Source organism: Notolepis coatsorum (genome assembly GCF_963971535.1).
Source record: "Notolepis coatsorum genome assembly, chromosome: 3".
NCBI lineage: Eukaryota > Metazoa > Chordata > Actinopteri > Aulopiformes > Paralepididae > Notolepis > Notolepis coatsorum.
The window spans coordinates 94,940,052-95,012,140 of record NC_140167.1 but is presented as its reverse complement, the minus strand read 5'-3'; positions in this window follow the sequence as shown (position 1 = coordinate 95,012,140).

Here is a 72,089-nt window from a genome sequence, read left to right as displayed (position 1 = left end):
CTGGGCAGATCTTATGTGGAGGGGGAGGCTGTTCCAGAGTCTGGGGGCAGCAGCAGTAAAGGCTCTATCTCCCCTGGTTTTTAGCCTGGTCCTAGGCACCTCCAGCAGCAGCTGGTCAGCAGACCTTAAGGCTCTTAAGGTCTTTAAGGAAGGACCTTAAGGAAGACGGGAGGGAGCTGGATCCGACTGCGCGAAGAGGAGACTTCAGCAACTCAACGTACAGGGTGAGCAGACCGTGGGGTGTACCCACGACTACACAAACGCACAACCCGCATGCCACTAGGGAACGAACGGAAAGGAACAAACCCCTGTTACCACCCCTAATATCACGGGGTCAAGAGCAAAGCCCAACCCCGTGGCAAGGCCGTAGCAGCGGAGCGCGAAGGAGGACCCAGACCCAGAAGGGACTGGATCCCCCCGGAAAAAGGGGGGCCTGGAGAGGCCAGCGACGCCACAGCATCGAGACCTCACCAGGCGGTCACTAGTGACATCGCCCCCCACATCGCCAGCGTATTCGGACAGGGCCCATCCAAGAGCAGGCCCTTCCCCCCCTATAGCACGCCGCCTAGCTCACTGATCCTGGTATACTCAGGCAGTCACCCATCCAAGTACAACCCAGGCCTGAACCTATACCGCTTCTAGGGCTGACCTTCGAATTTTTTTTGGCAATCGAAGCTTCGGGGCCGAGCTTCGATTTTAATTCGAAGCTTCGAATTAAAAATTAATTAATAAAAAAAAAATTATATATTTTTTTTTTTTTTTTTTTATCTTATGTTGTGGGACTTGTACAGCACTTTGGTAAACGTTGTTGTTTTTATATGGGCTCTATAAATAAAGTGGATTGGATTAATGAATTAAGTAGCCCCTTTCGTGACTGTGACGCAGCCAACACGGCTGTGTGATTTAATTCAAGGTGGATCGCTGTTGTCGTTTGAACAACTTCAGATTTCATGGGAACTACCAATCCCCCAAATCAAGAATGTTTAAGATGAATGAAGTAAGATTTTGATTATTTGAAATATGGCCTGTGTAGACTAAACTATGCACAGAATTATGTCAGTCTACAAGGTCCAGCAATGTAGACCTTGTAGACTCCACTACAGACCAATTATCAGTGAATGTTCATGCATTTTTAAGAAGGGCTACTTCCACAAAAAACAAAGAACTCACCAAAACATCTCAGTAGCACCTTATCTAAATGTTCTATTTCATATTTGGAGATTCATATTTATTTATGTATTGCATGCATTTTAACTTCGATTTTTTTTTTAATGTTCGAAGCTTGTTGTGAGGTTTTGTCCGTTGCTCACCTACTCGCTCTGTTCCTTTAAGCCTACTCGCTCTGTTCCTTTAGTTTTCTGTTAATCAATTGCATTCTCCTATTCACACGCTTCTTCCCGTAGACGCCGTTTGATTGGTGCTTCCCCAACCACACGCTTGTCAATCTCATCCCGCAGCTGTCACAGCTTGTCATTAAGCATTCCTCTGATTATATATACCCCGATTCCCCATCATGTGTTGTTGGATCGTTTTGATATATCATCAGCATTCGCCGTTCCTTCCTTGCCTGCTGTTTTCCCCTGTGCTTTTCCTCCCAGGATATTCAAGAAGTATTCCGCTTGGACAACCCGTTCCCCGTGGCGACGCGCTCGCCCTGTTTGATCCTGCTCTCTTTACGCACAGCGCCTGGGTGAGTTTTGCTAGACTGTCTTTGACCTTATTCGTTTTTCGTGTGTGTTAAACACTGAAGAGATCCTGCTTTTTGTCAGACTGTCACTCACCCTGTGCCTGCTTTTTGGATTGTTCATTTGGGATAATATTTGCTTGAACATCGCTCACTGTGTGTATTCACACCGAAGATATTATCACTTGGATTATTATTGGGACTTCGCTCACTGTGTGAATTCACACCGAAGATATTATCACTTGGATTTGTTGGGACTTTACTCACAGTGTGTATTTACACCGAAGATTCAGTCACTTGGATTACTCTGTTTTGGGACAAGTCACTTCTCCTGTCACCTGCTCTGTTCCCAACTGTACTCTGAGCTAACCCGCTCCCTCTCTCCCTCTCGGTCCCGTTACCACCTCGGAGAGCTGCCGAGAGGATTCTGCAGAGCGGCTCTGACGTCACCGTCTGATTCCTCAGACGAACCATCCCGGGAGAAGCTGCAGAGCAGCAACATTCTTCTATGCTTGTATCCCAGTCTCTGTTTGTTCTCAACCAAGTTTGTGCTGCTATTTAGTGAAATAAAACAAGCCCTTGTTTTTGGCAACTCTGAAACAACTCTCTTTGTGTCGTAGCGTTTGGGGTCGGTGTCAAACCATAACATTACGATCCAACCAAAATGACGACCCCAGCCGACACAGAGAGAGTCAGAACAGCACTAGCTAATCAGATCGAGTTGACCAAGGATCACAGTCACCAACTAGAAAGGGCTGCGGCTGCGGTGCATGATCTCAGGGAACAGGTCCAGCCTATTCAAGGGTCCCTGGCCGCTCTGGCAGGACAACAGTCAAGTATACTCGTTCAGCTTCACACGCTGAGCGACACCGTTAACGCTTTAATTGTACCCTCACTTCCTTCAGGAGCATTCCCCGCAGCCCCAGCAGTTCCCACGCTTCCCGATCCCGCACCTCGGGAACCCCGTCTCTCCGTCCCACGGCTGTTCGACGGCAATCCCGAGGAGTGTGCCACATTCATCATGCAATGTGAGTTGGTTTTCCGTCATCAACCCAGTCGATTCACTTCTAGAGGTGCCCAAGTGGCCTATATGACAAACTTGCTCTCAGGCCGGGCTGCCCAGTGGGTCACTTCCTCCTGGGCCATGGATGCAGATTTTTGTTTCTCCTATCCAGACTTCGTGGCTGAGCTCCGCAGGGTGTTCCACCATCCAGCCCGTGGTCTGGACCCTGGAGCCCGGTTGGGTACCTTGCGGCGGGGTAACTGACTACGTCCTGGAGTTTCGTCTGGCGGCGGTGGAGAGTGGATGGAACGACCCAGCACTTCGCCTAACCTTCATGAGGGGGCTCAGTGACGCAGTCAGGGACCAGCTCGCGACCCGGGAGGAGCCTGACTCCCTCGAGGACCTGTTCAGCCTCGCCATCCGCATCGACGGACGCCTCCAGGAGAGAAGGCGTGAGAGGACCCGACTGGTACCTCCTGAGGGACCCCGGACCCCCCGTACTCATGACGTTACTGCTGGTCGCCCTGCCCTCAACACGACTGGTGGTAGCGCACCCTCCCGTTCGGTTCGCGAGGAGGAACCCATGCAGCTGGGACGCTCTCATCTGAGCCAGGCTGAACGTGAGGCGAGGTTCAGGTCCGGTCTCTGCCTCTACTGCGGTCGGGAGGGACATCGAATCGCCAACTGCCCCACCCGGCCAAAAGACCAGGCTCACCGAGACCCCGGGAAATCCTGGTGAGCCGTTTTTCCCATTCCCAGAGCCGCGCACCACCTGGCCATCTGATGAGCGTCACCCTGGCCTGGGCGGACCAACAAGCCATGGTGGAGGCACTCATCGACTCTGGGGCAGACGAGAATTTCCTCGACTTCGAGTTTGCTACCAGGGCCAACATTCCACTTGAGGACCTTGTGAGGCCTTTGGAGATCTTTGCATTGGACCAACACCGCCTGGCCGACATCTCTCAACGCACCTGCCCAGTCGTGCTGACCATCGCTGGGAACCACGTTGAGAGAATCCAGTTCCTTATCACCCGATCCCCCCTTGTCCCGGTGGTCCTGGGTAGGCCCTGGCTCGCGCTTCACGAGCCCCACATCGCCTGGTCCTCCGGTACCATCAAGGGCTGGAGCTCCTCCTGTCACGCCCAGTGTCTACAGGCGGCGTCCTGTCCCCCGCCCCGGAGGCCCGCTGGTGAGTCGCCTCCGGACTCTTCATCCATACCTCCCGAGTACCACGACCTCTTGGAGGTTTTCAGTAAATCCAGGGCTCAGGCCCTTCCACCCCACCGCCCTTACGACTGCGCCATCGACCTCCGCCAAGGGGCTCCCCTTCCCGGCAGCCGCCTCTACAGTCTGACCGTTCCGGAGAAGAAGGCGATGGATCAGTACATCTCTGAGTCCTTGGAAGCAGGACTCATTCGGCCTTCCTCCTCCCCGGTGGCGGCCGGTTTCTTCTTTGTTGGGAAGAAGGACGGGGACCTTCGACCCTGCATCGACTATCGCCAGCTCAACGAGATCACCATCAAGAACAAGTACCCTCTTCCTCTCATGAACTCCACCTTCGAGCCTCTCACCCAGGCTACCGTCTTTACCAAGCTGGACCTCCAGAGTGCCTACCATCTTGTCCGTATCCGTGAGGGCGATGAGTGGAAGACCGCCTTCAAGACCCCCAGGGGCCACTACGAGTAGCTGGTGATGCCGTTCGGCCTCACCAACGCCCCGGCGGTATTCCAGGCACTCATGAATGACGTCCTTCGTGACATGCTGGAGGTGTTTGTGGTGGTGTACCTGGACGACATCCTCATCTTCTCCAGGACCCTCGAGGAGCACATCCAGCATGTCCGCCGTGTGCTGGAGCGCCTCCTCCACAATCGGCTCTTCGTCAAGGCGGAGAAGTGCCGTTTCCACTCCGACTCCGTCGACTACCTGGGCTTCATCGTTGAGAAGGGCTTGACCCGAGCGGATCCTCGCAAGATCCAAGCTGTGGAGGATTGGCCTGAACCCACCACTCGGAAGGAGTTACAGAGTTTCCTCGGGTTCGCCAACTTCTACCGAAGGTTCATCCGGAACTACAGTCAGGTGGCAGAGCCACTTACCAGACTGACCTCTCCCGCTCTGCCGTTCGACTGGTCCCCAGCGGCATGTGCTGCGTTCCGCTCCCTCAAGAAGAGGTTCACTTCCGCCCCTATCTTGCTCCACCCTGACCCCAAGAGACAGTTCATTGTAGAGGTGGACGCCTCGGATACTGGACTGGGGGCTGTCTTATCCCAGCGTTCGGCAACGGACCAGAAGGTACATCCTTGCGCCTTCTACTCGCGTCGGTTCCTCCCTGCCGAGAGGAACTACGACACCGGCAATCGGGAGCTGCTGGCGGTCGTGGCTGCGTTGGAGGAGTGGCGTCATTGGCTTGAGGGGGCCGAGGAGCCATTTACCATCTGGACGGACCACAAGAACCTGACGTTCATCCGCGCTTCCAAGCGCCTCAACGGTCGGCAGGCGAGATGGGCCAGCTTCCTCAGTCGGTTCGACTTCTCGCTGACTTTTTGTCCTGGTTCCCGCAACACGAAGGCCGACTCCCTGTTCCGGTTACACTCCAAGGGGGCTCCACCCTCTGAGGACCCGACTCCCATCCTCCCGGAGGCCAGGGTGGTTGGAGCCATCACCTTGGGCATCGAGGGGGTGGTTAGACGTGCCCTACGCTTCCAGCGTGCTCCAAGCAACGTTCCGATTCATCGTCTCTTCGTCCCCGACTCTGTCCGGTCCCGGGTGCTGCTATGGGGCCATACCAGCCGGTTCGCCTGCCACCCGGGCGTTCATCGCACGTTCTCCTTCCTGGCTCGTCGTTTCTGGTGGCCCACCATGCGGAACGACGTCAAGGAGTTCGTATTGGCCTGCGCGGTCTGTGCCCGCAGCAAGGCCTCGCACCAGGCACCCTCCGGGCTTTTACAGCCACTTCCCGTTCCGAGCCGTCCTTGGTCACATGTGGCGCTAGACTTCGTCACAGGTCTTCCCTCCTCCCAGGGGAACACTTGCCTTCTGACCGTGGTGGATCGATTCAGCAAGGGGGTTCACCTCGTGGCCCTTTCCAAGCTTCCCTCGGCGGCCGAGACGGCGGACCTCCTGACTCACCACGTGTTCCGCCTTCATGGTTTTCCCCAGGACATCGTCTCTGACCGGGGGCCCCAGTTCACCTCCCAGGTATGGCGGGCTTTTTGCAAGGGATTGGGGGCGACGGTCAGTCTTTCCTCTGGTTATCATCCCCAGACTAACGGACAGACGGAGAGGATGAACCAGAGCGTGGAGTCTGCTCTTCGGTGTGTGGCAGCCGAGAGACCAGCTTCCTGGAGCCGTTTCCTTCCCTGGGTCGAGTACTCCATCAATTCCATGGTCAGTTCCGCCACCGGCCTCTCACCATTTGAGGTTTCCCTGGGCTACCAACCGCCTCTTTTCCCCGCACAGGAGACGGAGGTGGCAGTTCCCTCCATGCAGGTCCACCTCGACCGCTGCCGACGGGTCTGGGAGATCACCAGGACCGCGCTGCTCCGGACATCTGAGCGCGCCTGTCGTGGGGCCGACCGGCGCCGGGTTCCTGCGCCGACTTACCACCCTGGGCAGAGGGTGTGGCTTTCCGCGAAGGACCTCCCGCTTCGGTCCTCGGCCAAGAAGCTTAACCCCCGTTTCGTCGGACCTTTCGAGGTTCTGAAGGTACTCAGTCCGGCGGCCCTGCGTCTGAAGCTTCCTGCGTCCATGCACATTCACCCCGTTTTCCATGTCTCCCGGGTTAAGCCTGTCTCCCTCAGTCCCCTGATGCCTCCAGCTCCTGATCCTCCGCCTCCCGAGATGGTGGATGGTCACCCCCAGTGGCAGGTCCGCCGGTTGATGGGCGTTCGACGGCGGGGTCAGGGGTTCCAGTACCTGGTGGACTGGGAGGGTTATGGCCCCGAAGAGCGGAGCTGGGTCTCCCGACAGCTCATCGTGGATCCCGGCTTGATCACTGACTTCCATCGTGCCCATCCTGACGAGCCGGGTCGGCCTGGTCGCCGGGTGGCTCCCGTGGAGGGGGGGGTACTGTGAGGTTTTGTCCGTTGCTCACCTACTCGCTCTGTTCCTTTAAGCCTACTCGCTCTGTTCCTTTAGTTTTCTGTTAATCAATTGCATTCTCCTATTCACACGCTTCTTCCCGTAGACGCCGTTTGATTGGTGCTTCCCCAACCACACGCTTGTCAATCTCATCCCGCAGCTGTCACAGCTTGTCATTAAGCATTCCTCTGATTATATATACCCCGATTCCCCATCATGTGTTGTTGGATCGTTTTGATATATCATCAGCATTCGCCGTTCCTTCCTTGCCTGCTGTTTTCCCCTGTGCTTTTCCTCCCAGGATATTCAAGAAGTATTCCGCTTGGACAACCCGTTCCCCGTGGCGACGCGCTCGCCCTGTTTGATCCTGCTCTCTTTACGCACAGCGCCTGGGTGAGTTTTGCTAGACTGTCTTTGACCTTATTCGTTTTTCGTGTGTGTTAAACACTGAAGAGATCCTGCTTTTTGTCAGACTGTCACTCACCCTGTGCCTGCTTTTTGGATTGTTCATTTGGGATAATATTTGCTTGAACATCGCTCACTGTGTGTATTCACACCGAAGATATTATCACTTGGATTATTATTGGGACTTCGCTCACTGTGTGAATTCACACCGAAGATATTATCACTTGGATTTGTTGGGACTTTACTCACAGTGTGTATTTACACCGAAGATTCAGTCACTTGGATTACTCTGTTTTGGGACAAGTCACTTCTCCTGTCACCTGCTCTGTTCCCAACTGTACTCTGAGCTAACCCGCTCCCTCTCTCCCTCTCGGTCCCGTTACCACCTCGGAGAGCTGCCGAGAGGATTCTGCAGAGCGGCTCTGACGTCACCGTCTGATTCCTCAGACGAACCATCCCGGGAGAAGCTGCAGAGCAGCAACATTCTTCTATGCTTGTATCCCAGTCTCTGTTTGTTCTCAACCAAGTTTGTGCTGCTATTTAGTAAAATAAAACAAGCCCTTGTTTTTGGCAACTCTGAAACAACTCTCTTTGTGTCGTAGCGTTTGGGGTCGGTGTCAAACCATAACACTTGTGCCATCGAACGAAGCTTCGAAGCTTCTAAGTATTTAAGACAGCCCTAACCGCTTCCGAAATCGAACGAGATCGGGCGTGTTCAGGTTGACATGGCTGTAAGCTCGAAGCACTCAAGAGGCTACACCCACAGCGGGAGCAGGCAGCGCACCGGGGAGACGACCCCCAGAAGAGGTCGATCCCTCAATCCAGGCAACAGGCACTTGACCTGAGCCTGGAGCACTGCGGACTAGACAGGCGCCAAAGGGGTCTGCTGAAACAGCACCCCGGCGGAAGGGGCGTATGCTGGCATTGTTGTGCACCATGTCACAGCCTCCAAAAAAAAACCTGACTATCTAGAGGGGTCGAGGCAGAGAAGGCTGACACGATTGGCAGACGTCATGAAACGTGCGGGGGCACACTCAAACGGACTAACCCGAGAGTTGACTCCGCTCCAACACACCAGGGAACCAACCACCCCCTTGGTTCAAACATGAGGTGGCTGTTCCTATAACCCCTCAAGAAAAAACTCAAACACACCTGCGGGTATACACTGGCTATACCGCAGTACAAGTGTTTCAGTTTTCAAAAAGGGGTTATCCCAGGCTTACGGGTCGACGAAAAAATTTCGGACCGGGCCCGGCGGACTGGGACGTACACAGGGATGCCAGAGGAGTTCCATAAGAATCACCTCAACAGCCCCCTCCCAGCCATGCTTAAGCAGGAGAAGAGAGGGGCGAAAAGAATGGAGAAGGACCAGGCCCCCTTAGCACAGCGCAAGGTACAACACAACATGGACCAAGCAACAGTGAGGGGTAATACGTAGTCACACAACCACGAACATCTCCATAACGTCAAACCCTGCAACACCCGGGCCGACCCGGCATTCCCCCCCCCCCGAAAAAAGCACAAGTCCCTCAGGGTACCAGAACAGCAGATCTGTGTCCCCGGCGGACAACGGGTTAACTGACCTGGACCGACGCGACCAGAATCAGTCCCGTGCCCTAATCACGCCGACATCCCCAACACTAGGAGGGGGGTAGGTACGCGTGTCGATCCAAAACATTATAGAGGGCGCCACCCAGACGGTCCCTTTCGTACCGCGCTCGGTGGCCCACCCCAAGGGCGTGAGACCCCTCTACCTATGCTTTGATCTATTCCGTTAACATCCCCCAGATATGAACAAGAATTCGTAGAGACAAACCTAGTAAACTGGCGCTCGGAAGAGACAAACTCCATCCCAGTTGCCCCATAAAAACGCTGTTTCAATGATGAGCAACCAAGGCGCGCAAGCCCATGCGTGATCCCTATCAGAAGCACCCAGGGCCAGCACTATGTACACGTCGAGACCCAAAACACATCAATGGATAGTCTAACAAGACACCAGATACCGTTCCTCCAAGCCGCCTGGGAGAACGACAAGAAGCTGATTTTTTTTTTCATTTTCTACAGAAAAGAAAGAAATACGGACATGGGTCCCATGCGACGCGGCTGAGGGAAAACACCACCCCGTCAACCATACTTCATAAGAGGGGACGGGGAGCGACGCACCCCTATGACAGGGGGAAAACCATGACTCAACAGACCTTTAAGGTGAGGAGTCAGGGAACTCCCTAAACAATACCCCGTCCACCTACTCCAAAAAAGGAGAGGACGGGGAACCCCCAGAGAGACTTCCCACGTGAGCAATAGATTGAAAAGACATATTGCAACATTGAGCTATGTAACAATTGGATTAGGACTCTCCGAGGAGGAGGCTCTGAAACTCTGAGGAGGCTCCCTCACTGAGAGGGAGACTCTAACTCACAGAGGAGGCTCTGAACTCCCAGAGGAGAAGACTCTGAAACACCCTGAGGAGGAGGCTCTGTAATTCCCATAATGTTGCCGTGTTTAACACTTTGAGTGCCACAGACGCTTTATGTCGTTAGTTCATGCCGCCAGTTGAATGCCAGCAACGCTATAGCGTTTGTTTGTCGTTTTTTTATTTTATTAGCCATTTGAATTCATATTTCATCAATCGAGCCTCACGCTAGTGCTCCAAACTCTCTCTGAGCTCCATTGGGAAAATACCGCCCCCTATCGTCTCTCCCTGTGTAACTGCACCCCATTGGTTTAGACTGGTGGGGGGGGGGTCCAGTTTCCTCATTTTACTTTTCCGGCCAAGCCATCTGAAGGATCGACGTGATTGCCGAGCTGGAAAACAACGTGGAATACATATTTACAGTACCCAGCGCTGAATCAATAAACGCAATCAATATTTGGAATGGCGATCAGGATTTGGAATAATCTTTTTGGAGAACATCTGATATGAGGTAAGGAATATTTTACCAGTCTTGGGGTAATCGGATCTGTTTTCACCTATATAGCAGCGTGTGCAGACCAGGCTGCAGAAACAAATGAGTGGGGGGGCATAAAATGTTCTCGGGGGGGCACAATGGTTTTTCAACACAGGTTCCCTTTTATATGTTTCAGCTGGGACAACGGCGCTGTGGCTTGCTTGGCACTGCCCACGATGCTGAACTAAACAAACAGCAGAGAGGCAATTGAAAAATCTAATTTCTCTCTATCTTAAGAACATTCACTTATACAAAAACAGACTGAACGGATATATATAACAGACCTGCTGGGGCAGCGGACTGAGAGCAGGGGACACAAACAGGCTGGATAAGATGGTTAGGAAGGCCAGTAGCGTGGTTGGGGTGGAGCTGGACTCTAGCGAGGGTGGCGGAGAGGAGGAACCTTGCTAAGCTCCAGGCCATCAGGGAAAACCCCTCCCACCCACTATACACAGACTTGGCTGACAGGAGGAGCATGTTATAGGCTCAGACTACCTAAATGCAGCACTGAACGGCACAGGAAGTCCTTCATTCCGACAGCCATCAGACTATACAATGCATCACTGTGCCTCACTGCATCACTGAGCACAGAGTGACAGTTACGATCTTCCTGGACTCTTACTTTTTAAACAGCACTGTGCAATATTACACCTACTGTAGACTTCAGTATATTTTTACTGTATTTATTTACTGTATCTTTTATTCTATTTTTATTCTATTTCATTTTATTCTATTCTTAGGCCATTTGTTTTGTTATTCTTATTCGTGGCTTGTTCTGTCTAAATGTTTAATGTTGAGTGATTTGCAATGTCAAATTTCCCTCAGGATAATACATTTCTATTCTATTCTATATCTTTGAAAAGTCTCCATTTATTCAACACTTCTGAATTCACTGACAAATTGAACTGAACTGACAAAAATAAGGTGCATAAAAAAGCAAACAAAATTCCTCCACAGTCTACTCACCATCATTAGTAGAGCGGCAAGCGGCGTTTGGGGACAGAGTGAAATCTTCTTAAAACACTGCCCCTCCACTCATTCCTGAACTTTTTTGTTAAGTCCTTCTCAAATGCCAACTGAATTAAATTGGCCTTGCGTCGATGAAGCATACTAAGGCGATGTTCTGTAAAGATGTTCTTGAGGGTAGAAAACGAATTCTCACAGAGTGCCGTGCTAGCTTCAGTAGTGTTGTTGTTGACATCAGTGCCCACTAGGGCTGTCCCCGACTAAGGATTTGGATAGTTGACTTTGATTGACAAAAAAAAAACAAAAAAAAAAAAAAAAATTACCAGGGTGGGCACAGCTGACTCAGTGGGCGGGCCCGGCCCCCTAATGCCCGCCCATGGCGCCGGGTCTGAGCGTGTGCCATATGTGTGTGTGTGTGTGTGTGTGTGTGTGTGTGTGTGTGCGCGCTGATCAGGAAATGAGAGAATAGATTTTTCAGATCGCTTCTCTAGCGTGCATAAGTACACATATACTATCGATAATCTAGCGTTTATTTGAAAACTATTCATAAATAGGCCGAAAAATGACAGTTTTTTGTGTATTCCAGAATATTCCAGTAAATGCCGTTTATCACGGAAAAGTTATATTTTCCTGAAACTTTCAAGAAAACGAGGGCTTTTCAAAATGCTATCAAACGGAAATGAACGGATTAAAAAAAAAATCCGTTTCGACAATGTTGACTGCAAACAAGTCATTGATAAGCGACGGGCAGATTAGACACATAGCCATAATTTAAGACATAGATTATGCGTTCACAACGCTATCATTGAAGTGGGTGCTGGCATTCAACCATGTTTTACCATGTTAACCAGTGGCAACCAAAGTGTTAAGGAAGACTGTATGTGCCTGACAATTATAAACTGAAGCAGTTTATTTTGTTTTAATGTGTTTCTTGCACCTTGCTGAGACCTACCTGTGCCGACTATTGCTGTGACACGAGGACCCCAATGGAAATAATTCTCTGACTTTATTGTGTGATAATTCCTCAAACAATGTGATGGTTGTGGCCCAATTGGGTTTTAAATCCTGTGTGTATTTTAACATCCGTCTAAATAAATGCATTCATTCATTCAACTAGGAGGGATATGAGGACTGTGTATGTGTAACTAGGAAGGATATGAAGACTGTATGTGTAAGTAGGAGGGATATGAGGACTGTATGTGTAACTAGGAAGGATATGAGGTCAATGTAGGAGGGAAATGTGAAAAGACAAATGCCAATTGCCTTGTGTACACTGTATTCTTAAACACCTCAAACATGTTAAAATCACCACATTTTACAAACGAAACTATGCTAACATTTGAGGTGTAATTTCCTGCCTGAAAGGTCAGCTTGTATAGACAGGATCTTGACCCCATTGACTTTGCATTGGTTTGTGGCTAACTATCTGGAGCTAGCATGAATCTGAGCAAGGATTGTTTCACTAAATAATAATCCTTGGTAAATACAAAATAGGACTAGGCTTCCAAAAATCACAACTATCCATTTAAGCCTTTCAGATGACATCACTTCCTGGATGAGAGAACACACCTGTAATTAATGACACCCTCCACCAGTTTCCAATTAACCAATTAGACAGAACGGTAATTGGTTTGTCAAACCAGATTGAAAAGGCTGCCAGAAGCTGTCCACCAACAAGCCAGTTTGGTTAGTCTGTTCCAGAGAAAGGAACGTTTCTGACTTGGAAGCTGCTGCGTCTGACAACAGCTATGGCTGAAGCCATGGAATCTGTCCTGAGGTAACTAAATCTAAATACTGATTTTGTGATTTGTTGTCACCACCACTGAGTTTATCTAATCTAAATATGAATGGTTTTGTCTAGGGTGGTGCTGCTGGCTTTGTTAATTACTGGAGGACATCAGGCAAAAGGTTTGTTTACTATATTTTATTGTCTTGTTGAAGTTGCAAGTCTTGAGGTGTACATTTAAAATGGAGGATAGCTAATTCACCATAGAAACCTATACACTTTAATTAGTGTGGGTGACCTGGCGAAGCCAGGTTGCCACCCACACTATACATATCCATACTCTTTTTATTAGTGTGGGTGACCTGGCGAAGCCAGGTTGCCACCCACACTATACATATCCATACTCTTTTTATTATTCTTTATTCCACCGATTTTGCAAACACTTTGCAACACGTAAGCGTTCGCGCCCCATACACGTGAAAGGTATCAAAACGAGCGGCTTGCCTATGGCAACAGCGGTCTCCGAACTCGTAAAGTTTCACCGCACCGTCTGGCTACGAAACGACTTTAAACGGTAAAATTTCAGAAATGCATGCAATTTAGAGTGCGAGATCCACCGATTTTCCAAACAACACTCGTGCCAGAGCGTTCGCGCCCCATACACGTGAAAGGTATCAAAACGACCGGCTTGCTCCAACTCGATGTACTATTCGAACTCGTAAAGTTTCACCGCACCGTCTGGCTACGAATCGACTTTAAACGGTAAAATTTCGGAAATACAGTGCAATTTAGAGTTTCAAACACTTTGCAACACGTAAGCGTTCGCGCACCATACACGTGAAAGGTATCAAAACGAGCGGCTTGCCTATGGCAACTGCGGTCTCGAACCCGTAAAAGTTTCACCGCACCGTCTGGCTACGAATCGACTTTAAACGGTAAAATTTCGGTCCCATTGGGAATGCATTGCATTTTAGAGTGTAGCAGCTGAAATAATCTTTTTCCCCCTACCTTGGGTGAATTGCGAGTGTGATCTCAATTTTGGACGTAGAAATAAAACAAACACATCAAAACGATGACACGGCTGTCATCCCGCTCACAAAAGAAAAATAAATGGAATTGGACATTTCTATCTCAACTGACGACCATTTGTTTGAAGGTTCTCCTCCCCATTGACCGCCATGCAATCGCCCTCTAGAAATCACATTTTTCACACTATTTTTTAGCCTTCTGTTCCGATCGCCGAAGGAGTGCCACAATATCGCACGAATGCCACAATATCGCGCACAACCCTTCGCCTACTCGTTGTAGTGCTCATGTGCGCGTCACAACGCTTCATCTCTTATAGTTTTCTTTTAATCAACGTGACAATGCAGTCATGCATCTGCCTCCATAGAAATGCATTGGATAGAAAATATGCAAGTCATAGTGATTGCTTCACCTGTGTGGCTCATGGCTCACTCATGATTGGTTCAGCTGTGTGGCTCGTGGCTGAGCTGCCAATGACATCATCCACTTAACCCATCATTGGCCATCACTGTGTTGCAGTACTGAATTGCTGACAGCGCCCTCTGTCTTGTGGGTTGTGTCATTGTACTCGGTGTAATAGTGTAATAGTGTGTAATAGTGTAATAGTGTAATAGTGTGTAATAGTGTAATAGTGTAATAGTGTAATAGTGTGTAATAGTGTAATAGTGTAATAGTGTGTAATAGTGTAATAGTGTAATAGTGTAATAGTGTGTAATAGTGTAATAGTGTGTAATAGTGTAATAGTGTGTAATAGTGTAATAGTGTGTAATAGTGTGTAATAGTGTGTAATAGTGTGTAATAGTGTGTAATAGTGTAATAGTGTAATAGTGTGTAATAGTGTAATAGTGTGTAATAGTGTAAAAGTGTAATAGTGTGTAATAGTGTAATAGTGTGTAATAGTGTAATAGTGTGTAATAGTGTAATAGTGTGTAATAGTGTAATAGTGTGTAATAGTGTAATAGTGTAATAGTGTGTAATAGTGTAATAGTGTGTAATAGTGTAAAAGTGTAATAGTGTGTAATAGTGTGTAATAGTGTAATAGTGTGTAATAGTGTAATAGTGTGTAATAGTGTAATAGTGTAATATTGTGTAATAGTGTAATAGTGTGTAATAGTGTAATAGTGTAATAGCGTGTAATAGTGTAATAGTGTAATAGTGTGTAATAGTGTAATAGTGTAATAGTGTAATAGTGTGTAATAGTGTAATAGTGTGTAATAGTGTGTACTAGTGTGTAATAGTGTAATAGTGTAATAGTGTAATAGTGTGTAATAGTGTAATAGTGTAATAGTGTGTAATGTAATAGTGTGTAATAGTGTAATAGTGTAATAGAGTGTAATAGTGTAATAGTGTGTAATAGTGTAATAGTGTAATAGTGTGTAATAGTGTGTAATAGTGTGTAATAGTGTAATAGTGTGTAATAGTGTAATAGTGTGTAATAGTGTGTAATAGTGTAATAGTGTAATAGTGTAATAGTGTGTTATAGTGTAATAGTGTGTAATAGTGTGTAATAGTGTAATAGTGTGTAATAGTGTAATAGTGTAATAGTGTGTAATAGTGTAATAGTGTGTAATAGTGTAATAGTGTGTAATAGTGTAATAGTGTGTAATAGTGTAATAGTGTGTAATCCTCTTTGATTGGTCTATGTTGACCACTCCCCCGATCCTTAAGCCGCGCCCCCTTTTTGTATCCTTTGAACCGTTTGTCATAGAGACTCGCGAGAGACCCTCTCCCCCGTTGGCCGGCGGTGCACAGGCGTCACCCACACTTTCACAATTTCCCCCGCGCGGAATTGTCTAGTTATTCTTTATTCTTTATTCCACCGATTTTGCAAACACTTTGCAACACGTAAGCGTTCGCGCCCCATACACGTGAAAGGTATCAAAACGAGCGGCTTGCCTATGGCAACACCGGTCTCCGAACTCGTAAAGTTTCACCGCACCGTCTGGCTACGAATCGACTTTAAACGGTAAAATTTCAGAAATGCATGCAATTTAGAGTGCGAGATCCACCGATTTTCTAAACAACACTCGTGCCAGAGCGTTCGCGCCCCATACACGTGAAAGGTATCAAAACGACCGGCTTGCTCCAACTCGATGTACTATTCGAACTCGTAAAGTTTCACCGCACCGTCTGGCTACGAATCGACTTTAAACGGTAAAATTTAGGAAATACAGTGCAATTTAGAGTTTCAAACACTTTGCAACACGTAAGCGTTCGCGCACCATACACGTGAAAGGTATCAAAACGAGCGGCTTGCCTATGGCAACTGCGGTCTCGAACCCGTAAAAGTTTCACCGCACCGTCTGGCTACGAATCGACTTTAAACGGTAAAATTTCGGTCCCATTGGGAATGCATTGCATTTTAGAGTGTAGCAGCTGAAATAATCTTTTTCCCCCTACCTTGGGTGAATTGCGAGTGTGATCTCAATTTTGGACGTAGAAATAAAACAAACACATCAAAACGATGACACGGCTGTCATCCCGCTCACAAAAGAAAAATAAATGGAATTGGACATTTCCATCTCAACTGACGACCATTTGTTTGAAGGTTCTCCTCCCCATTGACCGCCATGCAATCGCCCTCTAGAAATCAATTTTTTTTTAGCCTTCTGTTCCGATCGCCGAAGGAGTGCCACAATATCGCACGAATGCCACAATCTCGCGCACAACCCTTCGCCTACTCGTTGTAGTGCTCTTGTGCGAGTCTCAACGCTTCATCTCTTATAGTTTTCTTTTAATCAACGTGACAATGCAGTCATGTAAAGAAATTTCAGAATATGCAAGTCATTGTGCTCATGGCTGATTGGTTCAGGCTTAACAGCTGTGAGGCTCAGGGCTCATGGCTGAGCTGACCTGCCAATGACATCATCCACTTAACCCATCATTGGCCATCACTGTGTTGCACTACTGAATTGATGGACAGCGCCCTCTGTCTTGTGGGTTGTGTCATTGTACTCAGTAGGGATATGCTCTTTCATTTTTCATTGGTCCATGTTGACCACCTTTCATTGGTCGATGTTGACCACTCCCCCGATCCTTAGACCACGCCCCCTTAGGCCACACCCCCTCAGTGTATCTCTTGAACCGTTTGTCGTAGAGACTTGCGGATTGTGCCATTGGTCGATGTTGACCACCTTTCATTGGTCGATGTTGACCACTCCCCCTGTTGACCACCTTTCATTGGTCGATGTTGACCACTCCCCCGATCCTTAGACCACGCCCCCTTAGGCCACACCCCCTCAGTGTAACTCTTGAACCGTTTGTCGTAGAGACTTGGGGATTGTGCCATTGGTCGATGTTGACCACCTTTCATTGGTCGATGTTGACCACTCCCCCGATCCTTAGACCACGCCCCCTTAGGCCACACCCCCTCAGTGTATCTCTTGAACCGTTTGTCGTAGAGACTTGCGGATTGTGCCATTGTACTCATTGTACTATTACACGGTGTAATAGTGTAATAGTGTGTAATAGTGTAATAGTGTGTAATAGTGTGTAATAGTGTAATAGTGTGTAGTAGTGTAATAGTGTGTAATAGTGTAATAGTGTGTAATAGTGTAATAGTGTGTAAGTGTGTAATAGTGTGTAATAGTGTAATATTGTGTAATAGTGTAATAGTGTAATAGTGTTGCGGGTTGTGTCATTGCACTCAGTAGGGATATCCTCTTTGATTGGTCTATGTTGACCACTCCCCCGATCCTTAGGCCGCGCCCCCTTTTTGTATCCTTTGAACCGTTTGTCATAGAGACTCGCGAGAGACCCTCTCCCCCGTTGGCCGGCGGTGCACAGGCGTCACCCACACTTTCACAATTTCCCCCGCGCGGAATTGTCTAGTTGGGTCTTATGGTCTTTGGCTGTATGTGTATTCTTATAGTCATCATGCTATAAGACCTTCAGTGTGGGGGTGGAAAAAATGCAAGTCTAGCTTGATCTGATATTAACCTCGTCTTCAATAGATTACAGATCTCCATCTGAGGCTGAAAATCCTGGAGATGCTAAAGGCCCAGTTTCAAGCTATCGGCCTTACGACCGCAGCTCTAATGTCCGTGATGAATCGACAAGCGCTCTCCAGACACCAGTTAGTAGTAGCTCTGGGCCCGACCCTGTTGGCCAAGCCCAGGCCGACAGCCAAAAGCAGTTGCACATCAACTTTGAGTCTGTAGAGGCCAACCTGGGCAATATCCACAAATCCCTAGATGCCTTCAGCAATGACTTTGTTGCCGGTATCATACAACCACAGCAGCTGTTTGAGCAGTCTAGTAGCTACAGTAAAAACCAGCCTCTGCAGTCTAGCAACAGCAACCAGTTGCAAAGCAGCTTCAAGTCTCTAGACGCCGGCATAAGCAAAATCTACAAGTCCAGAACTGCTCTACGCAATGACCTCTTTGATGGCCTGAAACGACCACAGCAGCTATTGCGGCAGTTTGGCTTACAACAGCAATCTATTTACTGGGACAACCCTGTGGGACAGAAGACGAGGGTGCCACAACGTAGCGACTCTTCGAATGAGCCCAGCACCCAGGCTACCAGCCCAGCCCCCAGGCCAAGCAGCAGCTCCCAGGCCAAGCAGCACCCAGACTACCAGCCTAGCTCCCAAGCCAAGCAGCAGCCCCCAAGCTCCCAGGCCACGCAGCACCCAGACTACCAGCCCGGCTCCCAGGCCAAGCAACACCCAAGCTTCCAATCTGGCTTCCAGGCCAACCAGCAGCCAAGCTACCAGGCCAGCCCCCAGGACAAGAAGCAGCCAGGCTACCAGGCCAAGCAACACCTAACCTACCAGCCCAGCTCCCAGGCCAAGCAGCAGCCAAGCTACCAGCCTGAAACCCAGGCCAAGCGGCACCCAAGCTACCATGGCATGCAGCATCAGGGCTACCAGCCCAGCTCCCAGGCCGAGCAGCAGCCAAGCTACCAGCCTGAAACCCAGGCCAAGCAGCACCCAAGCTACCATGGCAGGCAGCTGGGCTACCAGGGCACGCAGCTGGGCTACCAGCCCAGCTCCCAGGCCGAGCAGCAGCTAAGCTCCCAGACCGAGCAGCACCCAGGCTACCAGCCCAGCTCCCAGGCCGAGCAGCAGCCAAGCTACCAGCCCAGCTCCCAGGCCGAGCAGCAGCCAAGCTACGACCCTAGCTCCCAGGCTAAGCACCACCCTAGCTCCCAGGCCGAGCAGCAGCCCAGCTCCCAGACCAAGCAGCACCCAGGCTACCAGGGCATGCAGCTGGGCTACCAGGGCATGCAGCAACAGGGCTACCAGCCCAGCTCCCAGGCCAACCAGCAGCCAAGCTACCAGCCCAGCTCCCAGACTGAGCAGCAGCTAAGCTACCAGCCCAGCTCCCAGGCCAAGCAACACCCAAGCTACCATCCTAGCTACCAGGCCAAACGGCAGCCAAGCTACTAGGCCAAGCAACACCCAAGCTACCAGCCCAGCTCCCAGGCCGAGCAGCAGCCAAGCTACCAGCCCAGCTCCCAGGCCGAGCAGCAGCCAAGCTACGACCCTAGCTCCCAGGCTAAGCACCACCCTAGCTCCCAGGCCGAGCAGCAGCCCAGCTCCCAGACCAAGCAGCACCCAGGCTACCAGGGCATGCAGCTGGGCTACCAGGGCATGCAGCAACAGGGCTACCAGCCCAGCTCCCAGGCCAACCAGCAGCCAAGCTACCAGCCCAGCTCCCAGACTGAGCAGCAGCTAAGCTACCAGCCCAGCTCCCAGGCCAAGCAACACCCAAGCTACCATCCTAGCTCCCAGGCCAAACGGCAGCCAAGCTACCAGCCCAGCTACCAGGCCAAGCAACACCCAAGCTACCAGGGCACGCAGCAACCGGGCAACCAGCCACACTTCCAATCTGGCCCCCAGGCCAAGCAGCAGCCCAGCTCCCAGACCGAGCAGCAACCAAGCTACCAGCCCAGCTCCCAGGCCAAGCAGCAGCCAAGCTACCAGACTGAGCAGCAACAGGGCAACCAGCCAAGCTTTCAATCTGGCTCCCAGGCCGAGCAGCAGCCAAGCTACCAGCCCAGCTCCCAGGCCCAGCAGCACCCAAGCTACCAGCCCAGCTCCCAGACCCAGCAGCAGCTAAGCTACCAGGCCAAGCAACACCCAAGCTACCAGCCCAGCTCCCAGGCCGAGCAGCAGCCAAGCTACGACCCTAGCTCCCAGGCTAAGCACCACCCTAGCTCCCAGGCCGAGCAGCAGCCAAGCTACCAGCCCAGCTCCCAGACCGAGCAACAGCCAAGCTACCAGCCCAGCTCCCAGGCCGAGCAGCAGCCAAGCTACGACCCTAGCTCCCAGGCTAAGCACCACCCTAGCTTCCAGGCCGAGCAGCAGCCAAGCTACCAGCCCAGCTCCCAGGCCGAGCAGCAGCCAAGCTACCAGCCCAGCTCCCAGGCCGAGCAGCAGCCCAGCTCCCAGACCAAGCAGCACCCAGGCTACCAGGGCATGCAGCTGGGCTACCAGGGCATGCAGCAACAGGGCTACCAGCCCAGCTCCCAGGCCAACCAGCAGCCAAGCTACCAGCCTGAAACCCAGGCCAAGCAGCAACCAAGCTACCAGCCCAGCTCCCAGACCAAGCAGCAACTAAGCTACCAGCCCAGCTCCCAGGCCAAGCAACACCCAAGCTACCATCCCAGCTACCAGGCCAAGCAACACCCAAGCTACCAGGCCGAGCAACACCCAAGCTACCAGCCCGGCTCCCAGGCCAAACGGCAGCCAAGCTACCAGCCCAGCTACCAGGCCAAGCAACACCCAAGCTACCAGGGCACGCAGCAACCGGGCAACCAGCCACACTTCCAATCTGGCCCCCAGGCCAAGCAGCAGCCCAGCTCCCAGACCGAACGGCAACCAAGCTACCAGCCCAGCTCCCAGGCCAAGCAGCAGCCAAGCTACCAGGGCATGCAGCAAAAGGGCAACCAGCCAAGCTTTCAATCTGGCTCCCAGGCCGAGCAGTATCCCAGCTCCCAGACCGAGCAGCAACAGGGCAACCAGCCAAGCTTTCAATCTGGCTCCCAGGCCGAGCAGCAGCCAAGCTACTGTAGGATAATAATAGTATTCAAATAGGAATAGAGTCAAATGACTTGCTCACTCAGAGGGTCCAGATAATAAGGTTTATTAACCAGATCAAATCAAATCAATACAACAATAGAGAGTATGGCTGGAGATCTTACCTAAACAGACCAGCTCCGTCAGTCAGGTAAAAAGATCACGTTCCCCAGTTGGGGGAGCAGTTAAGTAACAGGTGAACAATGGGGGGAGTGGGGGAAGGGGAGGGGAGGAAGGGGGCGTAGTTCATACATATATTCCACAGTTGGGTCCTTTTCTCTTTTATAATGTGGCTGGGACAAGTATTCTCAGATGTATGACTGGAATAGGTAAGGTCAGCATAACATGAGATAATAAATGAGATAAAATAGTAAAATTATAAACTTGTTGTGACCTATTTCGGTCATAGGGTCAATAAATGAAAAGAAATATAAAATAGTAAACACATGAGATACACAATTTAAAGGAATGAATAAATGAGATAATTTGGTGAAATATAAAATAAACAATTAAAGGAATGAAAGTAAATATAAAATGAATTAATAAATGAGATAGAATATGGTGAAATATAAAATAAACAAAGTAAATATAAAATGAATGTAATATAAAATACACAATTAAAGATAAAATGAGTTATTATTTGAATGTCAGTATTTATACAGTGTGGGTTAAGATCTATGTGTATTTTTAGGGTTGTGAATATCGCCCCTTTTACTTTTTACTTGATGGCAACACCTTTTACTTTAGTATATACACTGTCATCTGGCTATGACCATCAGGTCAATGGTAAAATATAAAAGCATTTAAAGGTTGGCAAACAGATATAAACGTGAATGAAAGAAATGAAAAGAAATATAAAATGAATTAAAATAGTAAACAATGAGATAAAATGGTAAAATATACATCATTTAAAGGTTGGATAAAGAAATGAAAAGAAATATAAAATGACTTAGAATAGTAAACAATGAGATAAAACGGTAAAAACATGAATGGAATAGGACTTAATGCAAATATGACCATCAGCTCAGTGAATGACACAATTTACAGGAATGTTAAAGAGAAATATAAAATGAATTAAAATAGTAAACAATGAGATAAAACGGTAAAATATACATCATTTAAAGGTTGGATAAAGAAATGAAAAGAAATATAAAATGAATTAGAATAGTAAACAATGAGATAAAACGGTAAAAACATGAATGGAATAGGACTTAATGCAAATATGACCATCAGCTCAGTGAATGACACAATTTACAGGAATGTTAAAGAGAAATATAAAATGAATTAAAATAGTAAACAATGAGATAAAACGGTAAAATATACATCATTTAAAGGTTGGATAAAGAAATGAAAAGAAATATAAAATGAATTAGAATAGTAAACAATGAGATAAAACGGTAAAAACATGAATGGAATAGGACTTAATGCAAATATGACCATCAGCTCAGTGAATGACACAATTTACAGGAATGTTAAAGAGAAATATAAAATGAATTAAAATAGTAAACATTAGAGGTTCTGCATTGTGGATTCTAGTGCGTATCTGTGGAAGTATGGTGCAAGGGGGTTGGTGGGTTCGTTTTGCGTTTCTTCTCTCATGGTCGTGGCGATCATCATGGTTATCGGGGGGGGTTGGCTTGTGCAGAGTACTTTTGTGATGTATCCAACTCCGAATTTTATAGTATGCACACACACTACTAGGATAACAAATATTATTATTGCATACATAATGTACCGAACTACCACTGCTCCTATTGTACCAAGTTTCTCGGTCATCCAATCGGTCATGGTATACGTTGGCGGGATGTGTGCGGCTCTGGAGATGTTGTGCAGGTGTTCAATGATGCTTGGTATAGTCATGTTGTCGTTTGCAGGTATGTAGACACAGCATTCTTGACCGATTAGTTTACATGTTCCTCCAGTACTAGATAGCAGGAAGTCCAGTGCTGCTCTGTTCTGCAATGTCATCAATCTGATTGATGTCAGTTCGTTGCTGACGAGTGACAGTCCTTCAGCATCTGTGTTGGCTAAGTCTTCTATCAGTGTGGATAGGTCTGCGATTTGATCTAGGGCTGACATCACACCATAGGAGGGGATTAGTGCTCTGAAAAAGTCGCATGTCTTGCAGGCCCAGTCATGTGTGTGGAAGTGATTTGCGTGGCGTGTCTTTCTAGTCAGTGGGTGTTGTGGTAGGGTCGGTGTCACTCTCATGGCTGGCACTAAATATCCTAATGCACATGTGCCTTTCCATCCGGGTGGAAGGGACGGGTAAGCTTGTGCGCCACATATCCAGTAGGTCCCAGGCGGTGCTGGTGTTGTCGTTCGTTGGGTGGTGGGGGTTTCTTTGGTTGTGGGTTTCAGTGGTGTCTTTACAGGGTGGATGTTGTCCCAGGGTGGTGTTAATCTTTGTTGGCGGATGGGGTAGATATTGTCTCTGGTCCGGGGGGATATCGTTCTTCGTTTGCGGGTCGCCTGGGGCACTTCACAATGTTCCAACACCCCGACATTCTTTCCCCAACACTTTTGAGATACACATTCTGTAAACTTCACTGGGGTAATAGAAACTGGTATTCCATTTGTATCATGACTTTGTCGAATCTTCATGTTTGATTTTGTGCAGCTTTCAGCTGTCCCTGTGGACTTGTTTAGAGAGGCTTTGTGGCATTCTGTTAGTGGGAGGCCCATTAACGGAAAACCATCTTCGGTAGAATGGGGTATTAAGCCGCATACATAGCAATTTGATTGGTTAGCAAAATGTGCGACTGCTTGGCTTAGCTTTAAATATAGGTTGTTGCGGTGACTGTTAACATATCTTTTGGTGCGTTCAACTGCTTTCCCCTTACTGCCCTTAAACCCATTGATCCATGATTGAGGTTCGTCCAGTGTCGCCCACACAATGCATCCCGCTATGCCACATGCGATGATTAAGCAGTTCCAGTTGGTGGTCATTTTTCCTATTGTTATTGGTCTCATGGTAGATTTGCCCTTTTGCAGTGGGATGCGTGGATCCAGGATGCTTTTCCGTCGCACTTTACTGCCGTGTCCGTTACTAGCAGCACCTGAAATGGACCAGACCATCTGGGGTTTAGTTTACTTTTTCTTTTGAACACCATTATATATACATAGTCACCTGGGTTCAATCCATGACATGGTGTTGTTGGTGGTTGTGGTTGTGCCTGCCTCACTAAGGGGTGGAGCCTCTTCATCTGGGCACACAAAGCTTTGTAATAGTTAATAGCAATTTCGTCTGCTAGCAATAACTGGACTTGTGATAACGGGGGAAGCATTGTGGTTGGTGTCGACATTGGACGTCCAAATAATATCTCGTGAGGTGACAATCCTGTTCCTCTGTTTGGCATTGATCTCATTTGCATTAATACTAAGGGGAGGGCGTCGGGCCATTTAAGGCCTGTCTCTGTACATGTCTTAGCTAGACGGTTCTTGATGGTTGAGTTTTGTCTTTCTACCGCACCTGCACTTTCAGGGTGGTAGGGTGTGTGCAGGTGTATTTTCATGCCTAATGCGGTAGATAAGTTGTTTATCAGTTGTGCCGTAAAGTGCGTACCTCTGTCTGAATTTATGGAGTGTGGACACCCGAATCTTGGAATTATTTCTCTGACTAATACCTTAGCTACTGCTTGAGCGTCGTTGCGTCTGCATGGGAAGACTTCGACCCATTTAGAGAACATATCTACTAAGACTAGCGCGTACTGGTATCCCATGCTTTTTTCTAATTGGATGAAATCCATTTGGATGTTAACAAATGGTCCCCAAGGTGGTGGGTGGGCGCCACGTCTAGTCTTTATAGCTTTACCTATATTGTGTTGATTGCATACAACACATCTTGAGCAGTATTGGTGAGCTAAACTGGTGATACCTGGCGCGTGCCACTGTGAAGTGATACTGCCCACCATTGCGAATTTTGACACGTGGCTAAGTCCATGTGCTAATCTTACTAACAGGGGGAGGAGTTGTTTTGGAGCTACAACTCTACCGTCAGCATGTTTCCACATGCCGTCTGGCATTTTGGAACAACCTGCTGACGTCCATACTGGCCACTCAGATGTCGCCTCTGCCTGTAATGAAACGACATGATCAAAAGTGGGAGTATTATCATTGGCGATTGTGATAGCCATTTGTTTTACCAACAGGGAGGGGACGGTCGCTGCCCTTTTGGCACAGTGATCCGCTCTGGCGTTTCCCTTTGCAACCAGAGAAGGAGAAGAAGAATGTGCAACACATTTTACAACAGCCAATAGCTTAGGAAGTAAACACGCCTCTAGTAGGTTAGTGACTAATACAGCATGTTTGATGGGAATGCCTGATGTCTTAATGAACCCTCTGTGTTTCCATATTAATCCCACATTGTGCACTACATTGAACGCATAACTTGAGTCGGTGAAAATTGTAGCAGACTTACCCCTGGCCAACACGCACGCTCTCGTCAAAGCGAAGATCTCCGCTGCCTGTGCTGAACAATTATTAGGTAGTTTTGCACTTTCAATCATCACATCATGATGATGACACATCATCAACAACAGCGTATCCAGCATTCAAATCACATCCATTAGTGTGTCTTGACGCGCTACCGTCAACATAATATACTAGATCACTGTTAACTAGTGGTGTTTGTTGTAAGTCGGCTCTGGGTGAGGTGACAGCTGAGATTGTATCAATACAGTTATGTGACATTTCGTTATCCTCATATAGGGGAACAAAATTTGCTGGGTTTATTGGCGGTGCACGTTTTATGGTCAAGTTTGGGTTTGCCAATAGGATCGCTGTGTATGTAGTGTGTCTGGATGCTGATAAGTGTTGTGTAGCTGCGTTTTGTAAAATAATACACACAGAATGTGGGACGTAGACTGTTACTGGATGTTCTAGAGTAATGTTGGCGCTTCTCGATACGCAGAACGCGGCTGCAGCAACTGACCGTAGACACGGAGCATACCCCAAGGCTACACTATCAAGTCTTTGTGAATAGTATGCTATTGGTCTCATCTTGTCGCAATTTCTCTGGGCTAGGATCCCTGTCGCGTAGCCTTCTCTTTCTGCGGCAAAAAGTGAGAATTCCATACTGTAGTCTGTCATGCCAAGGCCGGGCGCTGTGGTTAAAGCTTCTTTCATTGCTTGGAACGCAAGTTGTAGTGTCGGAGTCCATGCGATCTGTTTAGGTTGGTCAGATAACGTTAGTGCACGAAGAGGCTGGTCTAATGCGGCGTAGTTGAACACGTGTTGGCGACAAATTAGCTGCTCCCAAAAATGATAGCATTTCTGTCTTTGATTTTGGATTGGGGCAGTTTTGCAGAGCTTGTACTCGGGTGTGGGATATTACCCGTTTCGAACCGTCGAGTGTGTGTCCCAGGTATTTTACTCTGGTTTTGCAAAACTGTAGTTTTGGCAATGACGCTTTGTGTCCTTTGTTTGCAAGGGCAGTCAATAGTATGACAGAGTCTGTGTGGCATGCTGCTTCACTTGGGGATGACAACAATAGGTCATCTATGAACATTAACAGTGTACTTCCGCCGGGGAACTGTATATCTTTTAGGTCGTGGTGCAAAGCTTGACTATACAATGTTCCTGATTCTGTGTATCCTTGTGGTGCTCTCGTCCACGTCAGTTGTTTACCATTAAATTCGAAAGCGAAAAGATATTGTGAGTCGGCATGGATTGGGAAACTAAAATATGCACTGGATAAATCCACTACTGTGTAATGTGTTGTTGTTGTGGGGATTAATGCCATTACTGTAGATGAATCAGAAACCAATGGGGTGATGGGGATCACGCATTGATTTATGGCTCTCAAGTCTTGTATAAATCGCCAATCACGTTTGTTAGCCTTTATAATGGGACAAATTGGTGTGTTGCAAGGACTTTCGCAGTGTTTTAAAATGCCTTGTGATAGCAGTGATTCTATTACTGGTGTTATTCCATCGATGGCTTCCTGTTTCAGCGGATACTGCTCAAGTTTGGGAGGGGTACAATCTGGTTTCAGTGTGACTCTGTGGGGGACTGCAGATGTCATTAGCCCGACTTCAGTGGAGTGTGATGCCCACAGTTTATGGGGTACCTTAGACAATGAAGTTTCAGGAAGGAAAACAGCGTGTGGGGGCTCTGGTATGCATATCAATGGCCCTTCAATCATGAATGGGGGTGTGGCTATTATGTATCCATCTTTCAATCTAGTTAAATTCCACCCATTTTTCATCTTAACAGTGTGGGAGGTAGCTGTTCTTTTGTCTGTCTGTAGTCTCTTCATCATGGGGGACAAGTCCTGTTCTCCTTCCGCCGTGTCGAATGCGATTGCTATGTGTGGGGTATAATCAGAGTCATGAATTGCCACTCTTTGAACTTCTGATAAGATTACTGTGGCTGCAATGCCCTCATGGGAGATGTATATTTCTGAGAATGCTGGAAACAGTGTGGTCTTACCAATGGATGATTTTACCTTTTCTATATATACTTTTGGTACGTCTGTATCCCATTTGGACGCTGTTACGTGGTGTTCGGCCAGGAACTTCATCTGTAAACACCTCGCGTTCACTCCTGTGTCGGCTTCTGTTATTTCTTTCAATGCTGTGGAAACAAACTCATTGATAGGATCATTATTTAATTTAATTTCCATCTGTATTCTATCACATTTCCCACTCGTTGTGACATCATCTGTTGTATTTCAATTCTTTCTCCCTTCTCTGGTAGCTGTAAAAAGACTCCATCTTGTGAGCAGTAAATGTTAGCGTTCATTTTACAAAGTAAATCTCGTCCACAAAGGTTAACTGCTGCTTTAGATGTTAATAACAAAGAGTGTTCAGTTGAAAAAGAATCGCTAGTTGATTCTATTTTAACTGGTATAGACAAAGGGATTGTCTGTGGGACACCGCTTATCCCGACTGTTAATACAGACTGTCCAGACAAGGGTAATGCCATTGTGCTCTCATCAATTGATGATTGTGTGGCTCCGGTGTCTATCATGAAAGTAACTTCTTTGTTATTTATCATTAAGTTAATTTTGGGTTCCTCTTCGGGATTTGCTGTTAATATTTGCATAACATTCTCCAGACAGATCTTTTTTTCCTGTTGGCACCTCTATGCGACATTCGTCGCCTCGTCTCCTTTGAACGGATCCGCCATAGTGTAATCTGCATATGGTGGGGCGCTAGGATGGGGTTTGTGGGGCCTGCGTGAGTCTCTTTGCATATATTCCCCTTTGTTCCCATTGTTTCTATTCTCCTTTGGACAATAGAACGCCACATGACCCTTTTGTTGGCAAATATGACATGTTACATGGGGACACTCCTGTATTCGGTGTCCTGGTTGATTGCAGTGGTAACATGTTTGTACCCCGTTCCTCTGTGGAGGCCCGTTTCGCGTGTTCCCACCCCCACCCCTTTGGTTGTTTCCCTGGGGGTAATAATTTCTAGCTGGATAGCAGTGTATTGTTTCCTCTTTTACCACCTCTGGTCGAGATACAAAGACTCCGATGTCTTTGATGACACGTTTCTTGTCGTGATGCTGTCGTTCTATATTGATGGCTGCGTTCTTAACGTTTGTAATAGGAGAGCTCTCCCAATCTAACTGGACGGCTTTCAAATGTTTTCCAACGTGTGGTAGGAGGCCGTTAACGAAATAGGATACCTGGATTGCGAGTCCCTCGTCTGCCGTTAATCCGCTGTTCGCGGCCCAAGCCGCTTTGAATTTACTGTAAAACGCATCGACTGTTTCAAACTCGTTTTGAACGCAAGCTGTGATATTTGACATGCATGCATTTCGCCTTGCCAAACCTTGTACCGCGGCTGTTATTGCAGTAATACACTGTTCTCTAGTGTTGTTTTCACTCCAGGCATCACTGCTTGGAATAGCCATTTGCGTTGAGACGCTGTGATATTTATTTCCTAGACATCCCAACATTAGCTGTTTCATGTCCCTAGGGGTCGGGCTATAGCAATGGCATATTAAATCCAATTGTTCGATAAAACCCATTGGGTCTCTGTCGGGTTTGGGAAATTGTTCAACGAGTCCTTTTAATTCTGTCGGTGACCATGGTCGGTAAACTGTAGCGTTTACATTTTCGCCTAGTGGGACAATCCTCATAGGATATGTGCTGGTCGGTTTCTCGGATCTAGTGACCATTTGTGATGGTTCCGGAGGTGTTTTAACCTTTTCTATTTTATCCGCTGGTGGTGACGGTGGTTGCACTGTTGGTGAACTGTCCTGTGTTCTAGCAGGTCTATTGTTCCTTGATGGTCCTGCTTCTACATTTTCTCTTTCGTCTGGGTTCCTATCTAAAACCACATGTGCGTCTCTGTTAAACGTCACTCTTGTGGATATGTCATCGTCTGAATCGTCTTCTACCACGCTTGCGGTCAGGCTTGGATATAGGCCTTTAACATTTTTGATATTGGGCCTTGTGTTACTTTCTCTGTCTTTTCCGTTGTCAAGCGTTTTAGTTTGAGACTGCGTTATAATACTTTTTTCCGCCTCTTCTTTTAAACGTGTCATATTTCTCAAATCAATTTCACATTGCCACAAAACCAATGCATGTTCGATACGACTTTGTTTTCTCACGGTAAACGATCTGGCACGTTCACGGAAACTTTCGTGTACGCCTCTAAGTTTCCCGTTATGAAAACACCCTAGGACTGGCCAGTTGTTTTTTGTCCATTTTGACCACAATCCCAAATATTTTACAGCTATAGGTCCATATTTTGTTAGCATGAAGTCGCACGGAGAGTTGCCGGTAACGTAATTTTTGCTTGGTGAACGCCCCATGATACCAGCTATATGCCCCGCGTTGCCCTCGATGTAACGTCCCTGATATGATCAGACTGGTAAACAGTGAGGAGGAAAGAGAGAGAGAGAAATAGACAGACAGAGATAGACAGACAAAAAAACTAGAACATATGCCCTATTTTTAGTTATAACTAAATACTTGTATATAAGGTGGAGACCAGACACTCAATCTTATATATTTGGTATCTTAATTATAGCTTATTAACTGTAGCAATCTATATTGTTCTAGAGAACCAATTTAGGTATTCATTCAAGTCAAAGTTAATTTTTCAGGTCTGATTCTAAGATATATGTATTTCAGTTGTATACTGCTATACCTAATTTAGATGTTGAATCCTTATACATATTATTCCAATTACTTTATGTATCGTTATCACTATGTAATTTATAGCGCCGTTATCATTACCTATCGTGAAACCGGAAGTGGAACCAAAACTACAATTCCCAACCGGAAATCACTACCGGAAATCACTTTCCTGGCTTCCTTGTATAACGTATAACGTATAACGTTAACTCAATGCTTTGCGATATCAGCCGGTTCGTTCTTAACTCAATAAACACCTCAGCGGGTTATAATACTGTGCACACACAAACAAGACTCAAACAGACAAACAAACGAAAATACATAAAAGTTAACGTGTGTATATACCTGGTCTGTATTGGATCGCTGTTCGTTTAATCGCCCAGCACCCTGCTGCGATAAGGCATTTATACCCTTGATATACACTATACACCGTTATTAAAGCATAACGACCGAATCCTGAACTTCGAAATTTAATAGCGATATATTAGATTATATATACCTTTTAATCATAGTCTCGGTCCCTTCAACCAGCGATTAATGTCCCGTTAAATGTACATTTACGTACTGTCGAGGCACCGCCGGTTTTCCTTCCCGCTCTCTGTATGATTCATTGATTAATTCAATCCAAATATATCGTTTTCAGGAATGGAAGAGGTTGTGAGCTTATTTTAAGGTTGTATCTATGAATATATATCGTTACTCTGTTAAATCTAATTAGATTATAACCGCTTCTCGGTCCTAACGTCCCGCCTCTTTGCCACAAGAATCATAGAATAGTTTCTAAGAGAGTCGCGTTTTCCAATGATATCACTCTAATAAGCTCACGTATCTTCCTTTGTTGACAACCTTACTGTGTGCCTGAGCTTTTGGTCGGCTCCGACTCGACCAGGAATAGCACTTCAACCTATAGCAAATCCTACCAGAACCTCCTGATATAGGACCGGAGTACACGCGTTTCCCCCGTAACGAATCCCAATACAGCCCAGATATTCAACACACTTTATTCTATTGTCCAGCCATAGTCTCGAATATTAAAACACACAGTAAATGCTCACCTTGTGTAGAGAGAAGTGGGGATCACACCAATGTGTTCCAGATACCGGCCGGCCTAAACTAATCCTTTTCTCTCTACACCTGAGAACAGATCAGTCTGCACAAAATTCGAAATTCGCGACGCCAAATTGTAGGATAATAATAGTATTCAAATAGGAATAGAGTCAAATGACTTGCTCACTCAGAGGGTCCAGATAATAAGGTTTATTAACCAGATCAAATCAAATCAATACAACAATAGAGAGTATGGCTGGAGATCTTACCTAAACAGACCAGCTCCGTCAGTCAGGTAAAAAGATCACGTTCCCCAGTTGGGGGAGCAGTTAAGTAACAGGTGAACAATGGGGGGAGTGGGGGAAGGGGAGGGGAGGAAGGGGGCGTAGTTCATACATATATTCCACACTACCAGCCCAGCTCCCAGGCCGAGCAGCAGCCAAGCTACCAGCCCATCTCCCAGGCCAAGCGGCAACGGGGCTCCCACGCCAAGCAACACCCAAGTTGCCAGCCCGGCTCCAAGACGCAGCAGCTAAGCTACCAGGCCAAGCAACACCCAAGCTACCAGGGCACGCAGCAACAGGGCAACCAGCCTGAAATTGAGGCCAAGCAACACCCAAGCTACCAGGGCATGCCGCAACCGGGCAACCAGCCACACTTCCAATCTGGCCCCCATGCCAAGCAGCAGCCAAGCTACCGGGGCACGCAGCAAAAGGGCAACCAGCCAAGCTTTCAATCTGGCTCCCAGGGCGAGCAGCACCCAAGCTACCAGCCCAGCTACCAGGCCGAGCAGCAACAGGGCAACCAGCCAAGCTTTCAATCTGGCCTCCAGGCCAGGAGGCAGCCAAGCTACCAGCCCGGCTCCCAGGCCGAGCAGCAGCCAAGCTACCAGCCCAGCTCCCAGACCGAGCAGCAACCAAGCTACCAGCCCAGCTCCCAGACCGAGCAGCAACCAAGCTACCAGCCCAGCTCCCAGGCCAAGCAGCAGCCAAGCTACCAGGGCACGCAGCAAAAGGGCAACCAGCTAAGCTTTCAATCTGGCTCCCAGGCCGAGCAGCAACAGGGCAACCAGCCAAGCTTTCAATCTGGCTCCCAGGCCCAGCAGCAGCCAAGCTACCAGCCCAGCTCCCAGGCCCAGCAGCAGCCAAGCTACCACCCCATCTCCCACGCCAAGCAACACCCAAGTTACCAGCCCGGCTCCAAGACGCAGCAGCTAAGCTACCAGGCCAAGCAACACCCAAGCTACCAGGGCACGCAGCAACCGGGCAACCAGCCACACTTCCAATCTGGCCCCCAGGCCAAGCAGCAGCCAAGCTACCGGGGCACGCAGCAAAAGGGCAACCAGCCAAGCTTTCAATCTGGCTCCCAGGCCAGGAGGCAGCCAAGCTACCAGCCCGGCTCCCAGGCCAAGAACCACCCAAGCTACCAGGGAATGCAGCAACAGGGGTCCCAGCCCAGCTCCCAGACCAAGAAACACCCAAGCTACCAGCCCAGCTCCCAGGCCAAGCAGCAGCCAAGCTACCAGCCCAGCTACCAGGGCATGCAGCAACAGGGCAACCAGCCAAGCTTTCAATCTGGCTCCCAGGCCGAGCAGCAGCCAAGCTACCAGCCCAGCTCCCAGGCCAAGCAACACCCAAGCTACCATCCCAGCTCCCAAGCCAAGCAACGCCCAAGCTACCAGGGCACGCAGCAACAGGGCAACCAGCCTGAAACCGAGGCCAAGCAGCACCTAAGCTACCAGGGCACACAACATGGCTCCCAGGTCAAGCAGCAGCCAAGCTACCAGCCCAGCTCCCAGGCCGAGCAGCACCCAAGCTACCAGGCCGAGCAGCAACAGGGCAACCAGCCAAGCTTTCAATCTGGCCTCCAGGCCACGCAGCAGCCATGCTACCATCCCAGCTCCCACGCCAAGCAACACCCAAGCTACCAGCCCGGCTCCAAGACGCAGCAGCTAAGCTACCAGGCCAAGCAACACCCAAGCTACCAGGGCACGCAGCAACAGGGCAACCAGCCTGAAACCGAGGCCAAGCAGCAACCCAGCTCCCAGCCCAGCTCCCAGGCCAAGCAGCACCCAAGCTACCAGGGCACACAACATAGCTCCCAGGTCAAGCAGCAGCCAAGCTACCAGCCCAGCTCCCAGGCCAAGCAACACCCAAGCTACCAGCCCATGCAGCAACAGGGCAACCAGCCAAGCTTTCGATCTGGCTCCCAGGGCACACAACATGGCTCCCAAGCCGAGCAGCAGCCAAGCTACCAGGCCCAGGGCATGCAGCAACAGGGCAACCAGCCAAGCTTCCAATCTGGCTCCCAGGCCTAGCAGCAGCCCAGCTCCCAGGCCGAGCAGCAGCCCAGCTCCCAGACCAAGCAACACCCAAGCTACCTGAGCACGCAGCAACAGAGCTTTCAGGCTAAGGAGTCTAGCTACCAGCATCCAGGTTCCTCCAGCTTCTATGGTTCTTATCCCATATCTACCAAGACTGGAGATGCAGCTAGTAACAAGGATGCAGATGGGTGAGTTTATCTTGGCCTTCACTCTGGAATGTCTAGGGTCACTGTTAAGACTAATGGTACAATGACTTAGTTGCTAGAGTTATGTCTCATTCCCTCTTTGATTCCACAGCTATGGAAGGCCTAAAGGAGTTGGCAATGATTCTCACCAGCCAGGGCATGGATATGACTCCACCAGCAGGGACTAAGGGTAGAAGGTGTGTTTTACTCAGAATTGCCACTTGAATAACTGCTTCAAATGTTCTGCATGCAGATTCCTTGAGCTGTTTTGACTGAAACATTGCATTTCTCATTTCAGATGCTAAAACTAGATGATGAGCCTTGGTGAATTTCAATCTTGTGTGGCGTCAATGAAAATAAAATGGAACTTTTACCCAACTTCTTGGTTTTGACTTAATGATTTTACCACAGGTTTTTGTGTAGCCAAATGTCTTGACCAACATTTCAGACTCTTCAACTTGTAGGGGAAATGTACCAATTTCTGTGTACTGCCACCTGGCTCTGATTTTACTGCACAATCACCTTGTCTGAACTAGTTACACTCTTACCATTAGGGGACTAAATGGTCCTCTTAAAAAATGCCATAAAAATAATGTTAATTTCTCAATTTTAAACTTCAACCCGATCATAACTACCACATTCATTTTAGAATTGTAACCCTTTAAATGCCGGTGTTTGTGATGGCATCACAAATTATTATTAAAGAAACAAATGTAAAAATGTTCAATATCAAATGCAAAGTGGATATTTCTAGGGGGGATTATTACAGGCTAGTATAGGTCAATGATTAGCAACACAGATTTAATAACTCTTTGGGTGTTGCTTGGCCTGGGTTTCAGGTTGGTAGCTAGGGTGCTGCTTGTCCTGGGAGTATTTCATTTCATTTGTATTCATCAATCAGTTAAGATCCAGAGGACTACAAGAGTACTCTGAAGATGTACATTACAATGTGCCATGTTTGGCTATTGTGAAACTGGTACCCCTTGCCAGTCAACAAAAAAACTAACATGAGGATAAGCAAGAAATACTATACCAAATGATTAGAGAATAGCAAATGGTATTAAATGAATATGGAATATATTAGAATTAGTTGAACTAGTTACTCTCAATATTTTACTGACTACGATGGGACATTAAATGCGAATGATGCAACTTGTTAAAATAGGGCCAACCATGACAGAGATAATCAATGCTTCACACACAAGATGGCAGGGATGCTGAGGAGAATATTGCAAGAAATCTCAACTCAATTAATCTGAACTAGAAGGGGGGGGGGGGGGGGGAGATGGTTAGCAAGTGTTAATAAAACATTGACAGAATGGAATTGATATGACACTAATCAAGAAAGTAATCTACAGCATTATAAACCCACTAACCTACATAGGTAATATATCCTTCACAACCAGTTCATTTCCAGTTCTCAAATATTGGAAACTATTTCACGTTAGATGACTTCATTAATAAACACAACATTTGAACAGATGGTCAGTACGGTTTCAGAGCTAACAGATAAACAGCAGGGGACCCTGCTGTTTTTATCATAAATCTACCAATACAGACCGTATTAATTAATGTAGCCAAGAGTAAATACCATAATCCTATCAAAACGGCAGTCAAAGTGTATATTTTCAGCACTACATTTGTTTACCAGATGGGTGACCATAAATCATCGCATGCCGATATCACCTGTGGAGTCCCACAGGGGTCAGTGTTAGGACCTTTGTTTATTTTATACATCAAGGACATAATGTATATCCTTTTTTTTTTTTTTTTTTTTTGCAGACTATACCATGTGTTTTGTTCTGGGTTTGATTTAAATAAATTGTCATAACATTTTAGTAAAAACAAACTTGTTATTTGGTAATCGTAAAATACACACGCAAGTACAAATTATTATAGATGATGTTAACATTGAAAGTGTATGACAAATAAATTCTAGGTGTGATACTGAACCACAAAATCTGCTGGAAACATCACACAAACTACATAAAATTGCACTGCAGTACTAGGGAAAACAAAACACATCTTGGATCATAAATCACTGTACATTCTATATTGCTCACAGTCACTACCATATCTGACCTACTTTTGGGGATTTGGGATTTGGGATAACACACAGTATGTGCATTTCAGTTTGTGGAGTGAATCTGTGGAATGGTTTGAGTGTGGAATTAAAACAAAGCACAAATATAAATTACTTTAAAAAAACAAAGGATTATATCTCAGAGGCATATGGATGAGGAGGCATTGTGTTGACCGCTTGAGCCTGTCCAGGGGCTTGTGCTCGGCTTTTCATAATATTTTCTTTTCATAGTGTGGACATTTGGGTTGTATGAAATGAGTTAATATGAGTGTGAAGGGGGTAGGAATACATACATTTACACTTCATCCTACTCCTTTTTGAACATTACTGTTTTGCTTGGTTGTTTGTCTTTTAATCTGTTTATTACTTGTTTTATTTTAAAAAATGTATTTATTTAATTTGTTTTCAATTTATGTTCGAAATAAACTCATTCATTCATTCAAGATCATTTATATTTAAAGGAATGCGGTCAGGTGGCGTAGCGGAGATTGCGCTCGTCACCAATGCAAGAGGCTGCGGTCTCGACTCCCGGAGTCAGCATTGCTTGCGGCTTAGGCTGATCGTCATACTAACTCGTTTGGCTGGGTTAGGGGGAGGGAAGTCGTGGGTGGTAATCTGGCGCTGTGGACAGCGACGCCTACAGGTCAGGTCTGGGCGCCTGCTCAGCGAAAGGCAGGAATTGGTGGGGGCAGCGTGACCTCCCACGCGTTACACTTCACCAATGAGAGTCCTCGCTGCCAGGTGAAAAAAGAGTCACTGGCTGTCGCCGCATGTGTCGGAGGAAGCATGCGGATGACTTCAGGGTTCCCTTGTACCGACCAGTAGGAGGAACATGCGCACAACGACCAGGTAGGGGAGGGGGGGAATTGGCACAACGACTAAATTGGGACGGGGAGAAAAACAGAGAAAAATCTGAGAAAGAGAGGATTAAAAAATATATATATATATATTTAAAGGAGGAATACTAACATTATGTGAAATGTGCTTGGATTTCTCCATTGTCGGACAAGATGAGCGTTCTGTAGAAGCTAGCTTGGCACAAATGAATGGAAACGGATCACTAACAGGACTAGCTGGTCCGTATCAGTTAATTTGTACTAGACTAGCTTGCAGCCAGATGGCTTTCTACTATCTGACTCTGGAGTATTTCCCATAATGTTGGCGTGTTTAACACTTTGAGTGCCACGGGCGCTTTATGTCATTAGTTCATGCCGTCAGTTGAATGCCAGTAACGCTATATAGCGTTTGTTTGTCGTTTTTTATTTTATTAGCGATTTGAATTCATATTTCATCAATCGAGCCTCACGCTAGTGCTCCAAACTCTCTCTGAGCTCCATTGGGAAAATACCGCCCCCTATCGTCTCTCCCTGTGTAACTGCACCCCATTGGATTAGATTTGGGGGGGGGGGGGTCCAGTTTCCTCATTTTACTTTTCCGGCCAAGCCATCTGAAGGATCAAAGTGATTGCAGAGCCGGAAAACAACGTGGAATACATATTTACAGTACCCAGCGCTGAATCAATAAACGCAATCGATATTTGGAATGACGATCAGGATTTGGAATAATCTTTTTGGAGAACATCTGATATGAGGTAAGGAATATTTTACCAGTCTTGGGGTAATCGGATCTGTTTTCACCTATATAGCAGCGTGTGCCATGTGTGTGTGTGTGTGTGTGTGTGTGTGTGTGTGTGTGTGTGTGTGGGCGCTGATCAGGAAATGAGAGAATAGATTTTTCAGATCGCTTCTCTAGCATGCATAAGTACACATATACTATCGATAATCTAGCGTTTATTTGAAAACGATTCATAAATAGGCCGAAAAATTACAGTTTTTTTTGTATTCCAGAATATTCCAGTAAATGCCGTTTATCACGGAAAAGTTATATTTTCCTGAAACTTTCAAGAAAACGAGGGCTTTTCAAAATGCTATCAAACGGAAATGAACCGATTAAAAAAACAATCCGTTTCGTCAATGTTGACTGCAAACAAGTCATTGATAAGCGATGGGCAGATTAGACACATAGCCATAATTTAAGACATAGATTATGCGTTCACAACGCTATCATTGAAGTGGGTGCTGGCATTCAACCATGTTTTACCATGTTAACCAGTGGCAACCAAAGTGTTAAGGAAGACTGTATGCGCCTGACAATTATAAACTGAAGCAGTTTATTTTGTTTTAACCCTTGTGTACCCCTGGTCCCTTTTTCTACTTTTTTGAAATATTTTGAGTGTGTGTGTGAGCACAGCGGTGTCTGTTTATTATTATTTCATGAAATTGGGTAAATATCTTAATTTTACATATATGTTCATTGTGTGAAAAGCTTATAATATGAAACACTCTAAAACAATAGTTATAGTGTTTAGTGCCTTCTTTACCCCTGGTCCCTTTTTCTACTCCCATCCACTTCCATGTTAATAAAACCGCTATAAAACCGCCATAAAACCGCAAGTCTATTTTTTTTTTTTTTTATCTCTAATCTCTAATTTTCACATCATATATCGATAAATAAACAGAATAATTACACCAGGCATTCAAAATACATACAATACATACCTTTTAGTAATAGATTAGTACTAACCGGTGCTTACTAACGCTTACTAACGGCTATTTCTGACCGCTATTTCTGACCGAAATAGTCAACCTTTCTTTTTTATAATGGCAGATTCTTATTCACAGGAATTTTGTCCCGTTTTGATATGCTGTAAAGTAGTGGAAAAAAATAATAGATATATGGTGAATATGGCGGTTTATCAGTTTTTTTTCAATAAAAACTGACGTGGTATCAAACAAACACTAATTTAAGTGGTTAAAATTCGAAAATATGTGTAATTTTTTACAGATATCTTGAGAATAGGCTATGAATGTTAAACATGGGTAAAAAATGTTTTAAAAATAGTAAACAGTTAAAATTATATGGCTTTAAACATGATGTATCATTTCATCTCTTAAGCCCAGTGAGCTCCACCATTGCTAGGCATGCACAAGGGTGTTTCTTGCACCTTGCTGAGACCTACCTGTGCCGACTATTGCTGTGACACGAGGACCCCAATGGAAATAAGTCTCTGACTTTATTGTGTGATAATTCCTCAAACAATGTGATGGTTGTGGCCCAATTGGGTTTTAAATCCTGTGTGTATTTTAACATCCGTCTAAATAAATGCATTCATTCATTCAACTAGGAGGGATATGAGGACTGTGTATGTGTAACTAGGAAGGATATGAAGACTATGTCTAACTAGGAGGGATATGAGGACTGTATGTGTAAAAAAAAAAAATCTAACCCCGACTAACCTTAATGTCATGCACTTGTCCTAATAAACTAACCTACACTGTAACACGCAACACTTTGATGAACATTGTTACTCAGCTGATAGAGTTATACCCTTCTTGCTGTCTTGTCGCACAGAACTTGTAAGTCGCTTTGGATAAAAGCGTCAGCTAAATGACTAAATGTAAAGTAGGAGGGATATGAGGACTGTATGTGTAACTAGGAAGGATATGAGGTCAATGTAGGAGGGAAATGTGAAAAGACAAATGCCAACACCTCAAACATGTTAAAATCACCACATTTTACAAACGAAACTATGCTAACATTTGAGGTGTAATTTCCTGCCTGAAAGGTCAGCTTGTATAGACAGGATCTTGACCCCATTGACTTTGCATTGGTTTGTGGCTAACTATCTGGAGCTAGCATGAATCTGAGCAAGGATTGTTTCACTAAATAATAATCCTTGGTAAATACAAAATAGGACTAGGCTTCCAAAAATCACAACTATCCCTTTAAGCCTTTCAAATGACATCACTTCCTGGATGAGAGAACACACCTGTAATTAATGACACCCTCCACCAGTTTCCAATTAACCAATTAGACAGAACGGTAATTGGTTTGTCAAACCAGATTGAAAAGGCTGCCAGAAGCTGTCCACCAACAAGCCAGTTTGGTTAGTCTGTTCCAGAGGAGGGAACGTTTCTGACTTGGAAGCTGCTGCGTCTGACAACAGCTATGGCTGAAGCCATGGAATCTGTCCTGAGGTAACTAAATCTAAATACTGATTTTGTGATTTGTTGTCACCACCACTGAGTTTATCTAATCTAAATATGAATGGTTTTGTCTAGGGTGGTGCTGCTGGCTTTGTTAATTACTGGAGGACATCAGGCAAAAGGTTTGTTTACTATATTTTATTGTCTTGTTGAAGTTGCAAGTCTTGAGGTGTACATTTAAAATGGAGGAAAGCTAATTCACCATAGATTTGGCTTTATGTGTATTCTTAGTCATCATGCTATAAGACCTTCAGTGTGGGGGTGGAGAAAATACACAACTGGAGATGAGGTTTCTATAAAACGTAAGTCTAGCTTGGTCTGATATTAACCTCGTCTTCAATAGATTACAGATCTCCATCTGAGGCTGAAAATCCTGGAGATGCTAAAGGCCCAGTTTCAAGCTATCAGCCTTACGACAGCAGCTCTAATGTCCGTGATGAATCGGCAAGCGCTCTCCAGACACCAGTTAGTAGTAGCTTTGGGCCCGACCCTGTTGGCCAAGCCCAGGCCGACAGCCAAAAGCAGTTGCACATCAACTTTGAGTCTGTAGAGGCCAACCTGGGCAATATCCACAAATCCCTAGATGCCTTCAGCAATGATTTTGTTGCCGGTATCATACAACCACAGCAGCTGTTTGAGCAGTCTAGTAGCTACAGTAAAAACCAGCCTAGCAACCAGTTGCAAAGCAGCTTCAAGTCTCTAGACGCCGGCATAAGCAAAATCTACAAGTCCAGAACTGCTCTACGCAATGACCTCTTTGATGGCCTGAAACGACCACAGCAGCTATTGCGGCAGTTTGGCTTACAACAGCAATCTATTTACTGGGACAACCCTGTGGGACAGAAGACGAGGGTGCCACAACGTAGCGACTCTTCGAATGAGCCCAGCACCCAGGCTACCAGCCCAGCCCCCAGGCCAAGCAGCAGCTCCCAGGCCAAGCAGCACCCAGGCTACCAGCCTAGCTCCCAAGCCAAGCAGCAGCCCCCAAGCTCCCAGGCCAAGCAGCACCCAGGCTACCAGCCCGGCTCCCAGGCCAAGCAACACCTAACTTACCAGCCCAGCTCCCAGGCCAAGCAGCAGCCAAGCTACCAGCCTGAAACCCAGGCCAAGCAGCACCCAAGCTACCATGGCAGGCAGCTGGGCTACCAGGGCACGCAGCTGGGCTACCAGCCCAGCTCCCAGGCCGAGCAGCAGCTAAGCTACCAGGCCAAGCAACACCCAAGCTACCAGCCTAGCCCCCAGGCCAAGCAAAACACAAGCTACCAGCCCATCTCCCAGGCCAAGCAGCAGCCAAGCTACCAGCCCAGCTCCCAGGCCGAGCAGCAGCCAAGCTACCAGCCCAGCTCCCAGGCCAAGCAGCAGCCAAGCTACGACCCTAGCTCCTAGGCTAAGCACCACCCTAGCTCCCAGGCCAAGCAGCAGCCAAGCTACCAGCCCAGCTCCCAGGCCGAGCAGCAGCCCAGCTCCCAGACCAAGCAGCACCCAGGCTACCAGGGCATGCAGCTGGGCTACCAGGGCATGCAGCAACAGGGCTACCAGCCCAGCTCCCAGGCCAACCAGCAGCCAAGCTACCAGCCTGAAACCCAGGCCAAGCAGCAACCAAGCTACCAGCCCAGCTCCCAGATGCAGCAGCTAAGCTACCAGCCCAGCTCCCAGACCGAGCAGCAGCCCAGCTCCCAGGCCAAGCAACACCCAAGCTACCATCCCAGCTCCCAGGCCAAGCAGCAGTCCAGCTACCAGGCCAAGCAACACCCAAGCTACCAGGCCAAGCAACACTCAAGCTACCAGCCCGGCTCCCAGGCCAAGCAGCAGCCAAGCTACCAGCCCAGCTACCAGGCCAAGCAACACCCAAGCTACCAGGGCACGCAGCAACCGGGCAACCAGCCACACTTCCAATCTGGCCCCCAGGCCAAGCAGCAGCCCAGCTCCCAGACCGAGCAGCAGCCAAGCTACCAGGGCGAGCAGCAACAGGGGAACCAGCCAAGCTTTCAATCTGGCTCCCAGGCCCAGCAGCAGCCAAGCTACCAGCCCAGCTCCCAGGCCGAGCAGCAGCCAAGCTACCAGGCCGAGCAGCAGCCAAACTCCCACACCAAGCAACACCCAAGTTACCAGCCCGGCTCCAAGACGCAGCAGCTAAGCTACCAGGCCAAGCAACACCCAAGCTACCAGGGCACGCAGCAACGGGGCAACCAGCCTGAAATTGAGGCCAAGCAACACCCAAGCTACCAGGGCATGCAGCAACCGGGCAACCAGCCACACTTCCAATCTGGCTCCCATGCCAAGCAGCAGCCCAGCTCCCAGGCCAAGCAGCAACCAAGCTACCAGCCCGGCTCCCAGGCCAAGCAGCAGCCCAGCTACCAGGCCAATCAACACCCAAGCTACCAGGCCGAGCAGCAACAGGGCAACCAGCCAAGCTTTCAATCTGGCCTCCAGGCCAAGCAGCAGCCAAGCTACCAGCCCAGCTCCCAGGCCAAGAACCACCCAAGCTACCAGGGAATGCAGCAACAGGGGTCCCAGCCCAGCTCCCAGACCAAGAAACACCCAAGCTACCAGCCCAGCTCCCAGGCCAAGCAGCAGCCAAGCTACCACGGCACGCAGCAACAGGGCAACCAGCCAAACTTTCAATCTGGCTCCCAGGCCGAGCAGCACCCAAGCTACCAGCCCAGCTACCAGGCTGAGCAGCCAAGCTTTCAATCTGGCCCCCAGGCGAAGCAGCAGCCAAGCTCCCAGACCAAGAACCACCCAAGCTACCAGGGAATGCAGCAACAGGGCTACCATCCCAGCTCCCAGGCCAAGCACCAGCCCAGCTACCAGGCCAAGCAACACCCAAGCTACCAGCCCGGCTCCAAGACGCAGCAGCTAAGCTACAAGGCCAAGCAACACCCAAGCTACCAGGGCACGCAGCAACAGGGCAACCAGCCTGAAACCGAGGCCAAGCAGCACCTAAGCTACCAGGGCACACAACATGGCTCCCAGGTCAAGCAGCACCCAAGCTACCAGGCCGAGCAGCAACAGGGCAACCAGCCAAGCTTTCAATCTGGCCTCCAGGCCGCGCCGCAGCCAAGCTACGAGCCCAGGCCAAGCAACGCCCAAGCTACCATCCCAGCTCCCAAGCCAAGCAACGCCCAAGCTACCAGCCCATCTCACAGGCCAAGCGGCAACAGGGCTCCCACGCCAAGCAACACCCAAGCTACCAGCCCGGCTCCAAGACGCAGCAGCTAAGCTACCAGGCCAAGCAACACCCAAGCTACCAGGGCACGCAGCAACAGGGCAACCAGCCTGAAACCGAGGCCAAGCAGCAACCCAGCTCCCAGGCCAAGCAGCAGGCAAGCTACCAGCCCAGCTCCCAGGCCAAGCAACACCCAAGCTACCAGCCCATGCAGCAACAGGGCAACCAGCCAAGCTTTCGATCTGGCTCCCAGGCTGAGCAGCAGCCCAGCTCCCAGGGCACACAACATGGCTCCCAAGCCGAGCAGCAGCCAAGCTACCAGGGCATGCAGCAACGGGGCAACCAGCCAAGCTTCCAATCTGGCTCCCAGGCCGAGCAGCAGCCCAGCTCCCAGACCAAGCAACACCCAAGCTACCTGGGCACGCAGCAACAGAGCTTTCAGGCTAAGGAGTCTAGCTACCAGCATCCAGGTTCCTCCAGCTTCTATGGTTCTTATCCCATATCTACCAAGACTGGAGATGCAGCTAGTAACAAGGATGCAGATGGGTGAGTTTATCTTGGCCTTCACTCTGGAATGTCTAGGGTCACTGTTAAGACTAATGGTACAATGACTTAGTTGCTAGAGTTATGTCTCATTCCCTCTTTGATTCCACAGCTATGGAAGGCCTAAAGGAGTTGGCAATGATTCTCACCAGCCAGGGCATGGATATGACTCCACCAGCAGGGACTAGAAGGGTAGAAGGTGTGTTTTACTCAGAATTGACACTTGACTAACTGCTTCAAATGTTCTGCATGCAGATTCCATTGAGCTGTTTTGACTGAAACATTGCATTTCTCTTTTCAGATGCTATAACTAGATGATGAGCCTTGGTGAATTTCAATCTTGTGTGGTGTCAACGAAAATAAAATGGAACTTTTACCCAACTTCTTGGTTTTGACTTAATGATTTTACCACAGGTTTTTGTGTAGCCAAATGTCTTGACCAACATTTCAGACTCTTCAACTTGTAGGGGAAATGTACACATTTCTGTGTACTGCCACCTGACATTCATTTTACTGCACAATCACCTTGTCTGAACTAGTTGCACTCTTACCATTAGGGGACTAAATGGTCCTCTTCAAAAATGCCATAAAAATAATGTTAATTTCCCAATTTTAAACTTCAACCCGATCATAACTACCACATTCATTTTAGAATTGTAACCCTTTAAATGCCGGTGTTTGTGATGGCATCACAAATTATTGTTAAAAAAACAAATGTTCAATATCAAATGCAAAGTGGATATTAAGGGATCATTTCTAATTATTACAGGTTATACAACGGCATGCAAATTTCTCGATTCTGATTGGCCATTTACACGTCTTTATTGGCAACAATCCACGGTCCTGGGCTCAGGACCCGCCCACAACCGAATCACATATCACTCCCCGGCTCACTCCGGGAGAAAACAAGATCGCGGACAACAAATGGTTATGTTGAAAGCACCATAACGACTAAATATGAAGCGATTCTGTCAAGGGGAATGTGTTAGTCCTTTAAACAATGTTGGATGATGTAATTGATGGGTCTTGAGTCAATCTAGAACAAAAGAAAAATCGTGGATTGATTGATTGATTAATTGATTGATTTAAATTTCTTCCTTCCTACTTTCTACTGACTGCAGCGTTCTCTCTCACACTGTCCGACGCTGGCGTACCCACACACACACACACATGCACGCACGCACACACACACACACACACATACACACACACACGCACGCACACACACACACACACTGTGACACACACACGCACGCACACACACGCGCACACACACACACACACACTCCTGTCTGCAACAGCGGGGGAGTCAGACTGAGAGAGAAGCAGCGCTGTTTTAAGTGAGCATGGTCTATTGAATTGATTGATTGGTTGATTGCTAATTTTATTACTGTACCCCTGGTTTCCAACTGGTTAAGTTTAGGCTAAAAGAAATAAATAAAAAAATAGGGCGAAGAAAACGTTTTTTTCCTATAGGGCAAAGAAAACGTTTTAATTTGTTTTACCTACTTTATATAGAAGCATCTAAGAATGAAGTTCTATGGAAAGTAGGTCTGCATTCCCTTAACAATTGTGTGTATTGAGCCGTACTGTATTGTACCCATTCTGCATCTGGTAATAAAATGTTCAATCATTCCAATAATACACAGTTGGATGTGTTAGTTGGTTGGATGCACTTCAAGCTGCTTCCACATGAGGCAACTTCTCTCAATCATTCCAATAATACACAGTTGGATGTGTTAGTTTGGTTGGATGCACTTCAAGCTGCTTCCACATGGAGGCAACATGTCTTTTTTGTAGTTGTGGGAACTACTTTTTCTGGCGGATGGTTTTTTCAATAAATCTTCGATTAATGTGTGTTTATTGTATAGAAATAAGGTTGGATGAATCTGGCAGTTGTATAAAAGCTTTACACCACTTGTAGTCGTGATTTGTGACCAATAAACCATGCCTAGGGGGGTCTAACGACCACCCCTAGGCATGGTTTATTGGTCACAAATCACGACTACAAGTGGTGTAAAGCTTAACTAGTATAGGTCAATGATTAGCAACAACACAGTTTTGATTTTATTTTTGTAATGTCAGATTTATTAACTCTTTGCATGTTGCTTGGCCTGGGTTTCAGGTTGGTAGCTAGGGTGCTGCTTGTCCTGGGAGTATTTCATTTCATTTGTATTCATCTATCAGTTAAGATCCAGAGGACTACAAGAGTACTCTGAAGATGTACATTACAATGTGCCATGTTTGGCTATTGTGAAACTGGTTTTAAACATTTTAATCAAACCCCTTGCCAGTCAACAAAAATAAACTAACATGAGGATAAGCAAGAAATACTATACCAAATTATTAGAATAGCAAACGGTATTAAATGAATATGGAATATATTAGAAATAGTTGAACTAGTTACACTATTTTACTTACGATGGGACATTAAATGGGAATGATGCAACTTCTTTGTTAAAATAGGGCCAACCATGGCAGAGAATCAATGTCTCACACACAAGATGGCAGGGATGCTGAGGAGAATATTGCAAGAAATCTCAACTCAATTAATCTGAACTAGAAGGGGGGAGATAGTTAGCAAGTGTTAATAAAACATTGACAGAATGGAATTGATATGACGCTATCAAGAAAGTATCTACAGTATTATAAACCCACTAGAGGCTATAAAGAATAGACTACCACAGAAATAAATGCATTCGAAAAGTTTATTTAGGAAAATAATATTTTAACATTACATTAAAAAAAAATGCGGTTACTGCTGCGGTTTCAATGGCTTCACTAATTTGTGCGTTAAGGAAAAAATCTATACCGCGGCAGCCCTAGACGCAGAAAAAGCATTCGACAGTGTGAGCTGGATATTTTTATATAAAGTATTGGAGAAATTTGGATTAGACAAAAACGCTATGAAAACAATTAGGGCATTATATCAAGAACCGACGGCATTAAGGTAAATGGTAGTCTGACGGACCGGATTAAACTAGAGAGAGCTACCAGACAGGGTTGTTGTCTTTCGCCGACGCTCTTCGATGTATTCATCGAACCACTGGCTCAACTAATTAGACAGACCAAAGACATCAAAGGGGTGGAGATAATTAAGGGGAACGGAACATAAATTGGGACTGTGCGCAGACAACGTGATAGTATATATGAGGCAACCAGACACAAGCTTCCCGATACTGATGGATTTACTGACAGAATATGGATATTACTCAGGGTATAGACTCAACGTGACGAAGACACAGACTTTAGCACTGAACTACACTCCAACGATAGAGATCAAAGAAAAATACAAAATTAAATGGGACATGGACAGGATCAAGTACCTAGGGGTGAACATTACAAGAGGGGTGGAGGGGTTATACAATGCAAACTATACACAGATTAATCAGAAAATCAAGAGACCTAGAAAGATGAACAGTAATGCCCCTAGATTTCAGCTCAAGGATCGAAATCATTAAGATGAACATATTACCAAGGTTATTATACCTATTTCAGTCTTTACCTATATTAATACCACAAAAACAATTCAGGGAATGGGATAGACAGATATCAAGATTAATTTGGGGGGGGGAAGACCAAGGATCATATGTGACTCTACAACTACCAAAGGAGGAATGGCAGTACCCAGTTTAGAAGACTATTACTATGCAGCACAGCTTAGGACAGTAACATGTTGGTGCAATGTGAATTATGAAGCCAAATGGAAAGATATAGAAAACAAAAGAGAGGTATTCAAAGTGCAGGCACTAATAGGAGATAGGGAGCTGTTCAGAAGACAGGAACAACTACTAGACCCAATTACCAAATTCACTATAAACGTATGGAACACAATAGTAAAGAAATACAAGATACTGAGATGGATAACACATGACACAGGGGGGGGGGGGGTAACAGTAATATGTACAATGATAGAAGGAGGGGAGATGCAGACTCTACAAAAATTAAGAACGATTTGGACTAGAGAATAGAGACCACTTTAGATATTTACAGATTAGAGATTACTATAAAAAAGAAATAAAACAAGACAGAGACAAAGAACAGAATGGGATCATTAGGAAGGAAGGGGAGGGTTATATCAGCACTATATCAGGCAATAATGGACAGTAAGGAAATTGTATATAAAAGAAAAGTGGGAGAAAGAATTAGAAATAGAGATAACAGAGGAGGAATGGTATAACACGTGTAAGATACAACAATCAACCACAGAATCAAGGATATGGAGGGAGTTTGGGTGGAAAAACATATATCTTTATAACACCAGAAATACAGGGTAATTACACGCCAACACAAAAGCCATGTTGGAGAAAATGTGGGCAAGAAGTAGCGAACCACACACGCATATTCTGGGAATATCAGAAAATAAAAAACTATTGGGAGGAGATAGGAGGGATACTAAATGAAATAGTAGGATATGAAATACCCCAGACAGGTCAAGTACTATACCTAGGGAACTTGACACAGAAAGAAATTCAGGGAGAAGACAAATATCTGATTAAGATACTATTAGTAGCAGCCAAGAAAGTATTGACTAAACTGTGGTACAGGGTAGAAACACAGACAAAGGAAAAATGGATAGAGATAATAGAGGGGATACAGGAAATGGAGAGAATAACACATATGCTGAGGCTACAAGAGGAAAAATTGGAAGAAAGGAAACGACATCACAGAAGAATGAAAAGGAAGCAAGAAAAGAAATTGAAATGTAAATAAACAATGTAGGGACCGATGAACCCATGTCACTCTTTTTGTATTTATTTTTGTCTCTTTTTTATTTCTTTGTTTTTTGATTTTTTATTTTTTTTTATATACATAATTTTGTCAGTAAATGTATTGTATGTTTAAAAACGGCAAATACAAATTTTAATAATTTTTTTTTAGAATTTAATCAAATATATAATTTATATCTGGGATGGGACAATATATTAAACAAAAATTATATATTGTGATACAGAAATGTGACAATACATATCGTGGGGCAGAAAAACGTATTCAGACACACATTATTCTGCTGTAGTAGCAAATCACAAATCAGATGACTGGCACTTTTTACAAGTTCTCCGTTTGACCAGCAGAGGGCACACTCACCATGTTGTCTCTGGTAAGCTAACTCCTGAAATCGAGCTCCATCTGCATTTTTCTTCAGTTAAAGAGATAGACCCTAACATGACAAATCAATAATAATAACAAATACAATATTGGTATTACTACTATAAATAAAATCTGAAAGCTAAACATTTTATGGTTCCCCAAAGTGAGCCTCTTAGGCAAAAGCAGATGTTTTAACGACATGCCAGATTAGAGTCTTGGGCCTGGCTGTTTGGATTTGAGCTTTGTGAGTCTAACTAACTTGAGTTCACGTTACACATTCACAAATATTGACTGAACTGTTCCAGAGGAATAACATAATGTGAATTTTGCTTTAACTTAGGGTGGGTTTAAACTTTAACTAGGAAATGTAAGCTCCTTTGAGTCAGAGGAGATTGGGAGGCCAAGTGGCGAGACATTTAAAGACTTGAATGGTATGTGTTGATCTGATGAGTGAAGGACTCTTCGTAACAAAAAAAACTATATAAATGGGTCATTCATACTTCTCAAATTACCCAAATTACACGAGTAGAAATATCTTCAGGTCTCAGGGGTGAGACTATTGTGATGTGAATGGGCCGAAGTGATGACGTCACGAGCAGGGACTCAAGTGGCTCATTATTGAACGCAGGTGTTTTTTGATTGTGTGCTGGATGAGACGCTGAGACTGTTTGATAAGCCAGTGGGTCTCAGAGATCGAGGTTGGAGCACGCACGCAGTAACCAGACTCTGTTAGGGCCCGGGGGGTGGGGTCGATCGTGGAGAGTTATCCGCCGGCGATGAAGAGAAGTTAGATAGCCGCCCATAGTTCCCGGTAGCGAGAGGAGGGGAGGCTTACCCTCCTGGAGATAGGTAGGGACGGGACAATAGAGGGTCTGAGTTACATCGCTCCCAAAAGACTTTATACTTGGCTCGTCCTCGCGGACACCGAGTACGTTACCAGGTTACAAATCCAACTGTATCCTGGAGGACCACCGTGTGCCGGAACATTCGTCCGGAGAGTGGACGGGGTCCAAACGCATCGACCCTCGGGGGGGGTCGCGCCGTGCGGCGAGTTAAGTCCACTGTCACCCACATTTGCACTTAGTATAGGATTTTGTATTAGTCTATTTTTATAACTGTGTAGGCCTACTGTATATATATATATTGTATATGGGATATTGTGTAATTGCTAGTTACCTTATCTGTATGATATCGTGCCCTTAATTAACCTGCATATTCGACTAGTCCTTTTATATGCCCTATTTATTATATAGCCCAGGCTGGTATATATTGTATAGATATTGTGTGACCCATTGAAGGGGAACAGGGGAACCAAGAGGGAGGGGTAATTCGGACCTGGGGGAGTCTGCTATAATTAGTGTGTTCAATTGATCCATTATTTACCAGTGCCTATTTGGGAGTGTGATTAGCGGGCCGTGTGTGTGATTAGACATCTCCTTTGTATAACGTGCCGTGCCTCTTAAAGAGGGTGTTTTGACGTGGGTTACTGTAATACGACGTATGCATGTTTATAATTGCGTGCCTCATATAAGAGGGTGACTTGAGTTACGGTTGCAGACGACCTTTTACGGGGTCCGATTAGTCCCCCCAATTAGAGACCCCTAGTACCTGTATGAATTATTTAGGTATTGTAATAAAGTGTCTTATTAGACGTGAGGCCGTACCAAAAGAGAGAGGTGGCAGAGGGTACAGCGAGAGTGTGGGCTGATAGCGGTAGGCGATGCCCTAGATATTTCACATGGACCAGAGCTGGTCTGATAAAGTGTGTGTGTGACTATTGTGGTGCATTGTGTAACTATGTACCGTACCTCGTTCAAACTAAGGGTTGTTGCCCATATATAAAGTATGCTGTGAGATGTGCTCCACCTAGAGGTGAAGGGTTTTCCTATAGATGTGATAGTGCTGTAGTGCTGTAATGTATAGAGGGATTAATTTAGAGGTGATATAAATTTACCTGGGGGACGTCTGTCTATACCTGCTGCATTCTTTGGTTCTGTTAAACCCTGCATGTCACAGAAGGGAAAGGGGTATCGGCTTCATGGCTCATAGGTTTTAATTAATAGCTCAGATCATTGTTTAGCATAGGACTTAAATAAAATAAAGTTGGTATTCCTTGTAAACCCGGTGGTGAAGTTGGTTATTTCCGGCATCTGGATAAATAGCAGTTTCCCTGCTAAATAGCAGTTTCTCCTGCTACTGGTATAACTCACGTATTTATTACATTGGTGACAGCGGTGGGATATAGAAAAAAATATGCCTGGAGATAACCAACCGCCGGCTGAGGCCGGCTCAAGTCGATCAGACGCGTCTCCTTCCCCTAGTAGTAATCTGGCTATGTCCCGACCCATTTTTATGCCTGAGACTTTCACTGGTGCCGGCCGGGAATGGTCTGATTGGGCTGAACAGTTTGAAATGGCCGCGGGGGTTAATAATTGGAGCGAAACATTGAGACTAAAATTTATGAGTCTTCTCTTGTCAGGTCGAGCCCGAGAGGTATATGGTGGGTTATCGGCCGCCGCTAAAGCTAATTATGCCTTACTCAAAGAAGCCATGGGTAGATGCTTAGAACCATGTGATAGTGATGATTGGAGCAGGGCCACCTTCTCTTCTCGTAAAAGGTTACATAAGGAGAATATCCGAGAATTTGGTATTGCGCTTCGGAGGCTGGTTGTTAAAGCGTACCCCTCAGCGGACGCCCACACCCAAGATTTATTGGCTAAGGATCATTTTATTTCTAATGTTGGGAATGGGGAATTGCGAGTTAGCCTTCGCAGTGCCAAACCTACAACCTTAGAGGATGCCATTAATCTTGCTGCAGAATTGGAGCTGATTAGGGAGTTGGAGGGCAGTAAATTGGCCTCTGATGCACAGGTGCGTGGAGTCACTGAGCAATCTGGGCGTGACAAACAAATGGATACGCTGCTGGGGGTCGTAGAGGGCCTACGGCAGGAAGTTAAGTCTCTGAAAACCACTGTACAGACTATAGCCAATTCAAGCCAATCTGTTCCTAAACCTACACCTCCCGTGTCTGCTCCCCTTCCATACTCTGTTAGTGCCCCCACTCCCCAGACTAGATGTGAGGGAGAAAGAGAGAGGGGTTGCTGGGAATGTGGGTGTAATCGTCACTTCAGACGCGACTGTCCTTATTTAAAGGGAAACTAGAGGGGGTGTGCACAGAGGGTCCAATGCCCGCCCCCATTTCTGAGTCTACTGTGGCCCCTGACAGCTTGAAGGGTGGTTCGGGATATCTCCAAGCTAAGATAGGTGGGTTAGACTGTCATGTACTTGTAGATACTGGAGCTTCTAGCTCTGTCATTCCTAAACAACTGTGGCTCTCTGCTACAAAAGGGGGATGTGATCTGTTAGATTATGTTGGCCAGGCTACAGCAGCTAATGGGGGGGGGATGAGCATTCTGGGATGCTGGCAGACGGTATGTCAACTGGAGTCACTCGCGCTGGTAGCAACATTTTTGGTTGCTGATATTCCCTCTGATGAGATTTTGCTTGGATTTGATTTTCTTTCAACATATGGTGCGGTGGTTGATTTGGGAAAGAAACAATGTCAGATAATGGGCAGGAAATTTCCCCTGGTTGACCCTAACCCCTCATTAGAGCCTCAGGCTGTGACAGTGTTGTCTGACACCCTGGTGCCCCCACGCAGTGAAATAATTATTTTGGGTCAAGTCCAGAGCAGATGGGGAGATTATGCAGCAGCAATGCTGGAACCCTCCACTTCCATTTCCAAACAGTGTGATGTTTTGGTAGCTCGGGTGGTATGCAGAGTCCAGCAGGGCACATTACCAGTGAGGGTTATTAATGTCACTAATGAGGAGATTATGCTAAAACGTGGCATGAAAGTAGGCACCCTATTCACTGATATTGAAATAGAGGAAGGGGGGGCGGAGCTGCATGACGAGAGGGAGGGGGAAAAAACCTTGCAGCCTTGGACAGTTGATACACTCATGCGTCAGTTTGGCGTGGAGGAGAGGGGTCTTGCCTCTGACGAGTTAAAGGCAGTCAGGGAGATACTGCACAAGAACCTCACTGTGTTTAGTCAGGGGGAGACTGACTTAGGCAGGACTCCTCTGACCCCGCATGAGATTGATACAGGGGATGCAAAGCCAATAAAAATGCACCCCAGAAGGGTTCCCCTCCATTTACAGCAAGAGGTGACGAGCCACTTGAAGCAAATGCTCGATAGTGGGATAGTTCGGCCATCTTGTAGCCCCTGGGCGTCTCCCATTGTACTGGTAAAAAAGAAAGGGGGTGGGCTCCGGTTCTGTGTTGATTATAGGAAACTCAATGAGGTTACTAGAAAGGACGCATACCCCCTCCCTAGGATTGATGATGCCCTGGACAGCCTTTGTCATGCTTGTTGGTTTTCCACCCTGGATTTAGCGAGCGGCTATTGGCAGGTGGAAGTAGACCCGAAAGACCGCCATAAAACTGCATTCACCACCCGTCAGGGGCTATTTGAGTTCAATGTGATGAGTTTTGGCCTTTGCAATGCACCCAGCACTTTTCAGAGGTTGATGGACCTAATTCTGGCTGATCTGCAGTGGACTACCTGCTTAGTGTATTTGGATGATATAATTGTGTTTGGGCGCACTTTCCATGAACATCTAACACGTCTGAGTGGTGTGCTGGAAAAACTTCAGCAGGCCAACCTTAAGGTTAAACCATCCAAGTGTGACTTGTTTTCAACGAGAGTCCAGTACCTCGGACATGTAATCTCTAGTGAGGGAGTGGAGCCAGATGCTGCTAAAGTGGAGGCAGTCAGAGAGTGGCCTGTTCCTACCAGCCAGACTGAGGTTAAGAGTTTTTTGGGATTAGCCTCCTATTATAGGCGCTTTGTGAAAGGGTTTGCTGACATTGCCCGGCCTCTGCACCAGTTGACAGAAAAGGGGAGGCACTTTCGCTGGAGTGAGGACTGTCAGGGAGCCTTTGAGCAGCTCAAGTGTAGTTTGATTACCACCCCTGTGTTGGCTTATCCCGACCCCAGTAAACCATTTATCCTGGATACGGATGCAAGTGACGTGGGGATTGGGGCAGTATTGTCTCAAGAGGAGGGAGGACTCGAGAGAGTAATAGCATATGCTAGCAGGGCTCTTACAAAACAGGAACGTAAATATGCCACCACTAAGAAAGAACTTCTGAGTATGGTAGCGTTTACCAAATACTTCAAGCACTATTTGTTGGGTAGGGAATTTGTGTTGCGAACTGACCACAATTCTCTCCGTTGGCTTCATAACTTTCAGGACTTGGAGGGGCAGTTGGCTCGTTGGCTTGAACAATTGGCCAATTTCCAGTATAAAATTGTGCATCGTCCAGGCAAGCTACACAGCAATGCTGATGCCCTTTCTAGGCTGCCGGCTTTTTTGGAAAAAGAAAAATCTGACCAGAAGGCCTCTCAGGCAATAACAGACAGGGCTGCTGTAAGGATGTGCGCAGTACAGGAAGCTCTGCCTTCTGTAGTGTCCAGTGGGGAAAAATAGACTGATGAGTTAACCGATGCACAGATGGCCGATAGTGAGTTAAGACAAATAATTCATTTTAAAAATCAGGTTGGTTCTGGTGCAATACCGGTAGACGCTGGCCTGCAGAATTATGCTACTGTGTGGAGTCAGCTCCAGGTGCAGGGGGATAGGCTGGTGCGGATTCCTCCTGCAAATTCCGATGCAGCCTCTCGGGTACAGGTGGTGCTCCCGCAGTCAATGGTGCCTGGGGTTTTAGAGCAGCTGCACAATGTCTCCACCGGGGGGCACTTGGGGGTGCAGAAGCTGCAAGGGAAAGTTAAAGACCGGTTCTATTGGCCAGGCTGGTTTGGCGATGTCAAGAGATGGGTTAGAGAATGTGTCGATTGTGGTTCAAGGAAGAGTCAGGGGAAGCGGCCATGTGCACCCTTACAGACCTCCAGGGTATCTAGGCCTTTTGAACGGGTGGCACTCGACATTCTTGGCCCCCTCCCCGAGACCCCTGGGAAAAATAAGTATATTTTGGTTGTGGGGGACTATTTTTCCAAATGGACAGAGTCTTTTCCATTGCCTAATCAGGAAGCACGGACAATTGCCAAAGTCTTGACCGAGGAGTGGGTGTGTCGTTTTGGGGCGCCAAGGAGTATCCACTCCGACCAAGGTCGTAACTTCGAGTCAAACCTATTCAGGGAGTTATGTAGGCTTCTGCACATGCAGAAAACAAGGACATCCCCCTACCACCCCCAGTCAGATGGCCTGGTGGAGCGCTTTAATCGAACCCTTTTGTCCATGTTGGCTCTCTTTGTGGAGGACAATCAGTTAAACTGGGACACACTGTTGCCGTATGTTATGTTGGCCTATCGTAGTAGTGTGCATGCTAGCACCTCCTTCACCCCATATAAAGTACTGTTTGGACAGGAAATTGTTCTGCCAGTAGATATTATGCTGAAGGTGGGCAATCAGGAGTCCTGTGACTCGGTGGACAATTATGTGTCTAGGTTGCGGGATACATTGTCCACGGTGGTGGAAGCAGTTAAAAGGCACCAGGCCAGGGCCTCGGAACAGCAGAAAAAGTCCTATGACTTTAGGGCCAATTTTCAATATTATTCCGAGGGGGAATTGGTTTGGGTTCAGAATAAGGCCAGGAAGCGTGGGGTGTGTCCCAAGCTCCAGAGGCGGTACAAAGGTCCCTTTAGAGTGGTGGAGAGGGTGACCGATGTGCTTTATAGGCTAGTGCTAGTGGAGGGAGGGCCAGAGAGTGTGGTTCACTTCAACCGACTCAAACCTTTCACCTCTTCTTTGACAGCCCCGTTAAATCCAGTACCAGCATCCAGGAGATCTAATCCGAGGAGTGGGCCAAACCTGGCCAGCCGGCGTCAGTCCTCGGGGTTTCCGGTTGGTGCCAGTTGGGTCGGCCATCGATCGTCCAGCCGGGATGGCTCTGTGGGGGGGAGGCCACCACCGGAGGACCAGACAGGCGTGGATCGGGGGCCGGAGGACGCAGACGGAGCACAGGAGGAGCCAGTGGACCGGATCGGCGGCGAGGGTGGACCGGAGGACGCAGAAGGAGCACAGGAGGCCCCAGGAGACCAGACCGCCAGTGATCGGGGGCCGGAGGAAGCAGAGGGGACACAGGGGGCTCCTGCGGCGACTGAAGCTGCGCCCCAGTCGGAGGTGGTGGTGTCCAGTCCGGGGCTGCAGGAAGGTCGGCCTGCAGGGTCTGTCGAGGAGGGACGTCCAGTACGCCAGCGGAGGGTACCCCGTTGGTCTTTAGACTACGACATGTCGGCATAGGACTCGAGGACGAGTCCTTTCTTTAAGGGGGGGGGAAGTGTGATGTGAATGGGCCGAAGTGATGACGTCACGAGCAGGGACTCAAGTGGCTCATTATTGAACGCAGGTGTTTTTTGATTGTGTGCTGGATGAGACGCTGAGACTGTTTGATAAGCCAGTGGGTCTCAGAGATCGAGGTTGGAGCACGCACGCAGTAACCAGACTCTGTTAGGGCCCGGGGGGTGGGGTCGATCGTGGAGAGTTATCCGCCGGCGATGAAGAGAAGTTAGATAGCCGCCCATAGTTCCCGGTAGCGAGAGGAGGGGAGGCTTACCCTCCTGGAGATAGGTAGGGACGGGACAATAGAGGGTCTGAGTTACATCGCTCCCAAAAGACTTTATACTTGGCTCGTCCTCGCGGACACCGAGTACGTTACCAGGTTACAAATCCAACTGTATCCTGGAGGACCACCGTGTGCCGGAACATTCGTCCGGAGAGTGGACGGGGTCCAAACGCATCGACCCTCGGGGGGGGTCGCGCCGTGCGGCGAGTTAAGTCCACTGTCACCCACATTTGCACTTAGTATAGGATTTTGTATTAGTCTATTTTTATAACTGTGTAGGCCTACTGTATATATATATATTGTATATGGGATATTGTGTAATTGCTAGTTACCTTATCTGTATGATATCGTGCCCTTAATTAACCTGCATATTCGACTAGTCCTTTTATATGCCCTATTTATTATATAGCCCAGGCTGGTATATATTGTATAGATATTGTGTGACCCATTGAAGGGGAACAGGGGAACCAAGAGGGAGGGGTAATTCGGACCTGGGGGAGTCTGCTATAATTAGTGTGTTCAATTGATCCATTATTTACCAGTGCCTATTTGGGAGTGTGATTAGCGGGCCGTGTGTGTGATTAGACATCTCCTTTGTATAACGTGCCGTGCCTCTTAAAGAGGGTGTTTTGACGTGGGTTACTGTAATACGACGTATGCATGTTTATAATTGCGTGCCTCATATAAGAGGGTGACTTGAGTTACGGTTGCAGACGACCTTTTACGGGGTCCGATTAGTCCCCCCAATTAGAGACCCCTAGTACCTGTATGAATTATTTAGGTATTGTAATAAAGTGTCTTATTAGACGTGAGGCCGTACCAAAAGAGAGAGGTGGCGGAGGGTACAGCGAGAGTGTGGGCTGATAGCGGTAGGCGATGCCCTAGATATTTCACATGGACCAGAGCTGGTCTGATAAAGTGTGTGTGTGACTATTGTGGTGCATTGTGTAACTATGTACCGTACCTCGTTCAAACTAAGGGTTGTTGCCCATATATAAAGTATGCTGTGAGATGTGCTCCACCTAGAGGTGAAGGGTTTTCCTATAGATGTGATAGTGCTGTAGTGCTGTAATGTATAGAGGGATTAATTTAGAGGTGATATAAATTTACCTGGGGGACGTCTGTCTATACCTGCTGCATTCTTTGGTTCTGTTAAACCCTGCATGTCACAGAAGGGAAAGGGGTATCGGCTTCATGGCTCATAGGTTTTAATTAATAGCTCAGATCATTGTTTAGCATAGGACTTAAATAAAATAAAGTTGGTATTCCTTGTAAACCCGGTGGTGAAGTTGGTTATTTCCGGCATCTGGATAAATAGCAGTTTCCCTGCTAAATAGCAGTTTCTCCTGCTACTGGTATAACTCACGTATTTATTACACTATTATCTTTTAATTTTGTGTTGAAAAGGTTTGAGAAGTAAGTCTAACACAACATAATGGCCAAAAGGAACAAGGCAATTCATGATGAATTGAAAATGGGGGACCCTGATGTAAACAAGACGAACGTGTTTCTCTGGTCTGCATCCCCTTAACAATTGTGTGTATTGAGCTGTACTGTACTTTACCCATTCTGCAATCTGTTAAATAACGTTTTCATTCATCCATTCATTCAAACCACCCACCTATGGTCTCCTTGGTGCTGCAGGGGCCGGTCTGGCTGCACGGGGCCGGGGGACACAGGAGGCTGGGTGTCCTGGCTGCACGGGGCCGGGGGACACAGGAGGCTGGGTGTCCTGGCTGCACGGGGCCGGGGGACACAGGAGGCTGGGTGTCCTGGCTGCACGGGGCCGGGGGACACAGGAGGCTGGGTGTCCTGGCTGCACGGGGCCGGGAGCTGCTTCTGACTCTCTTCTATTATCCTCTGAGCCTCAGCCAGCCGTGATAATGTGCCCCCCCCCCTCATCAGCATAACGTTACCTTTTACCTGCAGGCTGTAACTCCACTGTATGACAAGGAGCACATTATGAGCAATATACTGTGCGAAAAGAGACAGGAATATCCGTCTTGAGATTATGGTTAACGTTGTTCTGTCATTGTATGAATAAAATTAAATCAGCTGGCGAAGTAGCCATGTAGGACAGGCCTAAAGAGCTCAGTCTGCAATCACACACACGCACACAAAAAGCTGCTAAAGTTAGTTGCTAAATTATTATGCTTTTAAATGCTAAATGATCTGGTCTCCTGAAACGGTTTCCAGTTCAACTCTATTCAATTGTGTTGTAGCAGTAGCAGCACAAATATTAAACTTGCCTTTCGTAGAAAATGTCTAAATATAATCTAAGTCGCGTTGACGATGTTATCTTGGTGGTTGTTACTGTTAGTGTAGCTTGTAACTTTTTACAAGTTCTCCGTTTAACCAGCAGAGGGCACACTCACCATGTTGGTCAAGTATCTAAATATCTGATAAAATATAGTTTAATCTAATCCTAGGTTTGGGGATTTCAATTTGTGAGAATAATACAATTATAATAATAATACAAAATTCTAAAAAGGTCTAAGAAAGACGGCCGGTGTAGAGTGGTCCACCACATTCCTCCCTGCGTCGAATCTGGCCACGACAGTATCTGGGACAAGCTCAGTTACCAACCAGCCAAGGTCAGGGGGACATTAATAATGTAAAATAAATACATTTTATTTTAGAATTCTTCAAATTATATTTTTAAAATTTGTACTATGCTGTTTCGGAGGACATTGACTGTGATCCTTAGTTATTATATCTTTCTTTTAATTTTATTCATATAAATTAAAACAAAATATTATTTAGGCATTGTGAACCAAATCTAAGCCTAGAATATATTTAACAAAATAGCAGGCCCTGCCTTTGTAAATGAAATAGTAACTTTTCAGTTCAAACTGAGGATCCAATTTTCCTCTGAGAACAGTTGGTTTATTCAGTTATGAAAACATACCTTCTCTGACTCACTAAACTACATAGTGCACCTTTATTAGCCAATCAATAAGACAGATGTATGACGATTTGATAAGAAAACATTCTACTCAGTAAAAGTGAGACATATTGCTTGTTTTGACAATACATTTTATTACAGGGAGCGGAAGAATGAACAATTTCACACATATTCAAGTAAACTTTCAGCAAACAATATGAATAGAATAGAATAGAAATACTTTTATTATCCCGTGGGAAATTAGACACTGCAAATCGCTCAACATTTAAACATTTAGACAGGACAGGTCACAAATTAGAATAATAACACAAATCAAATCAAGTTGCCTAGGATAAGAGTAGAGTAAAATAAAATAGGATAAAATGAAATGAAATAATATATACAGAAATAAATACAGTAAGAATATACTGAGCATACTGAGCATGGGGTAAACAATTTGGTCAATATAATTATAATTATAATTTAAATCTAAATCTAACTAAATGAAATATGAAATATATATTCCAGTATTCAGTGTAACTAGGTGCAGTATGCTTTAGGTAGTGTATTGTCCTCCTTGGGTTCCAATAAGACTTAGATCAATGTCTGGCAGCCGTCGCTGCCCCCTGTTGTGGAGCCTGGAGGCCGCTAGTCGCGTCCTCCTGCCACTATTGAGCTGCCGCTCTGTGCTCAGTGATGCAGTGAGGCACAGTAAGTAAGTAAGTATTTATAAAGCACCTTTCATACATGTCATGTAGCTCAAAGTGCTGAGGCACAGTGATGCATTGTATAGTCTGATGGCTGTTGGAATGAAGGACTTCCTGTGCCATTCAGTGCTGCATTTGGGTAGTGTGAGAGTGAGCCTAGCACTGAACATGCTCCTCCTGTCAGCCAAGTCTGTGTATAGTATATATATAAATGTGTTCCTTCTGGCATCATCAGGTCCAGAAGACATTTTGGACACATTTTCTGACGATTTTATAAACCAGTTGTGGGGCATTTTGAGGAAATTATATATATGTAACGGTTGTGACAACGTCACCTCAAACTTCGAGGCTTCAGAAACTGGCTGAGCGCTGACATTTGGGTTTTCAGGTGGAGGTCACGGGGTCCTCAGTGGGGGGGGGGGGGGGTCCTGAGAGGAGGCCGGCGGGGGGGCCGCCTCCTCGCTGAACACGACTCGCCGGAGGACCCCCGAGTAGAAGGGTCCGTAGACCCGCTTGTTGTGGTTGACCAGGCCGGTGAAGGACCCCCGAGTAGAAGGGTCTGTAGACCCGCTTGTTGTGGTTGACCAGGCCGGTGAAGGACCCCCGAGTAGAAGGGTCCGTAGACCCGCTTGTTGTGGTTGACCAGGCCGGTGAAGACGGTGGCCAGAGCGGTCAGCTCGGGCTTGATGGCGCTCAGGCCGGCGGGGACCTGGGGAAGGACGGTCAGGTGGTTCTGTGCGGAGAGGAGGGCCATGAAGTACTGCTGGACGCGCTCCTCTGGGGGGGAGAAACCAGACAGAAGAGGAGGTCAGGATAGTTCCACAAATCATGTCCCAACCCAGATTCGGCTCAAACAAGGGACTAAACACGTTTTGCAATTATGCCACAGCGATGTGGAACGCCCTACCCACAGCCGTAAAATAGTGTGAATCCCTACCCTCCTTCAAAACCGCGCTAAAAAAAAAAAAGCACCTACGGGAGGCCGCAATTCGAAACTGTGTTTCCAATGTGTATTGAGCCATACTGTATTGTACCCATTGTGCAATGTGTTAATAAAATGTTCAATCAATCAGTTCCGTCCTGGTAGAACACCTTCGTAGTTGAATCAGTGTTGGTTTTTCTCCCAACTCGGTTTGTTTGTGTGAAGACAGGTTTAGTAGTTTGGGACTCAAAGCGCGCACGAACACGAACACACACACACACACCAGTGCTTACATTTCTCCAGCTCTTGTGTTTTTGTAAAGTAGGTAATGTATCTTCTCAATGATTCTATGTTATAGCTATATGCTCGTTCTCTAATGTATAGTGGAATAGCTTACTCTGCTCGTTGTATTTCCCGTTAAAGTAACAGTTCATTCAAATATGGTCTGCTGGAAATCACGTGGAGGCGGAGACAGCGCTGCGGGTGAAAACGGTTCTGACCGTTGTTTTATTGGAATATCCAACAGCTTAAATTATCTGGTTCACAGCATCAATTATTTTCTATCTCTAATCAGCTTTTCCCGGAGGGCTTCTTAGTGGCGTCTCTTATTCTCGAACTGGTGGGGTGGATTCTCCGTCTCTGCTTCTCCGTTCTCTCTGCGTCTCGGTGTCTCTGTGTCTCTGTCTCACCTCCATCATTCAACCTGTAGGTTTTATAGAGAAGAGAGAACCCCCCCCCGCCCTTGCGCCATCCAGTGCCGTCACCCCAGAGAGCCTGCTTTCCTATTGGCTAGAAGGTCTCCCCTCTCAGTGATTTGGGTCTTGCGAAACAGCGTTACAAGGTGACCTTACAGAGGGGATATGAACTAGTTTCCTTTTAGAATGATTTACCCAAGTGTCCCTGAATGCGACCCTCATACAGATGGAAATATAGTACCCACTCAACCTAACAGTGGGTATCACAGAATGGCCTGTTTGGTCTGCTTAGCTAAAGTAAACAGAACTCGGGTGTTGGCCTTCAGGCCGTCACTTCTTGACTTAAAAGTTAGTTATTGGGCGCACCATCCCTGTTCGTTGTGGAGGAAGATGTGTCATCTGTTTGCCATTTGATCTGTTCTTATTTTTATGGCACTCTGGGCTTTTTCCTATAGCTGCTAGGTGAAGGGTGAAGGGTTGCACTATTAGCTTTTGACTGAATTCTCCTGTGGCCTTTTCCAGAAACCGCTAGATGATTTTGATCCCTCCTGTAATGCTTATACGGGTCATTTTGATCAATTTAATTTACGACAATCCCTTCTCTGAGGGGTCTACCCTCATTATGTAACCAGTAAATTTCAAAATCAAAATGATATAATATTTCCATAAAATATAAACAACTTTTAAAAAAATTCCAAAAACTTAAAAAATCCAAAATTTCACTTACCTCTTCTTCTTGCACAGTTATACACATTTATCAATTATTATTATGACATCCAGTCTAGGTCCGTCTCTCTATGCAAAGAGATGATCGTACCATTCTCAGTTTCTTTTCGTTTACGACTATATTTATCCATGTCCTTACTTACCACCTGTGTCTATTTGTGTAATGGCCTCTGCAAGAAAAGATTCTACTTCACACAAATAGAAGACTAACATTTCTAATAAAAACCCGAAGGAGACTTAAACCATAAACATATAAAAACTAAATTTCTCCTTCGCAAAAGACCTTCTGAGGTCTATTTCCTCTTAGCTGCAATTCTACCAGTTATCCTCACTGAAACCTCTGAGGTCTATTGATAACCCTTTTTGGCCGTGTCTCTTCCGTTGCATTTGCGCTACTCGCTCTCTCCTCCAGCGTCCTTGGTTCCGCTGTTGGTACTCCGCCAAAATCCACAGAGGAAAAATCATCATTTTCCAATTCCAATTCATGATCTCCTCTGTCTGGCTCCTGCAAAAATCCTTCATTTCCCCTAGAGGGACCATCATGTTTGCCTCTGTCTGGTTCCCCATAATCGTCTTCATTTTCCCCTTCGTCGTGCCTTTCCTCCTGTTCTTGATCAATGAACAGGGGTTCGGATTCCAATTCTTGCCCATCTTGCAGGGCTTTTACGCAATGCGAAAGGTGAAACCACATTGAAGATCCTTTTACCTGTAGAGCTCTTTCCGTAGCTCTTACGACCTCGTACGGTCCTTCCCGCCGCGCTCCATACCACTTGCGTCTGAACACTTTAACATAAACGTAGTCCCCTGGTACTATCTGGGGAACATTCCGCCTATCCTCCTCCTCCTCTGTCTCTCGTTTACTAGAGACATAATCATAGATTGCCCCGTGGAGCTTTGACATGTACTTCACGTACTCACGCATCTCGTGGTCTAGAATATCCAAACTCGGACCTTTTCCTGCTGCGCGCAATCCGGGCACAACCATACATCGGCCAAACAACATTTCGTGCGGAGTTAAACGCAGGCCCCGGATCTCGCTAGATCTACAAGCCATCAATGCTAACGGTAACGCGCTCAGCCAGCTTAGACCGGTGTGTTGACAGATCTTAACCAATTTGTTCTTAAGTACCCCGTTCATGCGTTCCACAGCCCCCTGGCTCTGAGGGTGGTAAACGGACCCGAAACGCTGTTTTATCCCCATCTGTTGGAGTACTAAACGTACAGTTTTGTCTACAAACTCTTTTCCATTGTCCGACGCGATTCTATCGGGAATTCCGTAACGGCTTACTATCTCACGGCATAAGAACTTAGCCACTGAGGCAGCATCCTTATGTTTAGTCGCGCAAGCCTCCACCCACTTTGAAAATCGACACACCACGACAAGAATGTACCTTTTTTGGTTAATCGGTTTTATCATGTCTACATAGTCAATCACAAGTTCTCTCATTGGGCCATTTGGGGTGGGGATGTGTCCCGGAGACACAACGATCCCTCTGCGTGCATTGTTCTTCAAGCAAATTGCACATCTACTTATTACACAATCAATCTGCCGTAGCAGGTTTGGCGCCCAAAACCCATACTCTTCTATTTTTCTACTCACCTCTCTCCGGTGTGCATGACAGAACTCATGCGCAGTTTGGATCAGCAGTCCGACCAGGCCCGTTGGTGCAACCACAAGTCCTTCATGGTTCCGCCACAAACCTGCCCCATCCCGACTAGCCCCTCTTGCTGACCAGAGATTTCTCTCCACCTGACTCGCCTCTTCCTGAAAGGTCAAAACATCTTTGTAAGTAATCTTATCTTCCAACTCGACCTCATGTGTGATAACCAATACCTTACCTGCTCTGTCCGCACCTGTCACTTGCTTGGCAGCGACATCTGCCATGTTGTTACCTCTGGTCACCTTAGACTCATCAGACTGATGGGCAGCACATTTGATAATCGCAATTCGTTTGGGTTTCATTATTGCTTCCAACAAATTGGTTATCTGACTACAGTGTCTTATGGCGGTACCATCTGCTCTCTTAAAACCTCGCCCTTTCCACACCGCTCCGTAGAGAAAACTGATATTTTGTGCGTAGCTGCTATCAGTAAAGATATTAACCGTCTTGCCTTCTGCCATTTTGCACGCTTCAGTCAGAGCGACTAGTTCTGCCAGCTGAGCTGAACAGGGTTGTGTCAAGGCTTCGGCCTTTTCTACGACAAACCCATCACCTTGTGATTTTACTACAGAGTAACCTGCTTTTAGGTCCTCTCCAACTCTGTAACATGAGCCGTCTGTCCATAGTTCCAAATCAGGACTGCTAAACGGGAAAGCCTGCAAGTCAGCTCTAAGTCTGGAGTACCTCTCAGCTGCCGCCACACAGTCGTGAGGTTCTCCATCCTCAGGTTTAGGAAGGGTCTGCGCTGGGTTCACTATGGAACACCTAGTCAAAGTAACATCTTCCTGTTCCAAAATCCTGTAATAATTTTTCAGACGGGGTATCGTTAGTGCAGATTTACCAGATTCCAACAAATTTTGGATCGCATGTCCTACCATAATATTGACTGGATACCCCATCATGATACTTGCAGCTTTCTCGTACATCAGGAAGACTCCGGCGCAATCTCGGTAGCACGGAGGCATTCCCATTTCCACCTCTGAATAGGCGATGGAGTAGTATCCTATTGGTTGTGGATGGATCCCCACTCCGGTGTTTTGTGCCAGTACTGCGCATGCATACCTCTGATCTGAAGAGGAAGAGACATACAGTATGAACTGCTTGGTATAATCAGGCAAAGTCAAGGCCGGGGCAGCTAACATACGGGTCTTTATGGTCTCAAATGCCCTCAGGCCCTCCTCAGTCCAGGTTACTTTAGCACTCAATTTATCATTTCCGCAAACTTTTATCATAGCTCTTAAAGGCCCTACTAGTTCTGTATAATTCTCCACCCAAGTGGAACTATACCCGATGATTCCCAAAAACATCATCATCTGTCTTACAGTCACTGGCTTTGGAGCTTTCTTAATAGCCACCAAATGTTCCTCTGTAATAGCTCGATGGCCTTTTGAAATCGTTTGACCTAGATATGCTACTTTAGGTTGACAGTACTGCAATTTTTTCAAAGACACCTTGTGTCCCTTCTCTGCTAGTAGTTGCAATAGTTCGATAGATTCCTTGTGACATGTTATCTGATCGTCGGCACACAAGATAATATCATCCATATACTGAATGACTCTGGATTTCAATCTCAGGTCTAACCCGTCCAGATCCTCTCTCAAGATCTTGTTAAAGATGTGTGGGGAATGCTTTAATCCCTGTGGGAGCCTAGTGTACTCATAATGCTCATTCTTATAGGTAAAACCAAAAAAATGCTGGCACTCTTTGCTCAAAGGTACGCTAAAATAGGCGCTACACAAATCTATAACCGTAAAATACTCAGCTTGCGGCGGGATGAATGTCAGTAGTGTGTGGGGATCTGGGACATCGGCGGGATAGTCAATTAAAACCTCATTGACGGCCCTCAAGTCGTGTACCAGACGGTACGAGGTGTCAGGTTTCTCCACTGGCAGCAACGGCGTGTTGCTCTTGGGGCTCTTTGTCTTTCATAGTACTCCGGCTTCTAGAAGTCCTTTGATTTGTGGCTCGATTCCGGCCACCGCTTTTTCCTTCAGTGGGTACTGACTTTTCCAGGGCAGGGTTGCTCCTGGTCTAAGCTCCACCCTCACTGGTTGAGCAGATTTGATCAGTCCAATGTCGGTGCTATGTTTCGACCACAGCACTTCTGGTATGGCCCCCATCATCTCCTCCTGGAGGCTCAATTTCTGGGGGGTGTCTTCTACTGTCTCCTGTGACAGCTGCACCGTCTGGGGACGTCCCATCCCTGTGCCTTGAATCATTATCTTGACGAACCGCTTGTCCGGGCTTATCCATATGAGTCGGTTTTCCTTCATCTGTTCGAACTTTATTTCTTCTGCCTCTTTCATCATCATTCCGATGTGTTGTTGGTCGCACGAGTCGGTCACTTTCAGAGTCACGTGGGGAACGCTGTCTGTGATCTCGTGTTCCTTTTGCAGATAGTTGCTCCGTGCAAGCCGTATTGCTGCTCCTTGGGGACCCATCACTATGCTGGTGGCGTTGAGCTGCACCTCCTCTGGTTGATTTCTCAGCCACTCCTCGGCTTGTCTTTCATCCGCATCTCTGTAGTACTGTAGAGTGCAATGGTATGGTGTCTCTGGGTTCTTTGCAGCTGGCATATTGGCGGTGATGAATGTCTCCCATTCCAACGCTGGTCCGAGCAATTCCTGGCTTAGGTTCCCCAACCAGTATACTTCCGGTGGTCGGGGGTCCGTCCTTTGCATCATTTGATAGTATTGGTCTTCTGGGACGTCGATTACACAACCATCAGGCGTGCATAGAATGTTCATCCCCAGCATACCAAGGCCGTCCCTGCCCAGTAAGCCGATGGGTGCGGTGTCGGAGACCAAGATGGAAACAGTCGCCTCTTTGCCTCTGTACTTCAGGGTGACAGGTTCTGTCACTGGAATCAGCTTTTTTATTCCCTCAAATCCAATGGTCCGTACATATCGACCGGACATGGGCAGGTGTGTCGCATCTTTAAGTTGGACCACAGTGTACGCCGCCCCGGTGTCTGCCATCATCCTGACAGATTTATTATTCACCGCTACGTGCACTATTGGTTCCTCCCTTAAGTGTGACAATGACAGCTGGCACCCCCCCATTGAACTATCTGGGCCTCGTCAGAACATCTGTTCCGGCCCCCTGGATGGATTTACTGGGCCCATGTTCTGTTGCTGGTTCTGGTCTTGGGTCTGGCCTTGGTCTTGGGTCTGGTATTGGTTTTGGGTCTGGTATTGGTTCGGTCCGTACCACTGATCCTGGAGTCGGCCGTTTCCTCCTCGGCCACCTCCTCTGTTATTTCCTCGACCCCTGGGGCTGGCTCGCCACCCTTTGTCACAGTATCGGGCAAGATGGCCGAGTTCTCCACAAGCCCAGCACTCAACCGATGCCGGCCATCCAGACGATCCTCCTCTTGGACGTCCATTCCCTCCTCGGGGCTGCCAGTTCGATCCCCGCTGATTCTGTTGTTGTATGGGTGCCGGTGCTTCCTGTTTTGTGGGCTGTGCTGTTTCCTGGTTGTTCAGTTGTCCGCTATTCCCCGTTTCGGCTCTGGGCTGTGTGGATTGTACCATGGCTTGGAGGTACTCTACCACCTTGATTGCCTCGACAGGCTGTTGGTACATGAGCTTTCGCTGACTTGCCGTTTCTTTGTCTTTGGCCTGTTGCTCCTTCTTCCTGTGCAGCTCCACTTGATGGCTCACGTTCTCCATGTATGCATCTAAAGGAAGGCTTCCCAGGCATACCACTTCGTTCAGTTTTTGTCTCACCTCGCTGGAGAGGCCCTTCTGTATTTTTTCTCTTAGCATCGCCTCTCCCATTGGATTTTGTGCGGGGTCTTGGCCAGTCATGTCTCTCCAGGTGGCGTAGGCCTTTGCCACATACTCTCTGGGGGGGGTATCAGGTCCCAACGCACCAATGTGGATCTTGTCTGGATGCATCAGGGTTTGATAGGTCTCCCGCAGGACCCGCCACAGTGCTCCTCGGTGAGCGGCGAAGAGGTCCTGGTCGTGGGCTCCAGACACTACATACCGCACCATGGCAGCCTTGGTTAGTAGTTCTTCCATGCCAGCGACTCCTACTTTGTGAGAGAGTAGTCGCTTGACATCGCCGATAGCCAGCTGTTGGCCTACCATTATTTCCTCCAGCTTGGCAATCCATGGAAAAGCCCCATTCTGGAGGGAGGGCAACTTCTCCGATATTTGGGACATGTCTGAAGCATTCCATGGCTGGTACTCCAATCCCTGATGTCTTATCATCAAGGGTTGTATGTTGACCGTAGGCTCTCGGGTACTGGATCTGGTCACTCTTTTTTCTTCCGACCTTTTCAACGCTTTGATTTCATCCTTTGCTTTTGTCATTTGTTCTTCCAATTCTTGTCGTGCTGTGGTGCCCCTTCTCCAGCGTTCGGCGCTTGCTCGGTATCCCTCGGACTCAGTGTCTTGGTCATCGTGGTAGGACTGTATCTGTGCTTCCATCTCTCGGTTTTCCTTACTCATTCCATGATGTCGTTGCTTTAATTCCTCCATGGTAGCCGTCAGTTTCAGCAGCTGGTCTCTTTCTTCGAGGGTAGGTGCGGGCACGGAGAGTGGTGTAGTGAATTTTGGAGCAGGTAACCTCTTCGGCGTCACTTCTCTGAGGGGTCTCTTTCTTCTCTCCTCTTCCTCTCGTTCTCTGTCTTTCTCCTGGTACCTGTTCGGGGGCTCCCATGTCTGTTCCTCGTCCTCTGTGTCTTCCCAGTATTTGTGGGTTGCGGGGGGAGAGGGCCGGCGACGGCTGGGAGCTTGTCTTGACTTCTCCTGGGGATAGTCTCTTCTGTGGCTGAGACTCCTGTCGTATAGACTATCTATTTGGTCGTCTAACTCCCTAATGTCGTCGCTTCGGCGTCCCTCTCCTTCCGCCCAGAGAATTTCTTTCTTTGCGGCAGTGAGCGGTTCATGTTTGCATCGATGTCTCTCTTCGTCTCGATATCTCTCCGCCGCCCTGGGATAAGGAATACTGTGGGACTGAACGTCTCGCTCCCTTCTTCTCTCCCCCTCTGTTTCGTCTGCTTCAGGCGTTAGGGTGATTGTTGTCACTGCCCGTCCCATCTCTGTTCTACGGCCACTATTGTTGGTTATCTCGTATTGGCTATCCATGTCTATCATAGGCAGGATAGGGTAGATTGGTTCCTTATTCCTGCTGGCATAAGGTGGAGGTGCTATATTTACCTCAGTTGCTCTTTGGGAGGTGACTATTGTCCTTTTAGGGGCCTGGGGAGTGATCAGGATGGGAGCTAGCTCCTCTGTCGGCAGGGCCTCCTTATTGACAGTCGAACTGTCCTCAACCATACTCTTCCTTCTCTCAGCTTCCCGAGCGAATTTTGATAAGGCGTCCATTTCTTGCATGCGTTTTTTCCCTCTGATTGTCATCTTTCCCACTTTTTCCTCCCCCCTTCTATATGTCCTAATTAGAGCATGCAGATCTGATATTATTTCTAAATCAAAAGAGCCCTCAATAGGCCAGGGTTTGGTGATGTGTGGCCATCTTTTATTCCATTTCTTTGATAATTCAATAAGTCTTTCCACATAGTAAGGATTGTCCTCTGTGTAAGGATTATTTTTAGCAAGCACTTGTATCGGGTTATCCTCCATCCAACCAATTGGTGTACTCACATCTTTATTTGCCTCCGTTGTCATTTTTCTATATGCGTTTCTTCTTCTCATGTACTAGAGCAGGGGTCGGCAACCCTAGGCACGCGTGCCTGCTTAGGCACGCGGGACCATTTCCATAGGCACGCGGGGGGGCAGCATAAAAAAAAAGAAAAAAAATTATTATTATTATTATTATTATTATTATTATTTTTATTTTTTTTACTTCGCTTTGAAATATTATAGTGAAATGTTTTGCACTGTTGTCGCATATCTCTTGTTGAAATCCTCCCACAGGTTCTTTTTTGTAAGTCGACTGTTCTGCACACCCCTATATTATGACAGCAATCAGCTGTTCCCATGTGCTCCGCTGTAGCCGGCCTCCCGCCGGCCTCCCGCAGCAGTCGCGCCAGGTAACACACAGTGCTGAGGTTGCATTCTGTGCAGTGTCATGATGGCAACCCCCGCTAAGAAATCAAAGCAAATTCGGACATTCCAGCCCTCGTGGACAGACGATTACGGGTTTGTGGACCTTCAGAAGGACCGTGCTATGTGTTCTTTCTGTTTGGAAAATGTAGTTTGCCAAACGTCATCTGTGAAACGCCATTTCGAGACTAAGCATAAAACAAGTTTCAAGGATCAGGCGGATAAGGCAGAATCTATTAAACGTGCCGTCGCCAGGTATGGGAAGCAAGCCAGCACCCTCAAAGTGTTCACGCTCGCTCAAAACCACGCAACTGAAGCAAGCTTTCGCATTGCTCATTGCATTGCAAAACGTGGAAAGCCATTCACGGATGGCGAGTATATTAAGGAGGCTTTTATCTGTACCTCAGATGTTTTGTTTGAAGGCTTGCCAAATAAAGAGAAAATAAAAGCAAGGATAAAAGATATCCCATGTGTCAGCTCGAAGTGTCGAGCGACGCATCAATGAAATGTCAGAAAACATCCCGGAGTCGATTGACAACCGACCACTCCGAAGCATGTGTCCAGCAGCCAGCTTAAAGTGACTAATTACACCCCCCAAATAACGGAGCTCAGCCAGGCAAAACAGGGCCAGGGATCTCACTGTCGCGACAGGTAGGCTGCTATTTATTTATTTTCCTATACATCGGTTTGCTTGTTAACTTGAACGTGCATATGCAGGGCTCTACGCATAATAGAGCTTACGCACAATCGCGCATATATTATTATTATTATGCATGCGTATGTGTAGGGCTAGGGGAGCTGTCCACTGTGTGTGGTGCTGAACCTTGCGTCATGTCTCTCTCGCTCTCTCTCTCTCTCTCTCTCTCTCTCTCTCTCTCTCTATAGCTGAGAGAGAGAGATCTGGTGGAGAGATTGGAGGAGGAGGAGGAGGGTGTGCAGTGCACTGTGTGTGTGCCATCATGTTAGCCTCAGTTAAACCTTGCGACGCCTCGTTAGATGAAGCTGTGTTCTTCTGAGGTGTCCTGTGTGCTGATCTGTGTTCTGATCTGTGTGCTGTGTCATGTGACACTACACATATTTAATTGAGACCCTTTATTTGTTTATTTCAATTTAGCTGGAAATACATTGCTACATCATTCAGTAACATTTGCAGAGCCTTATAACAAAAACATTATTAAGGTCACCATTGTGACATTGTGACATTTTATTATTCATTTTTCTATTATTTCATTGAACATTGCACATGTTAAAAGCCATTTTTTTTACAAAAAATGTGAGTATTACCAAGTCAACTTGTGTTCTTAAAACAATGACAATAAACATAGTTTTATTAGGTTGAAATAATGTGGTTGTGTACTTATTTTTCTGTTAACTTATTATGGATTGAAAACTGGTTCTCCTGGTGTTCTCCATTAGGCCTGTAGGTGGAGCTATGACAGCACACGTACAGTACACACACCGATGGTGTGTGATGTGTCCACAAATGAATGGGCAAATGTGAGTGAAATGGTCGCACTGTATGCAGCTGTTTGTCTGCATTGCATTCACCCCCCCCCCCCCCAACTCAGATTTAGGGTTGATACAACCATCATAATAATATTGTTAATAATAACAATAACAATAATGATGTAATAATGTAAAAATTATCATTAAAAATACCTGATTATTAGAAGAAAAAAATTACGATGCATGGAATATTGTTGAGGCACACTAGTTACAACTATATTTCAACCAGGCACTCCATATCAAAAAGGTTGCTGACCCCTGTACTAGAGGTTTTTAATTCCTCTTTCTGTGTCCTATTTTATTTTTAAAAATGGTAGCAGGCAAGAGTGATCTTTGTATTCCCTGTCTAAGTGTAGGTGTCTATGCTTTTTGTGACTATCTCCTACTCGAACAACCGCTAACGGTACTTGTAGCCCTGTCTATTCTCTTCTTTCCCTTTTCACTGGTGATCTGTAGTCTTACCTGACTTGCGGTGCCCTCGTTGCCTGGCAGAACTGCTGAAAAATAGAGCACAAAATACAACAGTTCTTTTTAATTTTTCAACTGGAATTTCACTTTACTCCGTTTTTTCAGTATGAATATATCTTCTATCTAATATTCATACCACATCTAATTTTTGAGAGATTTTTTATCAACAGTATGAATAATCCTTTACTTAATTCATACAATCTTTTCAAATTTTTGAGAGATGTTGTGATTGACAGTGGTGTTTGCGTTTCCGGTGTCTACTCCCTTATTTCCGCTTCTATGTTGATCCCTCCTTCGTTGAATTTCCGCTTTCCGATGTTTTCCCCGTGGTCCCGCTCCAATATTCTGTTTCACCTCGAAAATCACAAATTTTTTGATTAGTGTCACCATCTTGATTACACATTTCATTCAATCATCATGTTTCCATTTTTCAATACTACTTCCCCCCAGTGGACACTTGTCCTCCTCAGACACGT